Source organism: Helianthus annuus, chromosome 15 (genome assembly GCF_002127325.2).
Source record: "Helianthus annuus cultivar XRQ/B chromosome 15, HanXRQr2.0-SUNRISE, whole genome shotgun sequence".
Lineage (NCBI taxonomy): Eukaryota > Viridiplantae > Streptophyta > Magnoliopsida > Asterales > Asteraceae > Helianthus > Helianthus annuus.
Window position 1 is genome coordinate 165,863,272 of NC_035447.2, and position 72,089 is coordinate 165,935,360.

The following is a 72,089-nucleotide window of genomic DNA, read 5'->3' on the forward strand; positions in this document are numbered from 1 at the left end:
GTGCATCTATTACCGTGAGCTTAATAAAGTCACTATCAAGAATAGGTATCCTTTACCCAGGATCGACGATCTGTTCGATCAATTGCAAGGAGCAAGCTACTTTTCAAAGATCGACCTGAGGTCAGGCTATCATCAGTTGAAGGTCAAGGATGAAGATGTGCACAAGACAGCGTTTAGGACTCGTTATGGAAATTACGAGTTCCTAGTGATGCCTTTTGGGCTCACTAACGCACCAGCCGCATTCATGGATCTCATGAATCGCGTCTGCAAGCCTTATCTAGATAAGTTCGTCATCGTCTTCATTGACGATATCCTTATCTACTCAAAGAACCAAGCTGACCACGAGAAACACCTTCGTTGTATTCTCAAACTCCTGCATCATGAGAAACTCTATGCCAAATTTTCGAAGTGCGAATTTTGGCTTCGAGAAGTCCAGTTCCTTGGACATGTGGTAAGTGAGCGTGGTATCCAAGTAGATCCCGCTAAGGTAGAAGCAGTTATGAATTGGCAAGAGCCAAAGACTCCTACCGAGATTCGCAGTTTCCTAGGATTAGCAGGATACTATAGGCGATTCATCGAAAATTTCTCAAGGATTGCTGCGCCTCTAACTTCGTTGACTCGTAAGAAGATTAAGTTTGATTGGGGCCCTAAGCAGCAGGAATCCTTTGATATTTTGAAGAAGAAGTTGAGCAATGCCCCAGTGTTAACATTGCCTGATGGTATAGAAGAATTCGTGGTGTATTGCGATGCGTCGCACACTGGTATGGGTTGTGTACTCATGCAGAGAGGCAAGGTCATTGCCTACGCTTCACGAAAGCTAAAAGTGCACGAGAAGAACTACACCACCCACGACTTAGAACTGGGTGCCGTTGTATTTGCACTGAAACTTTGGAGACACTACTTATACGGAACCAAGTGCGTGATCTATTCGGATCGCAAGAGCCTTCAACATTTGTTCAATCAAAAGGAATTGAACATGCGACAAAGACGATGGATGGAAACTTTAAATGATTACGACTGTGAGATAAGATACCATCCAGGCAAGGCCAATGTAGTTGCCGATCAGGATCAATGCCAAGCGCATTGAAATAAGGAATAATTTGAACGAAAGGGTGTTAGCTGCACAGAAGGAAGCTGTGTTGGAAGCTAATTATCCTGAAGAAAAGTTATGAGTAACTGAGGAACAGTTATCCTACGACAAAGATGGAATGCTTAGACTGAATGGACGAATATGGGTTCCAGTTTATGGAGGACTTCGGGATGTTATCCTCCAGGAAGCCCACAGCTCTAAATATTCCGTTCATCCTGGAGCTGATAAGATGTACCAGGATCTAAAGGCAAACTACTGGTGGATTGGTTTGAAAAAGTCCGTAGCTGAGCATGTAGCTAAATGTTTGACTTGTGCGCAAGTCAAAGCTGAGCATCAGAAGCCGTCAGGTTTGCTCCAACAACCCGAAATTCCCACATGGAAGTGGGAGATGGTGACAATGGATTTCATCACCAAGTTACCAAAGACGAGAAAGGGAAATGATACTATATGGGTCATAGTAGATAGACTGACGAAGTCAGCTCATTTTCTACCCATCAAGGAGACGTATAGCTCCGATATGTTAGCCCAATTATACGTTGATAAGATTGTAGCGTTGCATGGTATACCTGTATCTATTATCTCCGATAGAGATACTAGATATACGTCTCATTTTTGGAAGAGTTTCCAACAATCGTTGGGCACTCGTTTGAATTTTAGTACGGCTTATCATCCACAGACTGATGGTCAAAGCGAGCGTACTATCCAAACTTTGGAAGACATGCTACGTGCATGTGCGATCGACTTGGGTGGTAGTTGGGATAAGAACCTACCACTGATCGAATTCTCCTACAACAATAGCTACCACACCAGCATAAAAGCTGCGCCTTTTGAGGCCTTATATGGTAGAAAGTGTAGGTCGCCCATCTGTTGGGCAGAAGTTGGGGATGTCCAACTATCAGGACCAGAAATCGTTTTTGAGACGACGGACAAGATCGTTCAGATTCGCGATCGTTTGAAAGCTGCCAGGGATAGGCAGAAGAGTTATGCGGATCCTAAGCGCAAAGATTTTCACTTCGATGTAGGTGATAAAGTGTTGCTTAAAGTATCGCCCTGGAAGGGGGTGATGCGATTTGGTAAGAAAGGCAAGCTAAGCCCGAGATACATAGGACCTTTCGAGATTGTCGAACGTGTCGGGTCAGTTGCTTATAAGTTAAACTTGCCTGAAGAACTTAGCGCTATTCATAATGTGTTCCACATCTGTAATTTGAAGAAGTGTTTCGCTGACGAATCACTGGTTATACCGCATACAGATATACACATAGATGAGAGTTTGAAGTTCGTGGAAAAACCATTATCGATCGAGGATCGACAGCTGAAGAAGCTTCGAAGGAAGCATGTACCTATTGTCAAGGTCAAGTGGGATGCCCGTAGAGGTCCCGAATATACGTGGGAAGTGGAATCCACGATGAAAGAAAAATATCCTCATTTGTTCCAGTAAATCTCGAGGTTGAGATTTCTTTTAAGGGGGTGAGGATGTAACACCTCGGAAATTTACGTCCAATAATGCATTGACACGTGTCATGGGCATTGGATATATGAAAATATACATTAGAGGGACTAAAGTTGACAAACAGTGAAAACTATGGAACATAAGGGTCCAAAGTGTCAACAATGGATAAATAGACTCTACAATAACCCTACATGGTGTTTATAACCCTAAACGGATAGATCATGGATCATACGAAGCGGAAAATGCACGAAAGTGAGGAATTACAAACTACAGGGACTAAAAGTGTCAACATGTTGAATTTATACCTCTGAGTGATCTTTTGGCAGCCCCGAAGCTTTGTAATGCTAGAATATACTCACTAGAATATGTGGTAAAAATTTCATGAAGTTTCGTTATCGTATGAGAAAGTTATGGCCAAAACCGTACTTGAGGGGTTAAAAGCGTCAACGTCCAATTTCATGACTTTTCGGGTGAGCGCAAAGTTAACCGAGGAGTTTACCATGTTGGTAAATGTCCCAAGGTTCCTAAAAATCAAGTTTGAGGGTCTAAGGGTCGAAATAAATGGCCAAAACCTCGTAACCAAAGTGCAGGGACCAAAACTGCAACATTTAATCAATGTTTGGAGCTGCAGACCCCAGGCGGCCCGCCTGGGCAGCCTTAAGCGGGCCGCGACCCGTGCCCAGCTGCAGAATTTGCGAACAGTGGCTGTTTAAGTCCGATTTTTGAGTTGAGGACAGCTTGCATCACCTCCCAAATGCACCAATCATCTTGCATGCATGTATGGACACCTGTGAGCCTCTCATAACACCTGAAACCACTTTAAATCTGATCAAAATCACCACAATTGAGGTCTTGTGTTAGAAACCAAGAACACTTGAAACTTCAAAAATTCACAAGAGATATTCTGGAGCTTCCTGGACGACAAGGCACCTTCATAGTGATAACTAAGCCTCATTAGGACTCTTGTAAGCATTCATAACCTTCTCTAATTCGTTCTAGCTTTGATTATTAGCCGAAAGTCAATCCGTCATAGTTATAGTTTGACTTTTCGATTAAACGAAAATGGCTCAGTCATTTCTTAAATTGAAAGTACCTACAAGTTGGTATTTATGTGGGAAACAAACCCTCAAAAGGGTATTTTCTAATTTTCACTCTAAGCATGATTATTGTCGAGTCAAAGTTGTTCTTAAAAAATCAACAGAACTTGTTTTTGTAAAATCTAGCATACATAGTAATGTAGATTACATGCAATCAGTTTGATCATCAAAAATAACTTTGTAATGAATGTAAGAATATGTTTTATCATGATCAACTCGACAATCTTTAGTATAAGCCCAGATTGGAACCGAAAGTCTTACAAAACGACTTTTCTTTGACTGTCGATTCGGATCCGTGCATGCATGTTTGAGATCTGCATTAGAGCTTATTTTTGACCATTTTTATTTATGTGTAACTCTCTGGAATTTTGCAAATTGATTCCATGCTTAATCGATTCATATGCATGTTTCCGATTATACTTAAAGTTGCTTATTTTGCCCTTTTTGTTATAAAACGTGATTTTTGGAAAAGTGAAAGAGTAGAAATCTTTATTACTGATTTATAAAGTTGCACCGAAAATTTGATATCAGTTGGAGGTCTAGATTTAAAGTTATGGCCGATATCGTAAAACTAAAGCTTTATGTTAAATAAACGGCGCATTTAGCGTATAACCTATTTAAGGCCACGTTTTGATATAAAACTTTTTACCCACTGATGTTATATAATATTTTGGGATTTTTGAAGATTTTTATTTAATTTTTGGCTGATCGTATCATAGGTCTCTATGTTTGATTCGGTTAATACCGGTTTTGACCTTTTAAGTCATAAAATGAGTTTTATAAATCCTTTTGACCCCAAACCTTTTTCTACTGATTTTGTTGTTAAATAAATTATTTTGAGCATTCTGGAAATATAAAAATCCCAGCTTTCTTTTAAAAACCCGGAAACGGCTCTAAATCGCCTTTCTAAGCGTTTTTAGCGCATAGTATGCGCTATACCCATATTAAACGTATAAGGATTATACCTATTGATATATTTAGTGTATTTTTATAAAATAACAGTAAGTATAAATTTTTGAACTCAGGTTTCCAGTTTTGACATTTTTAGCCCTTGTGAAATTACCGAAATACCCCTACGGTGCATAGTTTGATTTTAAATGATAAGTTTTGTTTACGGGTCATACTCTACTGTTATAATATGTCAAATTAAGTATATTTACTGTATAAATCAGACCTGTAACTCAGATTCCCAATTTGACTCTTTTATAATCTTTTAAATGACCAAAATGCCCTTATGAGGCGTAAATTGAGTTTAAATTCATTCGGGGCATAATAGAACATAACTTGCTGATATTATAACATATTTAAAGCATATTATCTCAGGGAACTTGCATATGACTCTTGTGGTTACCCGTAACGCTCTTTTAGCGTTCGGTTCGGTTTATGTAACTAGTTTGCATAAATTGACCGAAACGGGTCAAACGTTATCATTTTTGTCTCAAAATCCAGAATGTATTTAGCATACCCATATTATACAAGTATTCAAACTTGTCGGGTCTAAAACACATTCTATCCGGTCTTCGCTTAATCGTGCGCTTGAACCGTATCGTCCTTAAACTAACCGGTCTAAGCTTAGGCTTAAATAAAGACCCGTTAGGAATCTAATAGGTTATTATAAACCTTTGTTCCAGAATAGGAGGCCCAGTAAAAGCTACCCTCACTTGCCAATTGTGATTTATACTTACTCAGGTAAATACTTTTAACTTATTTTCCCTATACGGGCTTGGGTTACGGTATATAGAATACCGCTTGATCGAGCGTACAAATCTTGCACCCTTGGGTGTTCAATTGAATAATTTGATCGGCTCGTTTAAACAGTCTTGTTTTACTTTAAGCCTTTGGGGGGTTAATGACCATGTCCCGGATATCCTTGGCATCATCTTACGGGATGGCCACGACCAGAGCACGAGGTAGGCGTACACCTGTCAGTGTATAACTCTTTAATGTGGTGTGTCTATTGATCTTTAACCCGGACAAGATCCGGGCTACTGAACGCACAAGTAACATGTAATTCGTTCACAAGATTATATTGCATAATTATCCCAAGTTATAAAAATATTATTATGCCATGTGCATTTAAATCAATTTTCAATCATTTTCAAAATGAGTCAGTTAATTTGTATTTACCAGTGTAAACTGACGTATTTTCCCAAAAGGTTAAGTGCAGGTACTACACGTACTAGGCTGGCTGTCTTCTAGAGCGTCCACAATAAGTCTCGCAAGCTTGGACGACAATAAAACTGTTGAACAATTATCTTATTTTATTTGATCCGCCTGTGGATCCGTTTCAACTACTAGTGATATTTAATATTACATTTATTAAAGTTGAAATGAATCTATCTTTGCTTCCGCTGTGCATTATTATATTGTGTTGTTTGTCTATGATGATGCCAACTACTTCACAATACCCCCACCGGGCCCACCGGTGACACGTGGAAATTAGGGGTGTGACACGTAGGTTTTACGTAAGTGTCCTGCTTAACCCGAGGACCATGGTAGATAGTCTAGTAACCGTGTATGTACGCGTAATAGTTCAATTCCATCATTCAACCCATTCCCTATCCCCGGGAATCCCATGCCTTGGTAAAGAGTGTGAACTCACCTTGGTTTGCTCGGTATGTTATTGCTTCTAGGGTTAATTAAATGTCTAAGTCCGTTACACACGACCTAGGATACATTGCACATGATTCGATGTGAGTATTTTACTTTCAATTATGTTTACAACTCTTTGGTGTTCAAACAGTAACATACGGTAACGTATCGCACAATAACATGCAGTATCATTCAGTAACACGTAGCATCATATCAGACAGTATCACATAATCGTATACAGTAGTAAACAGTAGCATGCAGTAGTATGTTGTTTTTCACATGGAGTTCTGAACTTGGCATCAACATAAACTCAGTCTTTTCAAACATTAACAACAGTGAATCATGTGTGCATATATTTACAGCTCGGACAACACATCATACATATGAAATTTGGACACATATACATCATTCAAACCTTAACAGATTCAATCATCAATTAACGTACACTCATGGCCTCATATTAATCATACACAAAGTCAGACAGGGCCTTGCCCTTCTTAAAAGCTCGGACAAGAAGTGAGGGGGGGGGCTTCCCTTGTTTAAAAGTCGGACAAAAGTCCATTGGCAAAAGTCGGACCATTGGGGTGGGTTTAAAGCTCGGATCATGGGGGTTTGGGATCAAAAGTCGGACAAAAGGGGGCAAGGGTCACAAAGTCGGACCCCCTTTCAAGTTTAAAGGTCGGACAAGGGTTTGGGGGCCAAAACTCGGACCATGTAAGGGTTTTAAAGGTCGGACCCTTTACAAGGGTTAAAGGTCGGACCATATGACAAGAGTTAAAGGTCGGACATCACATAAAGATCATGAAACTCGGACAACACTAGGGTTAAAGCTAAAAGTCGGGCCACTACTCCCATGTCTAAAAGTCGGACCCCACTTAATCAAACATCGGACCCTTTGATGTTTGATATAAAACTCGGACACTTAGTGTGTCTCAACAAGCTCGGACAACACTTGATGAAAAGAAACTCGGACCTTAACACCCTTTTAAAACTCAGACAACTACATTAGGGTTACGAAACTCAGACAAGCATAACAATCCAAATCTCTGACTAACAATAATGTGTGAAATTCCAATTTTTTTTTTCACAGAATCAAGTCATCAGTTACAACTTTCATTCACACGATCAAAAACCCTACTCAATCCTACGTATTGCAGAATTCACAAGCAATCAATCGATGATTACAACAATCATTATGTGAACAATCTTATTGGCATACAACTAATCATTCATCATAATCATCATTATCCAGAATCAAATCAAAATCACAGAATATTGTATGAGGAACTAGGGTTTTCATGAACACATAATCAAGAATCAAGAATTGATAATAATCAAGCAATCAATAAACAATTACCTTGTGTTGATTCTAGAGAAAATGTGGAAATCAAAAGTGATGAATGTCTTGTGCCAATGATGGTGGTGATGATGATTGCCAGAGAAAGTGAATGTACGTGCTTTGGTTTCTTGTGCGATGTTTAGTGAAGGATTAGGGTTAAGTATCATATAAGTTTCACTAATAACTCTACACACCCTTAATTATTATATTTTACAATAGTACACCATCTCAAACAGTTTCACAGTTTCACCACTAAGTTTATGCATTTAACAAATTTATCACAATTAACACATAACCATGCACAATCACACAATACACTTCATTGTATCAAACGTATACAATTCCATAGCAACTAATTGTGCAAATAATTAACTACACAAACAATGAACGTGCAATAAATGCGAAATAGGAATCTTGGAAATTCGAGTTGTCACAAATAGGCAGGATAATGGGTGGTGGATTGTCACACCCCGACCGGGTATAACATGCAACCGCGGAGGAAACGTCGGGGAGTGTTGAGACATAATTAATTGTTTCACAATTATGGTATACAAAGTTATATTTTATTTATTAAACACGAGAGTTACGTTGTTTCAAAACAGGAAATAAAGTGTTCAGAACATATTCAAACTAAGTCTATCTTCGTTTTATGTCTCTAAGGCACAGGTCCGCCCTAGTGTCACAATCGTCATCCTAAGCGATAGCTCCTGAAAACACATGTGAAAGTAGGTACGTCAGCATAAAAATGCCTGTGAGATACATAAGTTTGGTGAAAATGGGATTCATGATTTGAGTTTAAAGCAAACGTTTAATAACAGTCAGTCATGAACCTTGTAAATTGTTTTGTTTTGTAAATCATGTGAAAAACGATAAGATCAGATGATATGTATAAATAAAATGTAAGGTTAAATGAATAACCTAGTAAAATGAGTTTGTATAAGATAAGTTGTTTGTAAAAATAATGTCTTGTGAAGAATATGTTATTTGTGTAAAACATAATATGTCTAAACTGAAATGATTTAAATAATTCTACGATAGGTAGTATTATACAAACATTTATATATAGGAAGTACCAGCGGCGTATCCACCATGTTTGTATCATATTACATACGCCACGTTACTCAAACCATTTACCCAAACCAACCACCATGTAAATTGTTCGTGTATAAATCAGTTGTCAAGTGTTATTGTGTAAACCATATCAAAATTGTCCATGTTTAATGTAAACCACCAAGTGTGTATATAATTGTCAAATTGTTTATGTTTACTATAAATCATATTATGTGTATCCAAAATATTATGTATGGCATGTGAAATATATCAACTAGGCCATAGGTAAAAATGCACAAAAACAGGGTATTGAATTAAACATAGTTTAAGTCAAAGTATGTTTTGTGGAACAAATGCATGCTATACTGATACAAACATTTATGCGGTATTGTGAAAATGCATACATTCAAGCCTTTGTGACTGTGGTGATAGACCTTTAAACAAATTAAAGGTCTATATGTGTTATTGTTTATCGGATTCGGTCATTCCTTCCAATCCAAACAAACCCGAGATTTCAGGAATGGGAGTTGTCAAGTCCTATGGTACCATTACCTACTAACGGGCGGCATGATCGGTGTTAATGACTGTGACACCTGTGTCACCGTGACCATCAAACAAATACCAAGCCGATGAAATATTGTATTTCATACTTGGGATCTTGTATAAATATGTGTATCTTTTGCACATATCAATTCTTGTTCAATTTCAAACTCTACAACGCTTTCTGGAGAATTATACGCAAACTGGTGCATAAACGTACTCAGTTTAATGCGACAAATACTCCGGAACATCAACATATACTCAACATACCTTAAATAACCTTTACATGACTTAGAAATAAGTTTTGAAGGCTTTGGTATGACAAAAACAAGTTAATTCGCTTACAGGGACTAAACTTGACAAACTGCGAAAGTATGCCAATTTGAACTGTAACGAACATTCCGGAACATGTCCATAAGTTAAACATACCATAAATATCCTTTACATAGCTTAGAAATAGGCTTTAAGGGGTTTGGTATGCTAAAACAAACTTTTGGATCATTCAGGGACTAAAAGTGTCAAAAAGTGCATAAGTTTACACTTTCGCGCATAACTTACGTTCTGAATACATCCGGACATCCAAAAATTTATGTAAGCATCCTTATATTATGCCTTAGTGTTTGGCATGAGAAAAATCCATTCGTCACGCATTTTGGATCGTTTTTCGCGCTTATGCGCATTCCGTCGTAATTAACCGAACATCGCATTCGTACGGCCAAACGAACCAACATCCGACATATTTTTGAGCATGTTTCATGTCCACAATGTTTAGGCATCATTTTAGGGCCTTAAAGTTGGCTTTTTGGGCCTTAGAAGTGTCGGAAATGGCATAAACATGCAACAGGGACCAAAACTGCCATTTCTGAAAGTATGTGCAGATCAGGCATGCCCAGGCGGCCCGCCTGAGTTTGTGCATATCCTGATGCGGGCCGCATGGCCCCTTCAGTAACAGAAAGTTTGTCTTTCTTGCAAACTTGGCCTTTCAAACACACCAAAGGGCAATGCCCTTTCACAATCTCAGGAGCTAAGGGTCAAGATAAGGCACCACAACTTTGTGACAATTGTACGCATAAGATCGTGGCACGATATTCAAGAAACGATCCTAACGGCTTACTTTTCCTACAAATACCCCCCCCTTTTTGGTGAAAACCCACAAAAATCTGATCAAAAGCTCTAAGTTGGAACCTTTGTTTCATACCTGAGCCATTTTGATCTAGATTAGCATTCGGGGACCCTTCGTAAGTGTTCTTTCGTTCTTTTATTCGTTTTTTGAGTCCGAAAGTCAACGTTTTGTTGACTTTCTGCATTGACCAGCCTATGGTCAACACGAAGTTCGTTGGAACTTCATAACGTGAGCGTGATCACGATGGTTATAGTCCATGGCGACTATAACTACTGATTACCACGTTATCTAGGCTCAGTGACGAGTCGTAGTTTCGGCCAAAATGGGCATTCTTGCGTATTTTGTAACCAAACTACTCGTGAGCATCAAAGTCGTTTGTTTTGATGCCAAACCTGTTTTCTAAACTTAGTTAAGCATGTTCTAACATGCTTAGCTTGTCACTTTTAGTATAGTGCTTATATAGGGTCGTAAGGTAAGCGATCTAAACCATCGCTTATACTTTCGAACCCGACCCATTTGGTCGATCATTAGGGTCCGACCAAACACATTAGGTGACCATAGCTGTAACCTTCTGAGGTTATACCTTGTGGTCACGATGTTAGGCGTTCCAAACGCGTTCTACGCGAACGACGCGTTAAGGTAGCATAGGCTACCTAAACGGGTCGTAATGGGCTGTAAGCACTTAGGTTAGGTTTCATTTTAGTATGTAGGCTTGGTTAAACCATATTACACGAGTCTCCATACTCGTTTGGTTTACAAACCCGCATACTATCCGATTCTTCCGATTTAGGTCCGGTATATTAACATAGCTACCTATTAGGTGCCGTTTGATATTCCGTGATCTAGCATTGTTTGGTTATTATACAAGAACTTCAAAGCAATCTCAGGTGAGTAAATTGAACCCCTCTTTTACTGTTTTCCAAACTGTTTTGGGGTGAAACACATGTGCCTACTTGTTACTTTCATGCTTTCCATGTTTTCACATCATATACCTGCTATGTTCGTTAGTACATTATAGTACATGATTTCAATACATTTTATGCTATGTATGCCCATTGTGTGCATACTTAGTACATCACTTTACAATACATTTCATGCTATGTATGCCCATTGTGTGCATACTTAGTACATCACTTTACAATACATTCTATGCTATGTATGCCCGTTGTGTGCGTACTTAGTACATCGTTTTACATTACATTCTATGCTATGTATGCCCATTGTGTGCGTACTTAGTACATTGTTATACATTATATTTCATGCTATATATGCCCATTGTGTGCATACTTAGTACATGGTTTTACATTGCATTTCTGTTGCATATGCTCATCCAGCATATGAACACATTATGCAACATTTTGAACCGTTGTAACCATTTGACTATGTGAACCGTCTTACCCCTTTGATTACATGAACCGTCTGTAACCATTGAACCGTGTGAACCAGTTGTATCTGTTGACATGATTTACATTTGACAATAGACATTTGACTATACATAAACATTTCCACAATTGTTAAACATTTCATCCTGATGGTTTGGTTTGAGTAAGTGATTAAGTAACGAGGCGTGTGTAATATGATACAAGCATGGTGGATACGCCGCTGGTACTTCCTATATATAAGTGTTTGTATGGTATTACATATCGTAGCGTTATTTGAATCATTTCAATTTGAGACTTATGACATTTTATACAAATAACACACTTTTCACGAGACATTGTTTTACAAACGACTTATCTTATACAAACTCATTTTTTTTGGGTAAAGGGTTACCCCGGTTAATTTTATTACCACCAAACCAAATAAAACCAAGTGAAGGCTAAAAACACCTCCAGTTCTCAAGTATGACATGCCATACAAGAGTAAAACAAGCGACACAAACTAGATATCACACTAACAGTACAACTCGAGTCTTTCAACTCTAAAACAATATAACGCAAACAAGTAATCAGCCGCAGTCATCATCCGCAACACGCAACCCTCGCGGTAAGCTCCACTCCTGCAAGACATGCTCCGTGTGGACAGAATACCGAAACCTCATAGTGTGTAGCTTCATTCGGACCGTAAACAAAACGACCTCGATAAGCTGTTCTTTCGTTCTCCTTTTCGGTGTGAATAATCTTCTATTCCGTTCCTCCCAAACAAAGTAGACTGTTGCACCAACAACCAGCTTCGCAATGACATTTGCCGCCTTTTTTGAGTTAGCTATACTTAATAGATATTCAAAGATGTCATTCCATGAATTCTGAATAGCGCCCATGCCAGCTTTTTCCCGAACCCCATACCAAATATTCTTGGCTTCATCACACTCAAAAAACAAGTGCTCATGCGAGTCAGGCCCCCTTGAACACAACGAGCAGCATAACAGGTTAAGATTCATATTGCCCGAGTTCCATCGACTCATGACATCATGGGTTTTCAATTTTCGAAGAACAAGCAACCATAAGAGAAAAGAGTGGCGAGGTATAGCTTGCGGAAACCATACTACACTTGCCCATTGAACCTAGAGTGGGTAACAGCTGGTTACAACTCGGAATCAGGCCCTTAACTGCAATAACCCGATTTCTGTCGCTGGGCAGGCCTCGCGTCACGCCTAGGGCCCTAGGTGTGACACCTAGCCCCATCTGATCCTCAAATCTCTTTTAATGTTGAAGTTTTGGTCCTTGGTCCTTTGCTACGAGGTTTTGGCTATCAATCATGCTCATTAGACCCTCGAACTTGATTTTTAAGGACCTTGGGACATTTACAAACATGGAAAAGTCCTTGGGTAACTTTGCGCTCACCCGAAAAGTCATGAATTTCAACGTTGACGCATTTAACCCCATCCCACGCCGTTGACGTACTAAAATCAGTTTTTCGGCCGCCATTTGTACACCAAAACAACCTGTCATGATCATTTGCGTTTAATTCCGGTACCTGCATATCGAGCAAACCTGGAAACCGAGTAAACCAAGCCTCCGGCCACACCCATTCGCCATTAATACAAACATCAGCTACACAAGAGCTCATATTAAAACCCGCATTAGCAATGGTTCTAGGAGAAATAAAACTACCAAGCGGACACATTGCATCCCATTTATCAAACCAAGCACATGTGTTCGCCCCATCCCCAAGTTTCACCCATATATTATTTCGTATACTCTGTCTTAGCCCTAGCATCTTTCGCCAACTCCAGGTTATGTTATTTTTTACTGGAACCTCCCAAAAATTTCTCTCGCGAATACGGTATGCATGAATCCACTTGACCCATAGCGATTCCCGGTTCGTAAGCAGACTCCAAATGTGTGCCACCATTAGAGCTTTATTCATATCCCCGATCCTACGGATGCCCAACCCCCCTTCTGTTCTTGGCAAACAAACTATTTTCCAGTTAACCTTCGCTTTACCTTTAATGCCATTTCCTTGAGCCCAAAGGAACCTCCGCATGCGATTCTCCAAATCATTGATGATACGTTTAGGGAGAATGAAAACCGAAGCCCAATACACATGCAACGAAGATAGAACCGACCGAATAAGCTGTAACCTGCCCGCAAAAGATAAACTCTTATTTTTCCAATCAGTAATTCTAGCTTCCATTCTATCCACCAAAACTTTACAATCTTTGTAATAGAGGCGAGACGAGATAAGCGGAACTCCAAGATACTTCACTGGGAGAACCCCTTCCTCAAATGGCATAATAGCTAGAATACGAGCTTTCACAGAACTAGCCACGTTACCGAAGAAAACCGTACTCTTTAGCAAACTAGGGACAAGACCAGACATACAGTGTTCTCTTATTTATACATATCATCTGATCTTATCGTTTTTCAAATGATTTACAAGACAAAGCAAATTACAAGGTTCATGACTAAACATTTTCTCAAACATAAGTCATGAATTCCGTTTTCACAAAACCATTGTATCTCACAGGCATTTTTATGCTGACGTACCTATTTTCACATGTGTTTTCAGGAGATGATGCATAGGACTTATCAAGACATACTTAGGCGGACCTGTGCCTTAGTGACTTAAAACGAGACAAGAACTAGTTAATTTATGTTATGTATTCTTTGGTTCTTGTTTAAAGCAATGTAAACTTTAATGTTTGATTAATAAAACGAAACTTCATTTACCATGGATTTGAAACAATTGATTTTGTTACAACACTCCCCGGCATTTCCCCGCGGTTGCATGTTATACGCGGCCGGGGTGTGACAGAAAAGTTGGTATCAGAGCCAATGGTTATAGGGAATTAGGTTATCAGTAATGCTTTGACCTAGTCTATAACCTTCCTAGGACCCTAACGCGAGTTTACTTGCGTTTAGTCATAAAACAAATACCGTTACCTATCCTTAGGCGACGACCACAACAAGAACATAAATTTCAAAACCGCTTTGAAAACTAATCATCTGTTCTAGGATGATTGATTACTAGGTTTCGAACCCTCTGTTATAAGGTTTTGAACCCCTTTGAATTTTCAAAACTCTCATCAAAGTGTTGGGTCCTAAATAGTGTGAACACGTGCAAACTGGAAGAGTGAATGTCTGTACCCTGGGTTTTCTGTCTAAGGTTAGAGTGTTCGTACAAATCCACATAATCGAACCAGTCACTCTTACCTGGGAACTCTTGGGGTGAGTGTCCACTTATAGGCGAGCATGTCTTCGCGATACACTATGAGGATCTATTTGCTTTGATTCAGCCTTGGTGTTGTTTATTTGCTTCGTGGATTCAAACAAATGACCATCAACCATGATTATGGTCGGTAATTGTAACATCCTATTCTTACCCAATGCCATTTCATTCGTTTTCTTTCTTGTTTCTCTTTTAGAATGCCTCCTCGACGCAAAAACCAGATAGCGACTGCCGAACTGGCAGAGATCATTGCGCACCAAATGGCTGCTCAATTCCCAAACCTCTTTGCTCAATGGAACCAAGCCAACAACAACAATAATGCCCCTTGCAACTTCAAGACGTTCAACTCGGCTAAGCCATCAAAGTTTTCTGGGTCTCAAGGAGCGACTGCACTTCTGCAATGGTTCAAGAGTTTAGAGAACACCTTCAGACATGTTCAATGTCCAAACGAGCGAAAGGTAGAATTCGCATCTAGCGTCTTTGAGAAACGAGCTTTGACATGGTGGAATGGTGTGATGAGAGATAGGGTGCCGATGTGGCACTGGCTCAAACATGGCAAGAGCTTCGAGCTCTCATGATGAAGGAATTCTGTCCTCGTCACGAGATCAGGGCCTTGGAAACGGAGTTCGACGATCTTAAGCAAGTTAGCGGTGAGCATCGAGCCTACACGGACCGTTATGAGGAGTTAAGTTTGTTATGCCCGGATATGGTTACACCTTTGGATAAGGCAATCGAAAAGTACATTGATGGCCTCCCTGACTCAATACAAGACATTGTGACTGGTAGCAACCCTATGATCAGTTGAAGTCGACCCGCAAACGATAACAATTTGTTCTTCCAGTGCATAATACGCTTCTCTAATTTCTCCACAAGCACCCGGCAATCATTATATCTAAGCGTAGAAGAAATAAGAGGGACTCCCAAGTACTTGACAGGTAACTTGCCTTCCACAAAAGGCATAATGTCCAGAATCGCCTGTTTAACATGATCTTTCACATTACAAAAGAAAACCCGTACTTTTCTGGTTGTTAGGCACTAACCCCGACATCTTAAAGAATTTTGAAAGAGAGGACATAATACAATTAGCCGAATTCACTTCTCCTCTAGCAAAAAGAAATAGATCATCAGCAAAGCAGAGATTTATTATCTGCTGTTTTTCACATCTGTTATGAAATTTAAAAGAAGAATCTATCCAAACAGAATGCTGAAGAATACCCGTCAAAAACTCCACGACAAGAGTGAATAAATAAGGAGAAATAGGATCCCCTTGCCTTAACCCCCGTTTACCTCTGAAAAAACCATGAACCATGCCATTAACACATACCAAAAATGAAGTAGAAGAGACACAGATCATGATCCACTTCACCATGTTATTGTTAAAGCCAAACCCAAGAAGCACACTTTTCAGAAAACTCCAGTCCACCGTATCGTAAGCTTTCTGAATATCAACCTTAAAAGCACATCTTGGAGGCCCCACATTCTGATGATAGTTATGCATTAACTCTTGCGTTAATAAGATGTTATCCGAAATTTTCCTACCCGGAATAAAGGCCGATTGATTTATACTAACAATCTCATTCAAACCTCCCTTTATCCTATCAGCGATAATCTTACTGATACACTTGTAAAGAACATTACAACAAGCAATCAGGCGAAAATCAGTAACAACCATAGGAGTTGACACCTTTGGAATAAGAACTATAAGCGTATGATTCAGTTCCCGAAGCAAATTACTAGTGTCAAAAAAATCTTTAATAGCATTAACGATATCATTACCAACCAGAGGCCAAGCACTCTTAAAAAACGCAGCCGTAAAACCATCCGGACCCGGAACTTTATCATTGCCAATAGAGAACATCGCCTTTTTAACCTCCTCCTCCGTAACAGGACAAACCATATTCGTAGCAACATTGTGAGATAAAATTTTCGGAAATAAATCTGGAGCTGGTTGTAACGAGATATCACCTTGGTTGCCAAAAAATTTCTCATAGTGTTGAACAAAAGCTTTATACACACTATCACCTTCATAGAGATTCCCTTGCGTATCTTTAATGACATCAATCCTACTACAATGATTTCGAATTTTCAAAGAGGAATGAAAAAAAGCAGTATTCATGTCACCCGCACTCAACCAATCAACCTTAGCTTTTTGTTTCAGAAAACGCTCTTCATCCAACAAAGCATCTTGAAGGTCACGGCTAACCGATGATTCCTCAGTCCGAAAATCAACATTTTGCGGCTCTTGATCAATCCTTTGCTGAATAGCATCTAACTTCAAACGAATAGTTTCAACCTTCTTGTGGAGATTACCCTGTCTGAACAGCAACGAACGAAGAGGGTGTTTAAGAGACCGTAACTTCTTGACAACTCGAAATTGGTGAACCCCATCAACATTAATTAGCCAATGCTTATTAACAATCTCCAAAAATTCTGGTTTAAAAACCAAAAATTAGCAAACTTAAACGGCCTCGGTTTGAGTTTCATAGCTTCCGGAATAGACAAGATACAAGGGCAATGGTCCGAAAGTCTATACGGCTTGAAAATGGCAACCGAGTTCGGGTATTCAGTAAGAAACGGAGTGTTTCCCATTACCCGATCAATTTTCTTTAGTAATCCCACACCTTTTTTAGGCTTTTGGTTCCACGTAAAATGAATACCAGTGCGATTAATATCCACAACTTCAATGTCATCAACACATTCCTGAAAATCCCTCATACCAATCGAAATGGATGAAGAACCCATCGAATTATCTTCTATGTTAAGAGCCGAGTTAAAATCACCCATAATACACCAAGGCCGATCCGCAACAAAAACTTTATGCATAGACAGAAGATGCCATAACTCCCTCCGCGTAACATAATAATTATCGGCATACACAATAGAACAGAAGAGCATTCTCTTATCCAATTTAAAAACAAGCTGTAAGTGAATAACCTGAGGAGATTGAGCAACGATCATTACATCAAAAATAGTTGGATTCCATCCAATGATAATTCTTGTGCCTTTGTTACAACACCCGCCATTTGAAGTCCAATCCCACGATCTAAAAACCGCCTTACACACTTTACCCAATTTACCAACATCAACATGGGACTCTAATATAGCACACAAGCTCAAATTATAATCCTTAACTGCATGACGAACCTCCATTTGTTTAAGCGGGCGGTTCAACCCCCTTATATTCCACACTGCAATACTAACCATCAGTAACTATTTGAGAAGGAGTGCTTGCCCCTTTTGTTTTATTTAAATTTACTGATCCTTGAGCCATAAAAACATCCATTTCATTATAAACCTCTTCGGCCTCATCTCCATCCGAGCCCTCAAATCCCGAATCCGTGTTCTTTTTGCTTGTACCCGTTTCCGGGTCGACTTTATTCAGAATATCGAAAGGGTTGTTCGATGCCTTTGGCTTCGGTCCGGTATTCTCATTCGCCTTGGATTTTGATACTGGCCGGTATTCAAACTTTGATTGTTTATTCACCTGAATACCCGGCCTTCTAGCTACTTTCTTAGCATGCACCTCGGTATAACCATCTTGATCCACCACCGGAACCTTTTTCACTTGCTTGTTCCTTTGGGCATTACGGTTGTAATCTTCATATTTAGCATTACCCGATTTGATCAGCTTCTTGGGACACATCTCGTTTGAATGGCCAAATACACAACAAGTTGCACAACGATGTGGGCTCCATTCATATTCTACAAACATAGTCTCTTTGGTAAAACCATCCCCTTCCGTTTCCGGAATTGCTATTGTAATCTCTTCTCGGAGCTCCTTTTCCGCCGAAATCTCCACCAATGCTCTAGCATAACTACTGCGACCCCAAGAATCCATACACATAGACGTTGTGAACGAATCAAGCATTTTTGGTTCTCCAATTGTTGTTGCAATTAGGCTAAGACCATCTTCCGTGTAAGCAGCAATTGGAACCTCATGAATTTTTACCCAAAGTTGCACTCGTTTCACCTCTTTCTTTTCCAATTTGGTCGTAGGACTCCATGTATTCAGAAACAATGGTTGAGCCCTAATAATCCACGGACCATCTTTAAGAACATTTGGCATCCCGACTTCATCATTAAACTTAAAAAAGAAAAAACCATTTGCATTCATCATCGTTTTTTCCAAACCATATTTTTTCCAATTAACCTTAACATAGTAGTCAACCACCGGGAATGCAAGACGATCTCCCAAAAAATAACCATATAAAGTGTTCGCCAGTTTATCCTTCACCGATCGGACAGATTCCTTCGGAAGAAAAACATCACAACCTTCTTGGACAACCGAACTAGATAAAGCTCGAAAATTAACTTTCTGCTCTTTGTTTGTTGTTACCGATTCCGCATAAGACTTGGGTTTAGAGCTACTACTCTGAACCGAATGTAAATCCTGAAAACCATATGCATCCATATTATCCGCTGGGGTTTGATTCGCCGACGACAGAACAGGCACGGTGATCTTTTCCAATTCATTAATAACATTAAACATCTTCGGATCAGACTGAACATTCTGAATCGTACCTCTCCTAGGAAGCACGGGATTACCATCTATAGAGACCACTCTACTCGCTAATCCTTTAAGGGGTAATGGCGGCTTACCTCTATCATCCCTGGGAACATCAGCAGATTTTGAACGATCCTCCATTGAAACAGACAGCAACTCTCTCAATTAAACAGCGAATGAAGCAAGCATGCACACAAGAACAACGTGAAATCAAGAGACCAAGAGACCGAAAAACAAAAGACACAAGAAACCCTAAGGCATAAAGGGTATTTTGGTAATTTTCCTAAGGCATAAGAACTACTTATCATACAACTATTTAAACGACGTGACCATAAGGTATAACCTCGGAAGGTTATTCCCTATACAACTATGGTCACCCTAAAGTGTTTAGTCAGATCCTAATGATCGACCAAATGGGTCGGGTTCGAAAGCATAAGCGATTGATTAGATCGCTTACCTTTACGACCCTAAATAAGCACAAATCTAAAAGCGACGAGCTAAACATGCTAGAACATGTTTAGTAACGTTAGAAAACAGGTTTGGTATTAAAATAAACGGTTTTAATACCTTAGAGTAGTTTTGTTACAAAATACGCGAGAAAACGCATTTTGGCCGAAACTACGACTCGTCACTGAGCCTAGATAACGTGGTAATCAGTAGGTATAGTCACTAGGGACTATAACCATCGTGATTAAGCTCACGTTATGAAGTTCAAACGAACTTCGCGTTGGCCATAAACTGGTCAATGCAGAAAGTCAAACACAGTTTGACTTTAACGCTAAAATGAACGAAAAACGCGAAAGAATACTTATAGAAGGTCCCCGCAAGATTCGAACCCGATTCACTCTCAGGTAGGAAGCATATACTTCCACTTAGAGAGTGTAGAATCAGATTCAAATGTGAGGAAAATGATCAAGACAAGGTGGGTATTTATAGGAATGCTAGAACCGTTATGATCGTTTATCGGGAAACGAGCTTCGATCTAGTCCGTACACCTCATACCCACTGTTTTGAGAAACCATGGGCATAAAAAACAAGCACATAGAATCAAAGAAACCAGGTGCAAAGGTGTGCAACAGCTGGAACAAGCTGGAAAACACATTCTGATGTCTGGGACCTGCTTATGGACCGTAAGACCATTCCCATACGATCCGTAAGGACCTTGCAGGTCTGAGACTTTCCAGAAATTGCAAAATGGTCCCTGCACTTAAGAAACATGCATTTCGGCCCATTTTTGACACGTTTAAGCCCCGTTAACCCCATTTCAAAGCTCTATAATGAAGTTAAAGTATAGGAAACTTAAAATCTGCTAAAAAATATGTCGGATGTCGGCTCGTTTGGTCGTACGGTTGCGTTGTTCGGTTAATTATGACGGAAGTCGTAACGGACGCAAAAACGGTCCAAATTGTGCGACGAATGGATTTTTAACAAGCCAATCATTAAAACAAAATATTTTGATGATTACATAAATTTTTGGATGCCCGGATGTATTCAGAACGTAAGTTATGCGCGAAAATGCAAACTTATGCAGTTTTTGACGCTTTTAGTCCCTGAATGAGCATAAAGTTTATTTTTAGCACACCGAACCCCTCAAAGCCTATTTCTAAGCTATGTAAAGGATATTTAAGGTGTGTTTAACTTATTTTTTTTGGGTAAAGGGTTACCCCGGTGAATTTTATTAAAAAGAATAAAGAATCACGCAAGTGTACCAAAGTAGCACACAAGAGCTAGACTTGGCATACCAAGACTAGCACAACCAAAACAGACAAAAACAAAGCAACCAACCCACAAAAGCAAAAACCGACCAAAACAAAACAAACAGCCCAAAGCCTAACCATAGGCAACTAATAACATAGACTCTACACAAAAGACTCTAGCCCGGATCAATGTTTAAAGCCTTCACTTAGAACTTCCATCTCTCCAACATCAGCGGGTGTTTCAGACCTCTCCCAGCCTTGAAAGTCATCAGCTTTAGGCGAACCGTATGAAGAATAATGTTTGCAATCATTGTAGCGTTTCGCAGATTTGTAGAAAACAGCCTGTTGTTTCTTTCTTGCCATATGAAATAAGAAGAAGCAGCCACAACCAACTTACTTACAACACTCCTCGTTGAATTATTAGTAGCATGTTGAGAAAGCCACGTAATAATGGAATCCCAGTTTGCATCAATAGAGTCCATATAAGCCATATCTTTCACCCGATTCCACACCTGCAAAGCATAAGAGCACCGAAAGAATAAATGGTCCCGAGAATCTTTACCGTGCTTACACAGTGGACAGCACATTAGATTTAAATTAGTTGCACTTCCAGCATCCCAGATTCCCATTCGATCCTGAGTTTTTAGTTTATTCTTAATAACTAGCCACAAGTGAAAAGAATGTCTCGAGATACACTGACTGAACCACACCAAATTAACCCAATCAACCTCCTCACCACGCGCCCGTATGCTCTCCCAAGCCTCTCTAGCACTGAAATCCGATATATTTCCCTGCCTATCCTTCCAAACGATCTTATCAGGAACATCATGGACAAAAGTCGGTGTCGTTAAAGTAATCAGAACCGGATAAAGGTCGAACCAAGCAATCGGCCACTTCCAACCATTTTGATTATCAATGAGGTCCGACACAGAGGTTTGCATGCTAAACCCCGCCCCATGAATTCGTCTAGGAGTAATGAAATCCCGCAAAGGGCTATGAGAGCACCAATTATCGTACCAAGCATTAGCCTTCCTGCCATCACGAATCAAGAACCAAATGAACGGACGAACAGATGACCGGATAGATAAGATTTTCCTCCACCCCCATGTCATACTACCACGATAAGGGAGCTCCCAAAAGTTTTTCCCTTTGATCCTGTAAGAATGAACCCATTTTACCCAGAGAGAATCCCGTTTAATAAGAATGCTCCACATATGATTAGCAAGAAGTGCTTTATTCGAGTCATGAATTCTTCGAATACCCAATCCGCCTTCTGATTTTGGAAGGCAAACATTTTTCCAAGCAACCTTCGGATAAGAACCTTTGGCCGCCCCACCACTCCAAAGAAAATTACGCATTCGCTTTTCAATGTCACCTACAATACGGACCGGAAGCATAAAAACTGAAGCCCAGTAAACGTGCATAGCCGAGATGACCGAATTAATTAATTGAAGCCTTCCTGCAAAAGAGAGCGACTTGTTTAACCAATGCTCTATTTTTTTGTCAACTCGGTCCACTAGAATTTTGCAATCCTTAAACGATAGCTTAGTCGAGATCAAAGGAACTCCCAAGTACTTAACGGGAAGCTCTCCCTCCTGAAACGGAAGAAGAGAGCAGATAGCTTGCTTCATTTGAGGCGAAACGTTACTGAAGAAGACCGTGCTTTTAGCTAGATTCGGGGTAAGACCCGAAATTCTAGTGAACAAATCCAAAGCATCCCTCATGATTCTAATAGACACCATGTCCGGGTTAGCAAAAATAAACAAGTCGTCAGCGAAGGACACATTAATAATCTTCTGAAGTTTACACTTATCATGGTATCTGAAAGTAGGATGATCATCGGCTGCCTTGTGTAATAATAAAGAAAGTACCTCCATGACCAAGGTGAACAAATAAGGGGATATAGGATCGCCCTGTCTGAGCCCCCTCCTACCCTTGAAGTAACCACAAAGATTCCCATTGATGCTAAGAGAAAACGACACAGTAGAGACACACGTCATAATCCATCCTACCATTTTTGTAGGGAATCCGAACCTGGTAAGGATAGACTTGAGAAACGTCCAGCTAACTGTGTCATATGCTTTCTGGATGTCAATTTTGAAGGCACACCTCGGCTTTCCCCTATGTAAATGGTAGTTGTGCATAAGTTCCTGCGTAAGAAGTATGTTGTCCGAGATTTTCCTACCAGGAATAAAAGCCGATTGGCTAATATCAACCAAGCTAGCCAAACTACCTTTAATTCTCTCCGACAAGATCTTACTAATGCATTTAAGAATGACGTTGCAACAGGATATCGGCCTATACTCCGAAACCGAAGAGGGAGTGGAAACTCTGGGAACCAAGGCAATTATTGTATGGTTAACTTGCTGAAGCAGTTTACCATTCTCAAAAAATTGAAGGATAGCGGCCGAAACTTCATCACCTACTACATCCCACGCTTTCTTAAAAAATACCGAAGTATATCCATCAGGACCCGGAGCCTTGTTGTCGGCAATACTGAACATAGCCGCCTTGACTTCCTCACATGTAACTGGCCGAATCATATGATTAGCTGAACTCGGGTTTACGGTATTTACAAAAAGGTCGTCCATGTTTAAATCTTCCACTGCAGCTTCAATACCCAAAAAATTAGCATAGTGGTCAACTAGAGCTTTCTCAACATCCACACCTTCGTGCTGAACACCATTAGCATCTTTAATCAAATGGATTTTATTCCTGGCATTTCTACTTTTGACAAAATTATGAAAAAAGGAAGTATTGCCATCACCCGCACTTAGCCAATCAAGCTTAGCTTTTTGTTTTAAAAATGATTCCTCATCATAAGAAGCACAATGGAACTTCTTAATTAGCTCAGTTTCATTATCCCAAAGCAAAGTATCAAACGGATTTAGATCTATTTGGCGGTGAACTTCATCCAGCTGCAATCTCAGGTCTTTGACTTTAGCATGTAAATTACCTTGATCATGAAGCAACTTCCTTAACGGAGATTTCAGATTTCGAAGCTTTTTTACTACAGAAAGCATCGGAATGCCCTCTATATGTCTGCTCCATTCAGTCACAACACACGCTTTGAACTCATCTTTATTGGCTATAAAATTTGCAAACTTAAACGGTTTGGGCTTTGGCCGGCAAACCCAATCCATTTTAAGAATGCACGGCGTGTGATCGGATACCCTATAAGGGTGATATAGCACATGAGCATTAGGAAACATATCCAAGAAACTTACATTCCCCATAACCCGGTCTATTTTCTTAAGGATACCAATCCCTTCCCTTGGCTTTTGGTTCCACGTAAAATGAAGCCCATGCCCCGGGATATCAAGAAGCTCAGAATGTTGAACACAATCAAAAAAATCCCTCATACCTATAGACGGAGCAGACGAACCACGTAAAACATCATCCAAGTAAAGGGCCGAGTTGAAATCCCCTAGGACAATCCACGACTGGTTACCAACAACCAACTTATGCTTCATCAAATCTTGCCATAACTCCCGACGCTCCTGATAAGTATTCTTTGCATAGACAAAAGACACAAACATACGAGTATCCTGAGTTGTTGGCTTGAGCTTGACATGCACTACCTGATCCGTTTGGGCTAAGACCATAAGATCAACCACATCGTTGTTCCAGCCTATTATGATTCTAGTACCTCTATTACAAACACCACCATTCGAGGTCCACTCCCATTGTTTAAAGACTCTACTGCATATCTTAGAAAGCTTTGACACCTCCACATGAGATTCTAGAATGGCACAAACACTCAAACGATTATCTTTCACTATATGTTGAACCTCTCTTTGTTTCAGGGGACGGTTCAAGCCCCTTATATTCCAAGCAGCAATGCTATCCATAAAAACCCATATCACCGGGAGTGCTTGCCCCCTCAGAGTTGACCTTCTTCTTATTTGCTGACATGAACGACGAAATTTCCGTGTGACATGGATCTATTAATGCTTCCTCACCCTCCAAGTTTGAATTCTGATTTTTTGAATTGTTTTCCTCCATATTTGTTCCCTCCAACGTATCATTTTTCAGCTCTGATGAGCTCTGCCCATTTAGATTATCCGAATTGAATCCATCCCCTCCTAACATTTCATATTTGTTATGCAAGTTGACTACCAGGTCAACTTCCTTTAAGTCCCCTTGGTTTTTGGTTCCCGATGTACTAGCACCTGCCATGTTTTGCTTAGGTTTGTATATAAACTTCGGCCTTTGCTTCTTTTGCGGAAAACCATGCTTGGCAGTCTTTCTTTTATCCATTATGAAACCCTCTTCGTCAATTATAATCTGCTTTGCTTTCTCCTTGGAAACCCTTGGACATGAAGAAATATTATGGCCGAATAAACAACAAGTTTCACAATGGTGAGGTTTCCATTCGTATTCCACCTTAACTCTCTCCATCACAAATCCTTCTTCATCCATTTTTGGAATGGCAACCACTACATGAGATTTTAGTTCCTTATCAGCATTTATCTCAACCATTGCACGAGCATAACTAGTTCTACCCCAATTCTCAATGCACATATCCGCCGTATAACTATCTAACCTTTTCGGAATTCCCACCTTAGAGGCCAGCAAACTCAGACCATCATCTGTGTATACGGCCAAAGGAACATTATGTAGCCTAATCCGTACTGGAACCGACTTAATTCCCTCCTTCTTTAAACTTACAGACGGACCCTAGATATTCAGGAATAACGGCATTTTCCTAATCAGCCATGGACCATTATCTAGAACCTTATGCATACCCTCCTTGGATTCAAATTTGAAAAAGAAAAAACCATCTGAGTTCATCATAAGCTTAACGAATCCATATTTCGCCCATACATTCTTAACATAGTACTCAACAACGGGAAAAGGCAATCTATCACCTAGAAAGTAACCGTAAAGAACATTCTCAAATTTCTTTTGAACCTGTCGTATAGCTTCCTTAGGAATAACAACATCCGCCTCCTCCACACTCTCCAAAGACTCAAGCAATCTGAAATTTACCTCACGCTTAGCTGTCGTATTGATCTTCACTCTATCCGCATACGACCCTTGGAAACCCTTGATATTCTCTCCCTCCTCAAGATTCTGAACAGATTGAGAACACACCTGATCAACAGGCACTGTGACTTTCGTAAGCTCATCAATAATGTTAATAGGTTTCGGATCAGGTTGCAAGTTCTGAAAGCTTCCCCGACGTGGTGCTAAAGGGTTACCATCAATAGACACAATACGGCTAGCAATACCCTTAACCATTAAAGGCGGCTTACCTCGATCATCCTTAGGAATATTTGCAGCTTTGTTACGTTCATCATGAAGAGACGAATTATAGTTCTCCATTACTCAAAATACCGCACACCATGCAAAGAAAGAAACCCGAACAGAAATCAACAAGACCTACGGCAACAATGGCAGTATAAAACCCTAGAATGAAGAAACGAAAAACCCTAATCTCAACTTCAAAATATTAGAAACCTAGGTGAAGTCTAGCAACCTTACTCAGAAGGCACGACAACACCCCAGTACCTAACCCAAATCGATCAAGATTAAGGTTGCAAAGAAAGAATTAGGGTTTCTAGATGAAATCGCCAAAATCGCCTAGGCACCAGAGAAAGCCATTTTTCTCAGGTGTGTTTAACTTATGGCCATGTTCCGGAATGTTCGTTACAGTTCAGATTGGCATACTTTCGCAGTTTGTCAATTTTAGTCCCTGTAAGCGAATAAACATGATTTTGCCATACCCAAGCCTTCAAAACTTATTTCTAAGTTATGTAAAGGTTATTTAAGGTATGTTAAGCATGAATTGATGTTCCGGAGTATTTGTCGCGTTAAACTGAGTACGTTTACGCACCAGTTTGCGTATAATTCTCCAGAAAGCGATATAGAGTTTGAAATTGGATAAAAGCCAAAACATGAAAAACATCAAACATAAAGAAACAAACATTTGGATCAAATAACTTTATTTTATTGATAACTGAATTGTTCACAATGATTACAAGCACAAATGTCACAGTCTCCCCTACTTGTGGAAATTTCGTCCCGAAATTTGTTTAGAGGAAACTCGTGAGAATAGATGCGGATACTTCGCCTTCATTTGATCTTCACGTTCCCAAGTAAACTCAGGTCCACATTTAGATTCCCAGCGAACTTTAACCAACGGAATGCGCTTGCGTTTAAGCCATTTGACTTCGCGATCCAAAATTTCCACAGGTTTCTCAACAAAATGTAGTGTTTTATCAACACGGATCTTGTCAAGTGGTATGTGGAGATTCTCATATGCTAGACACTTCTTGAGATTGGATACATGGAAGGTTGGATGAACATTTCCAAGTTCAGGAGGTAATTGAAGCCTGTAGGCTACCTTACCGATTCTTTCGACGATCTTGAATGGTCCAATGTATCTAGGTGCAAGTTTTCCTTTCTTTCCATATCTGATCACACCTTTCCAAGGTGAGACCTTAAGTAATACGCGATCACCGACTTGAAATTCCAAGGGCTTGCGTCGTTGGTCCGCGTAACTCTTTTGACGGCTTCGAGCTGTCTGAAGGTTATCACGAACTTTCTTAACCTTGTCAGTCGTTTCTAGAATGAGGTCAGGTCCAGTAAGCTGAGCCTCACCTATCTCATTCCAGCAGACTGGTGAACGACATTTTCGACCATAGAGAGCCTCGAAAGGAGCCATGTTGATGCTGGAGTGATAACTGTTGTTGTAGGAAAATTCAATCAATGGAAGATGTGAATCCCAACTATCACCAAAGTCGATCACACAAGCTCTAAGCATATCCTCCAAAGTCTGGATTGTTCTTTCAGTTTGGCCATCTGTCTGTGGATGATATGCTGTGCTTAGATTGAGTTGGGTCCCCATAGCAGATTGCATGGTTCTCCAAAAACGAGAAGAGAAGCGAGCATCTCTGTCAGAAATAATGTTCAAGGGAACACCATGTCGAGATACGATTTCATCCACATAGATTTTAGCCAGATTTTCAGCAGATAGATCCTCACGGATTGGCAGGAAATGCGCTGACTTAGTAAGACGATCAACGACTACCCATATGGCATCATGACCTTTCTTTGTGCGCGGAAGTTTAGTAATGAGATCCATAGCAATGTTTTCCCACTTCCAAACTGGAATCTGTGGTTGCTCTAAAAGACTATAAGGATGTTGGTGTTTAACCTTAACCTTAAGACAAGTAAGGCACTTTGAAACGTACAAGGCAATGCATTTCTTCATACCAGGCCACCAATACCGAGTACGAAGATTCTTATACATCTTATCTGAGCCAGGATGAATAGAATAACAAGACTTATGGGCCTCATCCATAAGCAAAGCGCGGAGATCATCTTGGCTTGGAACCCACAAACGGTCCATGAAATAATATGATCCTGTGCAACCAGATGTACATACAATATGCATGGGATCAGCCGCTTCAATGGGATCTTTTATCCTGGTCGGAGGAGAAATTACCAAACGTCTAGCATTCCCTCACGCTTGGCGCCAATGGGGCTTTTTTTTGAGAGAAAAAAAAGATTATGCCTTCGCCATATGAAATATGAATATTAAGTAATAATAGCATGGCACTTTGAATTTGATATAAGAAATTTTGTTTTCAAAACATTAGATTATGTATCGAGAGAGTAATATGATAAAAAGGTATTTCCTATTTTATTCTTGGAAGTCCAGTTCAGCGTCACAAACTTTTTTCACACCAGAGGTCTCTTAACAATATTTATAGAGCGAAAAAAAATTCTTTTTTCCTTAGTTTATTTGATCAAATAAAAAAGCCACTTTGGGATTGCTGAATGACAGACAAATAACAGACAAAAAAATATAATCAATATATAAAGCAACGGAGCCATCATAGTATTTTTGAATTCCTCTGAAAGGAAGGGTGGTAAGTTGATCATTTACCGATCGGGGTCTGATCGATCCTATTTTTTCTTTATTTTATGGAAGGTAAGGGTCAATTTTATTGTAGAGCCGTATGCAATGCATAATGCCCGTACGGTTGTTCGATTCTATCTTTTTTTCTTGTTATTCTTTTATCTTTCTTTGTATCTTCCCCTCATATCATGAAAAATAGAGAATCCTTTTATTATCTTATATTATCAGGGTAATGATCCATCAACCTGCTGGTTCTTTTTCTGAAGTAGCAACGGGAGAATTCATCCTGGAAGTGGGAGAACTGCTGGAACTACGTGAAACCCTGACAAGGGTTTATGTACAAAGAACGGGCAAACCCGTATGGGTTGTATCCGAAGACATGGAAAGAGATGTTTTTATGTCAGCAACAGAGGCCCAAGCTTATGGAATTGTTGATCTTGTAGCGGTTGAATGACAATAGCCTAGATTTCACGTCAATTCTGAAATTCACCCTGCCGAGTTTAATATTAATATTCTATGACTTTTTTTATTATTCTATATTCTATTGAATAAAAGTAATTCATAATCATCCGGTTAGGATCGATCTAAACCAGCCCATTATGTATAGGATTCAACATGCCAGCGATTAAACAACTTATTAGAAATACAAGACAGCCAATTAGAAATGTCACAAAATCCCCCGCGCTTCGGGGATGCCCTCAGCGTCGAGGAACATGTACTAGGGTGTATGTGCGACTCGTTCAGATCATGAACTAGAACAAAGGAAAGAGAACAATGTTCGAATATCAATGATCAAATAGGATAGACCGGAAAAACGAACTACATTTCCTATCTAAAAATCGATGATATCCCTTTTATTGTGTATGAAATTTATGGTTTCTGTTGGTGTAAATCCACTCACCTCAATTCAAGATGAGAAGCAATTCTCCATTGGTAGCAAATGGTTATCCATTAAGCGGAGGAAATCTTAGTTAAAATAAACCCCTCTTGCAAGAACGGACTAACAGGGTCAACTACCCAGCCAATCTTCATAATTAAATACCGTTACTGTGATAGGGTAATTCCTTACCCATCAAGTCTTGTGAAACACAAGCATGTTGAGCCTGAGAAATGCGTGCTTGAATATCGGATCGAGCTTGAATATCAGATTGAACACGAACACAATGAAGCTTAGTACGTTCCATTCGATATAATAATTGAAAGAGAAAGCATTACATCGATCGAAAACTAAAAAACACATATTGATATGGTACCTATATATGTTGTTCAGTTGATATCGGTTCAGTTCGCTTGCATTTTATGTTCATTTTATTTCAACATTACGCTTTTTTTTGGTAACGGATATTCTGCCACTATCATAAGCCCAATCGAAACCAATTGAACAACATTTGTATCGGTACCAATATTTTTTTTAGTTTTTTTTCTTTCAATAAATTGATACTGTATCGCTACCATATTGTACCGAACATGATCGGTGCCGGTATACATTCCGTTTTATTGTTTCCTGTTTGATAACGGGTACTTTGATCGTATCTTAAAAGTTATATGAGAGAACAAAATATACTTAAATCAATTAAAGTAGTAAACAAATAGAATAATAAAACCTTAGAAAACAATATTGAAAAAAAATCAAAAACAATTGTTCCACTCCTTTTATTTCAACATTACGATATATATTTTTTAAACGGATATTGTGACGCTATCGTACAAAATTCAGTCAAAACAGATTGAATAACATCTGTATCCGTATCAATATTTTTTTTTAGTGTTTTTGCTTTCGATGAATTAATATCGTATCGCTACCATACCGTACTCCGTACTGAACAACATCGGTATCGGTAGATATTCATTTTTATGATTTCTTGTTTGATAATTGGTACTTTAATCGTGTAATATTCAGAATTTTAATAGACTAATATAGTAGATAAATACAAGTTTTGAGTTATTTTTGGATTTATAATAATAATAATAAATTAAAGTCTTTAGGTGTTATAATGATAAAAATAAATAATGTCATGCATGTATTTTGTTGTGTTGCGTAGGTGGAAAAAAAAAGAAATAGGATATGCATTTAAAAATAAATTAAGCAAACGCATTTCAATTCGTGAGTTTCGCGGCAAACCTTTTTTTTATTATCTGTATGGATATCTTTAAAAGGCCATGTATCAACTAATCTGCCGAATCATCGGGATGTTATACTGATAAAATCATCCTTATTAAACCCCTTCAAAATCACTTCTCAATTTGATCCGTTGTTCCGCACGACTACCGCCGCACCACCACTGCCGCTCACCTTAGTGCCGTTCCGCACGACCGTCCGAAGCACTTATTGTGTGTCTCCGGTTACCTCCGTTCGATGCCACCGGCCCTGTCACTGTAATTTCCGATTTCGATCAGCCACCATACCCCCACATTCGATCGACCGCACCGCCGCACAACCTTACCGCCAAGAGCCGTTCGCCACCGTTGCTGGGTTCGCGATTCCGCGGCCACAGTCTCATTGTTTCCGCCAGAACCTCCTCTGACCCGCATAAGCCGTCGTACAACCACCGCAACCGTCGCCTTGATCTGTTCGGTTCTTTTCGAATAGTTGAGGTAAGATTTCCGATCAAGCTAACTGTATAGTTTGTAATATGTTCCATAAATCTTTTTCTTTCGTGACCTTGAGTTTTTCCGGCGACTAAGACATCTAAATCGAAGTAGAAATATGTGTATGGATAATCTTTATGCAAGGTGAATTCATGGAGGAAGATAGACTAAATATGAGTAGAAGGTTATTTATGTTTGATTTAATGGTCGTACAGTATTCATGCACAGTTGCACACAACTTATAGTTTTGTTTTGGTCTCTCAATATAATACTATTTTATTTAAAAGTCTAAGTCTTGAAATATGATATCAATTGAATTGACGTTTACTTTTAGAATATTAAAATTGGTGATTTCCAAAGAGCTATGCCATATTGATTTAATAGTATTTTATGAACCACTGAATATATTTATTATTTAAGTACATGAATTTGTTTTGTCCACCAAATAGTATTTTAAAATGTTAATAAACTCAAACTTGAACCTTGGTCGTCGGAAAATTTAAAAGAACGAGTCTATTAACGGGACTAAATTATTATAAAACTAACTCGGGTTGTAACGGGATTATAGGTTTTTGATTGTTTAAGGACGACTAGATTCATTTAATTTGGTTTGCTTGCTAACAAGGTACGGATTCTGTTTTCTTTTCATCGTAGTATACTTTTATATTTTCGTTACTTGTTGGTACGGATTCTGTTTCGTTTACATCATTGTATTTTTATTCAAGTCCGTTACTTTGTAGTACGGATGTTTTCGCTACTTGTCTATGTTTCGTATTGTTATAAGACTAGTATATATTGTAGCATGCAATAGACCTTAGACCTTGTGCTCATTATTGCATGTTCCTTCTAAACTTATGTCAAAATACATTTTATTTCTGATACGGCTTTGTACTCTGTCACCCGAGCGCTTCTGACTTGTCGTTGGGGCGTCAACGGCATGGCACTCATCGTGACGGTGCGTAACTAAAGTTCACGGCGTTTCTAGTTTGTGCTTGTGTAGCACATGGCCCCTAGAGGCGAATAGATCGATCTTAGCTCTGACTCCTGACTCCTGACTCCTGTTGAGATGGAATAATGTGTGTACGCCTACACGCACCATCTCGGCGCATGGACTATAGCCATGCATGCCTCTATTTAGGCTCGTGGGTGCTTCTATATTATGTGACTTGTTTTACTGTTATATGTTGTCACGTATGTCTTGTCTCTGTTATGATATGTTTATATGCATCAGATTATGTTCAGTATCTGTTATCTGTTCAGTATAAGGTTTGGGATTCAAGTTATAAAAGTAGTTATTTCAGTGCCAGGATTTCAGTCTCTGTTTTCAGCATTTGTCTGGTGTCCGCCTCAGTATTTGCTTTAGAACTGTTTTGTTTCCAGTATCGGGTTGCATAATCTTTACAAGTATTAGATTACTATGTTTTCAAAACTCAGGTTATCTAAGCTATTTTGTTGATTAAATATATATATTTCAAATTAGAAATATAATTGTTTTGGTTAGATAATGTTTCGCTAAGAAATTCGAGTTATCATTAGATTTTGATCTAAACCTAAATGTTTATTCATAATATAGTAATTTCGATATTTTTCTCGTTTTAAAGGAATTGGGATTTTTAAACAGTATTATATTTAAGTAAAACTATTTGAAAGAAGGAAAATTGTTTTAATTTCAAATGAGGTTCAATGTTAGTCTCAGTTCACTTTCCATTGTGTGGTGTTTCGTTCCCATTTGTTCGCCTTTAAATGTACTGTTGATTTCTCCGTTACTGAGCAACTTTTTGGCTCAGCCGTAGTTTCTTTCTTGTGTTTGTCTTATTTGTTTGCCAGGTAATTTGGGAAACGTGGGGAATAAGTGAAGAGTGTCGTGAAGATAAAGATTTATTTGTATTTCGGTAATATAATGAAAATGTAATTAGGATCTTTTGATTTCAACGTTATGGATTGGTTTTAGTTTTGATATCAGTATGAGTGACACGTCAGCCTATCCAGTTTGGGGTGTTACAAATCGTATCTTAAAAGTTATATAAAAATATATGTTTAAATCAGTTAAACTAATAATACAATATAATAATAAAAACCTAGAAAAAAAATATTAAAAAAAAGTCAAAAACACTGTTCATGGCCTCTTTCTATTTTGTTTCTAGAAGTGTGTCTAGTTGGGTTGCTTTTTGTTGGTTGTTTTCTTGTTTTTTCGTGTTTACTTTCATGGGGCATGTCCTGTGATTGAACTAGTGTAGGATTTCTACACTACTTGTGTTATTTGGTTGTGAATATATAGAATCACCGGGGTAACCCTTTACCCAAAAATCCGAAATAACCGAAAACCCGAACCGAACCGACGTAAAAACCGAAACCGAAAAAAACCAAAACCGAACTGTTTTTAAAAACTAAAAACCGAGATATCGATTTCGGTTTTGATTTTGCCCAAAAACCGAATCGAACCGAACTGAACCGTGCACACCCCGCGTAGCATGCTAAAAGTTGGCCCAATAGAATAGTGACACCACTGGCAGCCACTATTCATTTAGTTAAAATCCGAAATAACCGAAAACCCGAACCGACGTAAAAACCGAAAAACCGAAACCGAACGGTTTTTAAAAACCAAAAACCGACATATCGATTTCGGTTTTGATTTTGCCCAAAAACCGAATCGAACCGTGCACACCATGCGTAGCATTAACCGAACCGACGTAAAAACCGAAAAACCAAAAAAAACCGAAACCGAACGGTTTTCAAAAACCAAAAACCGACATATCAGTTTCGGTTTTGATTTTGCCCAAAAAAACCGAATCAAACCGAACCGAACAGTGCACACCCCGCGTAGCATTCTAAAAGTTGGCCCAATAGAATATCATTTAGTTGGTTACTGTTAAAAAGACTTAGAAATAAATATAATGATAATGATAATGATAATAATAATAATAATAATAATAATAATAATAATAATAATAATAATAATAATAATAATAATAATAATTTATACTCATAATCAACAGTGGTTAACCATAATTAAACACATCTATCTATACATATAATAAAAGAAACCTGACTGAGGACACATGTCAATCTCTCAATCACTCTTAATTTATGTTTCTCACTTAAAAAAATAAAATAATCATAATCATCTTATTGTTATTCTATTCCTAAAAATAAGCCATATTCCTAGATATTTAAATAACATAAATTATATGTTGTGTATCGATATAAATTATAAACATTTTTTAAATAGGTTCTACTCTTAATTACTTTAGTTTAATAATGGAACCAATAAACATTGATTAATGTTTTTGTTTACCCCTTATAAACATATTTTAAATAGGTTCTACTCTTAATTACTTTAGTTTAATAAAATAATAAATCATTTACATTATAGTAATTTATATTTAGTGTACGTCTTTTGTTAATTTAATGATAAATAATTTTGAAATCTCAAAAATATCTCAAAATATTATATTATCTCCTATACGAATTGTTTAAATTTATATTAAATTTAATTTTATAATTATCTTTTAATTAATATTAGTTATCTATAACTAAGTAGGAGATGGGGAAAAAACTAAAAAATAGATGGCTTAAATGAATGACATGTGTCCATTTATTGGTTTCTTTTATTATATAGATATATATTAAATAATAAAAAAGTTACATTTTTTAAGAAACTCATGTATTGTATGGGTTGAGCACATGTAATTTTATATACGAATCAATAAAAAGTTATATATTGTTATATCTTTATAAACCCTATGTATTATACGGATTGAATAAATCTAATTTTATATACCACATAATAAAAAAGTTATATTTTTAAAAATTCAGTATATTATACAAGTTGCGTAAATGTAATTTTGTATACTAAATAATAAAAATATTATATCTTTAAAAAACCTCGTTTATTACGCGGGTTGAATGAATCTAATAAAAAATATATCTTAAAAAAACTAACGGATATACTCGATATATGATGGATGGGGTGATTACAGTGATGGTTCTTATAAATGTTACGTAAACATAGTGAATGCCATATTTGAGTTGAGAGTTGAACACGAAAATAAAAGTATAGAACCAATAAACATTGATTAATGTTTTTGTTTACCCCTTATAAACATTTTTTAAATAAACATTGATTAATGTTTTTGTTTACTCCTTAAAAACATTTTTTAAATAGGTTCTACTCTTAATTACTTTAGTTTAATAATAGAACCAATAAACATTGATTAATGTTTTTGTTTACCCCTTATAAACATTTTTTAAATAGGTTCTATTCTTAATTACTTTAGTTTAATAAAATAAATAAATCATTTACATTATAGTAATTTATATTTACTACTGTTTTAATATGGTGATATAAACAAACTGCTATGTAATTTTTGGTTGTTTGAATGTGAATTACTGTTTAATTCTTTGTATAGTTATGAACGTCTTGGTCCATGTATGTTTAGGAAAAACATAAAAAAATGTGCATGTAATTGTATGTGGGTAACAATGTAAATAGTAGTAAATTGTTCTTTTTTCCTTTTTTTTACTTTTAGTGGTGACATATGTCGCCCCTAAAAGTCACAAATGTCGCCGCTGAAAGTCATTCACAATAGCGACGACACACCCTTTTTAGCGAGGACAGGTGACCAATAGCGACCGATCTATAGCGCGACCCTTTAGCGACGACATGTCGCCGCTAAAAGGCAATAGCGGAGACAAAAAGGTCTTTTAGCGGTGACACGTGTCGTCGCTAAAGGTGCTTGTTTCTTGTAGTGGGCGGCCGACCTCTCGAACTTTTCGCTCAGTAGTGGAGAGTATGTAATTTTGTACAGAAATTTTTGGGTATATACGTTTTCGACCTCGTGGTTTTATGGAAATTTTTAGGTGCGGTGACTTCTGCCCCTGATCGGAAATCTCAAGATTTGCAGACGGGCCATTGTTCAGGACATGCTCATGCTGATTATAAACCACGAAAAAACTTTTAGTCATTCCAAGAGCTCTGTATCTTTTTATTCATTTGATTAATTAGGTATAAAATCGAGCCGAGGGTCTCACTGGAAGCAGTCTGTCTATTTCTATGGGATAGATGTAAGGTTGTCTACATCTTACCCTCCTCAGACCCTACCTTAGCTTTGCTATTTGTGGGATTTGCTTTGTATGATTATGATGAGGTATAAAATATAACCCTTCTACCTTTTTAAGGTAAACCAAGCATGTTTACTAACTTTTATTTTTACTTTACTATAGAAGATGATTCTTAAAGAATATCAAAAGAAGGTTTTGGAGGAAAAGAAAAATCTTTGGAGTCACTTAATTAGGAATGTCAATGGGTCAAGTATGACTAATTCCATATCAATATCTGGTTGTAAAATCTTGTCTTATACATGGTCTCTATCCGTTGAAGTCACTTAATTAGGAATGTCAATGGGTCGGGTATGACTAATTCCATATCAACATCTGGTTGTAAAATCTTGTCCCATACCTGGTCTCTACCCGTCAGGTACTTGATGGGTGTTTACCTGTCAGGTATACCCGTTGAGATTTTCATGTATATTTTTTTACTTTCCTTTATAATTTTATGTTTTAAAAATCTATATAATTTGTTAGATTATGATAAATAACATATATATCATCATTACCGTAATAATATTTGATATATTTAAAAATGTAACAAATTTTCTTTAAATTTTAGTTTTGTAAAAAGATTTACATTACGAGTGTTTAGCTTAGGCTACAATATAATACACTTGGTTATAACCCCGTGTATTACACGGGGTTGAATAAATAAATTTTATATACTAAATAATAAAAATAATATATCTTTAAAAACCTCATTTATTGTACGGGTTGAATAAATATAATTTTATATATTAAATAATAAAAAGTTATATCTATAAGAACCATATTGTACGGGTTGAATAAATGTAAGGGTAAATTACACTTTTCGTCCTTTATGTATGTACCAAATTGCAATGGATACCCTTTAACTTCAATAATTACAGTCACAGTCCTTTTTTTTGTAAAACTCATTACACTACAAGTCCTTTATGACTAACCAGGTTAAAATTTTCAGTCAAATGTATTCACTTAAGGGTATTGTTGTCATTTCATGCTTTTATTTAAAATATTTCTTACTAAATAAAATCAAAAAATTATACATCATCTTCCCCAATTATCCAAACCCTAGAACACCATCATCCTCAAATCCAAACCCTAGAACACCATCATCCTCAAGGACCACCACCACTGTTATCTCCTAACCATTTTCTGCGCAACTCAACTACCAACCATCACCCAATAAGCTACATATAGAATGGTAAAATATATTCTACACTTAACTCAGGGTTTCAGGGCTTACATGATTGTAGGGAAGTTTCTTAACTACAATGGGCAATCCAGTATTATCCTTAAATGGGGTATATGTCGTTTTATCAACCCATCCTTTGTAAACCAATCCATAATGACTCCTCTCATCCAAGCATATTTGAAATCCACTAAAACCTGCAACTCAACTCAAATTAGGTCAAAATCCCCAAATCACAGATCTCAAAACCACCGTCAACGATAGCCGCACCAAAACCCAGATCTATGGCCGGCAACCACCATCTTCGTCCGGCAAGAACGAACCCAACCCATCGCTGGTCAACCTTTCTTCTATGGCTGCTCACCCGCACCAAAACGGTTCTGGAACAATGGAGGTCAGACGTGGAAGATGGAGGTCACCTGCACCAAAACGGTTCCGGGTTAGCTAATATAGTTCTTCTGACATCTCCTCCACCCACCTCACAAATTAATTTCATTTCTAACAACAAACACAGACGAATTAATGGCTCCTTGGTCATCTATAAATCCCCAAATTGTACTCTGCCATGGCAGTTGCTTGCGAGATGGCTTGGTGGTGTCCAGATTTAGTGGTGGTGGAGATTGGTTAGAGAGAGAGAAAGAGGGAGAGAGATGGCTGATAGAAGAGAGGAGAAGAGAGAGTTTGATGGTGAGGAAGATGATGCTTGGGTATATGTATTTTTTTGGTGTTATTTATTAATAAAATATTTTAAATAAAATGACCAGAATACCCTTAAGTGAATATACTTAACTGAAAATTTTTAACTTGGTTAGTGCTAAAGGACTTAAAGTGTAATGAGTTTTAAAAAAAAGGACTGTGACTGTAATTATCGAAGTTAAAGGGTAACCATTGCAATCCGATACATACATAAAGGACGAAAACTGTAATTTATCCTAAATGTAATTTTATATACAAAATAAAAAAGTTATATCTTTAAAAGCATGTGTATTACACAGGTTGAATAAATGTAATGTTGTTTACCAAATAATAAAATAATACATCTTTAAAAAACCTCATTTATAACACGGGTTGAATAAATGTACCCGTAAGTGTTTTAACCCTTGCTCACTGAGTCGATAGTCCACCCAAGCCTGGCCAGTCTTGGGTGACGTTTCCGCCGCGGTTTGTTGTTTTAACGCGGTCAAAAAAATTACCAATGTCCCGAAATCAGTGGTTGATTTATGATGTCACCCTTAAAGAATAAACATATTACACCCATTGTATATGTCACAGCAATATCCTTTGTTGTTTATTCATGGTGAAAGTGACTGGTCCCGCGACTTGCGCCTACAAGGTGATAGCTCAAAGAAAACTAACACTTTGACTAGGAATATGTTCTATAGCTACCAACTACATGATCGTGCCAATACATATTCTTTACTTCTAAGAGGTGGACGTCTTTTCCAACAGTACCTGGTAGATGCCTATGTCTGCATCGAGCAAGACAGACTTAACTACCTTAGGTATAATCAAAATGCTCTTAGAAGTGAATACATGCAAGGAATGCACGATGCCGTCACACGTGGAGACACAGAAGGAAAGGATATAGGCAAACGTATAATTTTGCCCTCAACGTTTACCGGTGGTCCACGATACATGTACAAACACTATCAGGATGCCTTGGCAATATGCAGAGTTCATGGAAACCCGCAATACTTTGTTACATTCACTTGCAACGTTAAATGGCCTGAGATTAGTAGATACATGGCCAGATTTCCCGTTCTGAAGGCGGAAGATTGCCCTGATGTCATTGCAAGAGTGTTCCATATGAAAGTTATTTCATTTATAAATTCTCTTAAAGTTAGAAGACCATTTGGGAAGGTTACTGCAAGTAACTTATTTACCTCATATTACATAGAAAGCTCCATAGCTATTATACAAGTACACTCATGTCCCATGAAAGCCGTTCATTTATGTTGTGCAGACTTATACACCATAGAATTCCAAAAAAAGAGGTTTGCCCCATTGTCATCTTCTCTTATGGGTTGATGAAGCCCACAAAATAAAGGATGCTTCACAATTGGATGAGTATATATCAGCGGAAATTCCAGATCCCATCAATGAGCCACCATTGTATAAAATTGTGACCGACTCCATGATGCATGGACCTTGCGGCATGGCCAGACCTAATTCACCATGCATGGCGTTAGGATCATGCAAGAAAAAATTCCCTAAGGATTACGAGCCTTTTACACGATTTGATGAGAATGGCTACGCACGCTATAGGAGATGTCAAAGTACTCACTTTGTCCAAAAACATGGGATTTCACTAGATAACGGTTACGTCGTACCGTACAATCGTTCTCTGTTGCTTCATTTTCATGCTCACATGAATGTCGAATACTTCGGTTGGAGTATGCTCATAAAGTACCTTTTCAAATACATATCTAAAGGAACAGACCGTATAAAATACACTGTTAAAAAAACGCCTGACATAACAGCCAATTCTACAGATAATACTACAACAGAAATTGACGAAATTAAAGACTTCGTTGATGGTAGATTCATTTGTCCCCATGAATCAGCATGGAGAATCTTTAACTTCATGATTCATGAACGAAACCCTCCCGTCCAGGTAAAGTTACAAAAATCCATTAGAAATTTCTTTCGTAATTTACTAATAATGGAATTCCTTCCATATAGGTGCTTTCTGTCCACTTAGAGAATAGGCAAAATGTCACATTCAAAGATAATGAGAAGCTTGAGAATGTCTTACGCAATCCAAATGCCAAGCGCACCACTTTAACAGAATGGCTAAAAAATTATTGCCTAGACAATAGTGGACTCCATCTCCGTTACATTGACTACCTTTCGGAATACAGAATACAGATGGGAACCTACGGGAAAATGCTGGCTTAGGAGAATCACAAATAGAACACCGGGAATCGGTAGACTTGTATACATACATCCAAGTGCCGGTGAGGTCTTTTACCTTCGAATGCTTTTGTCACATCAAAAAGGATGTAGGTCATTCGTAGACATACGCACCATTTCCGGTGAGGTCCTTCCAACATATCGCATGGCATGTGAGAAACTAGGCTTGCTTGGAGATGACAGTGAATGGTCACTTGCAATAGAGGAAGCTGCTACATGGGCAAATGCTTCTGAATTACGCTATTTATTCACTCATATGCTTTTGTTTTGTGAGATGTCAAACCCCAAACGACTTTTCGATCAACAATGGAAAAAAATGAGTGATGACGCAAGTCACATACATGGCATAGTGAATGATGAGGACCAAATGCAATATGTTCTCTATGAAATTGAGTTGTTGTTACAGTCTGGAACACCCTCAACTTCATTGTCTGATTACGGGTTACCCATGCCTAAACCAGAAGTTTTTACGTCTTTGACTAATCGACTGCTGATGGAAGTGATGACAAGATCCACCAACATAGTCCAAAATCTAGGCCTTGTCTTTATCAAGGGAATAACATCCACCTAAAATCACACACCACATATGTTTGGTCTAAGTAAATACAAGAAAATCTAAATACCCTTTAAATAATATCATACAAAATAATTACAAAAAATTAATATTTTTTTTGTGTAAGATTCAACAAAAGTAAACTTAGGACAACCGCAAGGTTACGGTAAATCATTATAGACCTACAATACCTAGAGAACACGTTTTCTTAGAAGCAGAACCAACGTAAGACACCTACAGTTCAGACCGTTGTAGTAATATTATATCACATACTACTTTTTGTTATTATTATGACATTATAAAACGATTTAATTAAATATGTTAAATCATGACTTATAGAATTGCATTGGATTTATCCAACTCTAGGGTAAAAGTGATTTTTAAAATGCTACTTAATTTGTGATTTCGCTTTGTTATGTGTTTTTAATTGTTAAATCACTTAAGGAAAAATTCCATTGAAGCTAAATACAGAGGAATGGCTGTATTTGACGTTGACTCATCTTGCCTTTGAAATCTTCCTTTTGAGTTAATATGGCATCTCTCTAAATCAACGATTGTCTTCTGTGATATATGAATTTAATTTACTTGTCAAGTATGCCCATATATCACTGACACTAAACATGTTGGGATTCATGTACACTTAGGAATGGTATTGGAACGGGTTTGGGATGGGTATTTTCAATCCTAATCTCATACTCAGTTGTAAAATTGTACCTCATACCGGGATCAATTTTTGTCGAGTACATGTCGTGTATCGGTCATACCTATGAAAATAGAATATACCCATTAATTTCTTAAAAGATACCCGTTGTGATTTCGAAATACATTTTTTCTTACCATTTCACTCTAGATATTTAAATAACATAAATTATATGTTGTCTATGGATTTAAGTAGAAAAAATCATTAAGGTATGACTAGAGGGCATAATTAAATAGTATTCTTTCCGTTAAAAAAATGATATTATTATTAATTAATACTATCGCACAGGACGGTATGACTAGAGGGCATAATTAAATTAAGATTTTTTACTTATAGTTTGTTAGTTTATTTTAAGAAATTGTATATATAGTTAGGTTTTTAATTTTTTTTTGTCATTTTATTAAATATTATGTTATAGTCTTGTGTATTATATGGATCCAATGGTTTCAATAATGAAAACTGTTTATTTATATTTTTTAAATAACAACAAATAATCATGTTTAAATAGTCCTGGACTGAATTTAAATAAATTTCCGTCATCAAAGGCTTAAAATTAGCTTTTATATGAAATAATGGTCATCATTATAAATCTAATATAAAAACGCTTTCGTAAAATCTATTTTTGGTAAGCTTTAAACAAAAAATAACATTATAAGTTATAAATAAAAATATATTTGAGGTATGGGTTGATTTTGTGAGAAGGTTTAAGAGACCTAATCTAACAAAAAATATTGATTAGTCTATATCTTCTTAACCTAATAAAAACCATACCTAGGGGACACATGTCCTCCATCTAGGGCCTCTAAACCTCATTTTCCTTGCCATTTTGCAATCCCTTGATTTCCCTTGAGTGAAACCCGACGCGGGATCCGAATAGGTTATTCGGGTCATTATTGTTCCTTCCATATATAAAGGTTGAAACCGTTTATTTGTTTCCATTCTTCTTCTCTGATACTCTTTGAAATTATTAGGGTTTTTTTTTTCCATTGTTCATATTCAGCACACAATCCACGATGAATCGAACATCGACGGTAATCAACTCCATCATCATCATCTAATTCACGTACCATTTACAACGATCGATTCATCTTTATTTAGGTATTCTTGATTTTATCTAGATTTAACTGATGATTATACCAGATTTTGACTTTATTTTTCTATGCTTTTTTTTACAGGGTTCTTCTTTATTTGATGTTAGGGTTTGTGGGATTATACTAGATTTTGACTTTCTTTTTCAAAATTTTAAACATGGTTCTTCTTTATATGATGTTAGGTTTGTGGGTGTTTCTTGAATATTAGATAGAAATATGAGAAGGTTCGGATTGGATTTTGATATTCGATTTGAATATTTGGGAGAAAAGTCTACAACTTTATTTAAATTTGGGCAATGTTTATTGGTCTAGACCTCTTATTTTGTAAATGATCAGATGTGACTTTTGACCTTTTTGGTCGAACAAAATATATCAAGATCTCAAATTGGATTGTGATACTAGATTTAGAGGAAGAGGGAAATGTTTATGTTGTTATGGCTGCCCTTCAGACTAAATACGTTATCAAGACGATGCAATGATCACAATATCAAGAGTTAAAATATAGTTCAAGACTTGGAGCTCAGTCACGGTGAGCTTATGCTTCATTCCCCTGTGTATTAAGTACTATGATTTTTTATATTAATTGAGTAGGAGTATATTGCGTCTTACGTGATTCTGTATTTTCAGATTAGAGATTAATCGAGTAAAGACAAGCAACATATAAATATTGGCTAGGATGATTCGTGGCGCTACACAGGCAAATTTGGTGGACTCAGGTATGTGACTAGTTTTTTTTTTAACTATATAAAGTTATAAAGGATTCAAGTTTATGCTTTTACAAGGCAATTTTTTTTTGTCTAGAAGTTATTAGATGGTTGCAATTTATGTGAACTTTATACTTAATTCAGGTTTGTTTGTGTTGAATTTGAGATTTTGTTTAATTTGTGCTGGTTTGTTAGGGATGTTTGGTTTGGTTCATTCAAATATCTTTGGTGATGGATTTTGTCAAAGTTTTTAAATGACGAAGATATTATGAGTTGAGTGATGAAGATACTGTTAAAAATATGTGTTGAACTTTTATATATGAGGGGTGATGTGTGTAAAATGCAACATATAAAACACATCAATTAAGGCATAAAACTAACCCTTTTTTAGTACTAATGTTGGAAAAAGAGTGTTTTTGTCTTCCTTTTGTATTTTCAGGATGAAATGAGCTCAAAATCACAAAAGAAGCAAAAAGACCACTAATTCTACCATAAATACAAGAAAAGGAACAAAAGTAGATTGCCCGGACCCTCAACGGTACCTCCCAAAGCAAAAAGGAAGAAACAGAGTCTGAACACGCCCCGTGTCCAGCGAACACGGGGGCGTGCCCAGGAAGCAGCAGAAAAGACAAACCAGTAGAAGCTTCCATTGCCCACCACGGGGCCGTGTCCAGCGAGCACGGGGGCGTGGTGAAAGTACAGCAGGCGCATTAATTGTAATTCGCAATTACAATTAATGAGGAGAGAGAGTGTCAGGCGGGCACGGGGCCGTGTCCAGCGGACACGGGGCCGTGTCCAGCCTTCTGTTCAGCCTATAAATAGAGGAGCTTGGCTTCATTCTCTCTCATCCCTTGGCACACCACCTCTCTCACACCTCATCCACCACCCACCACCACCATAACACCATCATCCACCACCATCATCCATTGTCCATCGTAGAGTGTGTGAGTCGTCTCGGGATCCAAGATTGATCGTAAGAGTTCTTGACAATCAAGGCCATGTTTGCCTAAGTCTCTTACATCACTTGGTGAAGACAAGTGTTTAGTATAATACTTTTTATTTTTAATCTTTTGCACTTTTTATTTGGTTTTGTAAGAGATCTTTCCTTATGTTTAATAACTAGTTACATCACTTTTTATTTGTTTAATAACTAGTTACTTATGTTGAAGGTGATCTTTCCTTATCGTTTGTCCGTGGTGTCTTGGCGTTATTTTACTGTCTATATAAAATAAAAGATTTTCACCATTCATATCTCCACGGTCTATATGGAGGTATTTTGGCTACCTGGTCGGGGGTTAAGGGAACGGTTTGGTAAGGGTCTTGCCCTTGTTCAGTGTTTAGAGGTCCTGCTTGGGACCTGGGTCAAATTTAGTAGGATCTCCTTCAATACCCATAGGTATTGGATGGCGGGGATCCAAACTCTTTGACCCCCTCATAAGTTAACTACTATTAATACTATAACCCGGCTATTTAGGACTGTATCCCTGCTGACTCAGACTACTTAGCCGAGGGTAACGTCACCGCCAGAAGCGGGGCCTACCACAATTTGCATTAATAACTTAATTCATTATCTTTCAATAATCCGACCCTTTAGGATTGTATCCTTGCTGACTCAAACTACTGGGTTGAGGGTAACGTCGCCTTCAAAAGAGGGGCCTACTACAATAACTAAGATAATCTCTTAAACAAGTGCAAAAGTGCAAAAATCATCAAAGGTTATACTAATACACGTGTCGGATCCAAGTGATTCATCTTGTCTATCTGTTTTTTATTTTATTTTTATTTTCAGCATTTAGTTAGTTTTTATTTTTCTTAGTTTAAAACATTTTTCTAACTTTTTGATTTGATTAGACGTTGAGGATAAACCGGTACTAAAAGCTCTTGTGTCCTTGGACGACCTCGGTATCTTACCAACACTATACTACGTCCACGATGGGTGCACTTGCCCATATGTGTGTTTAGTGTTAGTGAATATCGTGTTTTATAAATTTAAAACTTGGCTGAAAGTGTAAAAAGGGCTTAAATATACATCAAAAATATATACACACTAACACGCATCAAGTTTTTGGCGCCGCTGCCGGGGACACAAGGATTTTAAGAAAGTTAGGAATCAACGGCCTAATCATATTTTTATTTTTCTTTAATTTTTTTTAGGATTTTTTTTTTTAGATTTTTAGCTTCTGCAGAGCTCAGCACGGGGCCGTGCCTGGTCGGACACGGGCCGTGCTCAGCAAAGTTACTGGCAGTTTTTGTTTTTCAAGTTACAGAAGGCTGACCACGGGGCCGTGCCGGTGCAACACGGGGCCGTGTCCAACTTCCAGTAACTGGGATCTGGAAAACAATCACTGTATTTCCGACCACGGGGCCGTGTTCGCTCAACACGGGGCCGTGGTGAACCTTCTGACCGACATTCTTTTTTGTTTTTATTGCAGGACTTGGAACCCGACACCATCCTCACGTAGTGTATGAGCTCCAGTTCCAATAAAGACATAAAAGAACCGCTAGAAGAACCCGAACGCTTTCTCAGAAAAAGGTTAAAAGCCAAAAACCAAGAGAAGGTTTCGGGTGATCCACCCCCAATGGCGGACCAACGTACCCTTATGGATTATCTACGGCCCACCGTAGGTAATCTAGGCGCCGCTATCAATGCTCCAAATGTTGAAGCCAATAACTTCGAGCTTCGACCGCATTTGATACAAATGCTCCAAAACTCCGCAACCTTCCACGGGCTTGCGGACGAGGATCCTCATCTACATATAACTAATTTCTTAGAAATATGTGATACCTTTCGGATCAATGGAGCATCAAACGACGCCATACGCCTCCGTATGTTTCCGTTCTCACTAAAAGACCGAGCGAAAGCTTGGCTCAACACCCTCCCAGCTGGATCGGTAAACACCTGGGATGAACTAGCCCAAAAGTTTCTATATAAGTATTTCCCTCCTTCTAAAACTGCTAAATTAATGGCTGAAATTAACACATACTCACAAGAGGACGGGGAATCCTTATATGAAACATGGGAAAGGTTCAAGGAGCTATTACGCAAGTGTCCCCATCATGGCCTCACGATATGGCAACAAGTATCCACTTTCTACAATGGATTGTTGCCACACACTAGGCAGACACTTGATTCTAGCTCCGGGGGACTTTTAGGTAATCGACGCCCACACGAAATATATAATCAGATTGAGGAAATTGCTCAAACCAATTTTCAATGGCACACTCCCCGGGGAAATAAGTCTATCGCCCCGGGCGCCCATAAGGTCGACGAAAGCACCTCTTTACAAGCCCAAATCGAGGCCCTTTCTTCAAAAATAAAAAAATTAGAAATGACAAAAACAGTCTCGGTTATGGCTTGTGAAGGGTGTGGTGGGTCACATGAAAATTGGAGTTGCATGAAAGAAACAGACGATCAACAAGAAATGGTAAACTACATTGATAATAGACCTAGGCCGTCGGGTCCTCCAACGGGAACTTACAACCAAGGATGGCGAAACCACCCAAACCTTGGTTGGAGGGAAACCGGCAATAGTAGTAACCAACAAACCCAACGAACAAACTTTCAGCAATCAAGAAATTAGTCACAAAATTTCACTCAACAACAAGGTGGACGAGAAAGGCTCGAAGATACTATATCTCGCCTCATCTCCGACACTGAAAAGAAAAACTCGGAAAGATTTCTACAATTAGAATCTAATTTTAGGAATCAACAAGCTAGCATTCAAAACATAGAAAAACAAATAAATCAACTAGCACAAAATTTTTCCGAGAGACCACAAGGCGCATTACCTAGCAATACCGAAACAAACCCAAAAGCGCAAGTTCACCTCATCACACTACGAAACCGCACCGTAGGGCCTGCAGAAATACCTCCTCCAACAGAAGAAACAATGCCAACACATCTGCAGGAAAAGAACTCTCCCCCATCACCAGAGCCTACCAAGGCTCCTCGAGTTCCGTACCCCGGTAGGTTAATTCGTCAAAAGACCAATGAGCAATTCGCAAAATTCGAAAGTCTGTTAAAACAATTGCATGTCAATATTCCTTTTATCGAAGTCCTAACCCAAATGCCCAAATACTCTAAATTTATGAGGGACTTCCTTACACATAAAAAGAAAATTGAAAATTTGCAATTAGTTAATTTAGGCGAAGAATGCTCTGCCCTCGTACTCAATAAACTACCCCAAAAGAAAATCGATCCCGGAAGTTTCACGATTCCATGTTCAATAGGGGAATCACCCGTTCGCAATGCCTTGGCCGACTTGGGGGCTAGCATTAACCTCATGCCCTCATCGATGTTCAAAAGGCTTGGCTTGGGAACCACGAGCCCTACAAAAATAAGCATACAACTTGCTGATCGATCAGTCAAGTTCCCACAAGGTGTCATCGAGAATGTCTTGGTAAGGGTAAGCAAATTCGTTTATCCCGTTGACTTTGTCATACTCGACATGGAGGAAGACACCGAGGTCCCCCTTATCCTAGGGAGACCCTTCCTTGCCACAGCACAAGCAGTGGTAGACATGAATGAAGGGACACTGACTTTGAAGTATGGGGACGATGAGGTGAAGTTCGGAGTTGGGAAGAAAATAGAGGATGACGGCCCAATCAATTACATGAAGGTTATTGATTCAAGTTTGGATGCCGCTCTCCGACGGTGTAACTTGGGAAGCAAGGCACTCCACTCAGAAGATATATAACCAGGAATCGGGTCTAGCCAAGGACCCTTATAAACGTGGCGCACCACGGAGGCATTCCGCGGATCTATCCTTAGTTTAGTTTAGTTTAATCTTTTAATTTTTGCAGAATAAAACACACTCATGGTGGTAATGGATGAAAAAGGGAACGAGAAAAAAATGGAACCATGCACGAAGAACAGAGCAACCCGACAAAAATCTCTATCACAGAAGGCTCAACACGGGCCGTGCCCAACCAACACGGCCCCGTGCTGAGCCCCTGCAGAAAATCACCCAGTTCAGGTAACTGGACACGGGCCGTGTTCAGCGGACACGCCCCCGTGTCCAGGCTTCTGTTTCAATTCTGTAATTTTTGTTACTGGCACTTGACCACGGGGCCGTGCCCGGTGAACACGGGGCCGTGTCCAGGATGCCAGTAACAAAAATCTTTGCTTTTTAACACACTTTTATACATTCTAATCAACCAAAAATATTATTTTTGGACACATTGAGGACAATGTGTAATTTAAGTGTGGGGGGGATGCTAAAACCTTGAAATTTTGCAAAATCCTAAACACAAGCCTTACACAAAACTCTATTGGAACCGCTAAACACCCCAAATTTTTTTCAAAAACTTTTTCATTTTTTTTTCATTTACTTGTCTTAGTTTAAGTTGGGAATAACAAGTTCTAAAAAGGTTATATTTTTACAAGTTTACAACCAATAGCGTCGTGATAAAAAAAGGAACCAACATAAGAAAATTATGAAACGGCATAACAAGTCTAGTTTAAAATTCGATTATATATGCTTGGTCACATTAAAAACCCATTCCCACAAAAGTGAGTTTTGAGCCTTTATTGAGCATAAAAATACACATATTTAGATTAAATGCTCATTTTTCGTTTCTTGTGTGAATAGCCGCTCGGTCCTTACAAATCTAGAACTTGCCACGACGATACATTCCCGATCCTTACCAACTTAAACCCAAGTAAGTAAATGATGGAGGCATTAGGACTAACCATTTTTCTTTCAAAACCATTATTTTTCAATTTTTTTTACCTACCCAAAATCCCCCTAGATAGCCCCTTTGAGCCTAAACCTTTCATTTCATTACCCCAAAAAAAACCATTTTTACCCACCAAAAACCTTTTTCATTTTTTTTCACCCTTTATTTTAGTAACAAGTTCGCTTTTTCGTAAACTCACCTTTTTATGTGACAATCAAAAAAAAAATGATGATGAAGTCAAAAACAAACAAAAGCTATAAAAGCTTGTTTGAGAAATACTTCAAATAAAAAGTCACTAAAAATAAGGTACTTCACGAAAACCGACGCTTGTTACGATTTTCACCCTTTTTACTAACCACTAACCAACCACCCACCTTTAAACCCAAGCCTTCACCCAAAAAGTCCTCTTGATATTTACAAAGGTAAAAAGTTAAAAAGGAGGAGGATTGATTGCTTGGCAAGCCTATGGAAAGACGTAAGTTCCGTGCCGCTCTCGAGTGATTCACTAAAATATACACCTTCGGCCGAGTGTTGAGTGATCTCCCGTGAGGTATGTGAACTTGTATATAAATGGAATTTTAATAAGGCATGCTATGCCCAAATAAGTAATTTATCTTATGAAAAGTTCAAAATAAATCATAACGAATAGGATTGTAAATAAATAAAAATAAAGCCTATAAAAACCTTGGATTCCCGACACTCTAGGACAAGCTAAAAAACTTCTCTTCTACCTATTCCATTTGGGAGTGTAAGCCACATTTAAAGAGTTTTGCTTGAGGACAAGCAAATGTTCAAGTGTGGGGGTATTTGATGTGTGTAAAATGCAACATATAAAACACATCAATTAAGGCATAAAACTAACCCTTTTTTAGTACTAATGTTGGAAAAAGAGTGTTTTTGTCTTCCTTTTGTATTTTCAGGATGAAATGAGCTCAAAATCACAAAAGAAGCAAAAAGACCACTAATTCTACCATAAATACAAGAAAAGGAACAAAAGTAGATTGCCCGGACCCTCAACGGTACCTCCCAAAGCAAAAAGGAAGAAACAGAGTCTGAACACGCCCCGTGTCCAGCGAACACGGGGGCGTGCCCAGGAAGCAGCAGAAAAGATAAACCAGTAGAAGCTTCCATTGCCCACCACGGGGCCGTGTCCAGCGAGCACGGGGGCGTGGTGAAAGTACAGCAGGCGCATTAATTGTAATTCACAATTACAATTAATGAGGAGAGAGAGTGTCAGGCGGGCACGGGGCCGTGTCCAGCGGACACGGGGCCGTGTCCAGCCTTCTGTTCAGCCTATAAATAGAGGAGCTTGGCTTCATTCTCTCTCATCCCTTGGCACACCACCTCTCTCACACCTCATCCACCACCCACCACCACCATAACACCATCATCCACCACCATCATCCATTGTCCATCGTAGAGTGTGTGAGTCGTCTCGGGATCCAAGATTGATCGTAAGAGTTCTTGACAATCAAGGCCATGTTTGCCTAAGTCTCTTACATCACTTGGTGAAGACAAGTGTTTAGTATAATACTTTTTATTTTTAATCTTTTGCACTTTTTATTTGGTTTTGTATTAATGACTTTAATAACTAGTTACTTATGTTGAAGGTGATCTTTCCTTATCGTTTGTCCGTGGTGTCTTGGCGTTATTTTACTGTCTATATAAAATAAAAGATTTTCACCATTCATATCTCCACGGTCTATATGGAGGTATTTTGGCTACCTGGTCGGGGGTTAAGGGAACGGTTTGGTAAGGGTCTTGCCCTTGTTCAGCGTTTAGAGGTCCTGCTTGGGACCTGGGTCAAATTTAGTAGGATCTCCTTCAATACCCATAGGTATTGGATGGCGGGGATCCAAACTCTTTGACCCCCTCATAAGTTAACTACTATTAATACTATAACCCGGCTATTTAGGACTGTATCCCTGCTGACTCAGACTACTTAGCCGAGGGTAACGTCACCGCCAGAAGCGGGGCCTACCACAATTTGCATTAATAACTTAATTCATTATCTTTCAATAATCCGACCCTTTAGGATTGTATCCTTGCTGACTCAAACTACTGGGTTGAGGGTAACGTCGCCTTCAAAAGAGGGGCCTACTACAATAACTAAGATAATCTCTTAAACAAGTGCAAAAGTGCAAAAATCATCAAAGGTTATACTAATACACGTGTCGGATCCAAGTGATTCATCTTGTCTATCTGTTTTTTATTTTATTTTTATTTTCAGCATTTAGTTAGTTTTTATTTTTCTTAGTTTAAAACATTTTTCTAACTTTTTGATTTGATTAGACGTTGAGGATAAACCGGTACTAAAAGCTCTTGTGTCCTTGGACGACCTCGGTATCTTACCAACACTATACTACGTCCACGATGGGTGCACTTGCCCATATGTGTGTTTAGTGTTAGTGAATATCGTGTTTTATAAATTTAAAACTTGGCTGAAAGTGTAAAAAGGGCTTAAATATACATCAAAAATATATACACACTAACACGCATCAAGGGTACAGGTTTATACTCACACAAAGGAAAGGGATACTTTTACGTTGAGAGCACAATGAAAAAGTGATGCCACTGCTCTTTCTAACATATTAACTCTCATGATTCTATGATATAAATTATTGTAATAATCCTTTCTCTTATAAATTTTAGAGTAAACTTCTGTTTTGCTCCCTGTGATTTGGTCACTTTAACGGTTTTGCCCCAAACCTTTAAAAATAGCCATTTTCCTCCAATAATTTCCTATGGTTTTTCCATTTTGCTCCCTGCGGGGAGCTAAATGGAAAAACAGACAATTTGGATGGAGTTAGAGGCCGGGAGCAAAATGGAAAAACCATAGCAAACTATTGGAGGAAAATGGCTATTTTTAAAGGTTTGGAGCAAAACCGTTAAAGTGACCAAACCACAGAGAGCAAAACGGAAGTTTACTCTAAATTTTAAAGGAAGGCCTTTCAAAGAAACAAACTGCTCAATAATCTACGATTTGGAAATTGTGGTTCAGTGTTCAGGTCCACACTCTTACCAACAATTTGGTTCAGTTTTCACATCTCATTAGTATGTTTATTTAATAGTAATTTGCGACTCTGTCATCTTGCGTTTTGTAGGTTTTATTATTTGTCCTCAGCTATTGAGCAACCAGAGCAAAAGTATTAGATCAAGGAATGCCTCATTAATATACCCTGTGTAGTACGTTAACTATTTAATTTTAACATGCTTTTATTATATCTATTACTCAATTGTTCATGAGTTTAATTTTGTAGTTTTTTGTTTTGTTTGGTGGTATAATTTACATCATGTCCAATTTTTTCTTTCAGGAGGTAAGGTTAGGTTTTAAGCTAACTTCATTTCAACCTTTGTGTTTGTTAATGTTAGTATTCGATTGCGTCGGTGGGAGGATCGAATGGAGACTCTGCTTTTAGATATGATGTTACCAGCTGTGAAACTAAGGTGTTCTCTATGATGATTTTCTCCATGTGCTTAGCTTATTGTTTGTGTTGTCTTTTGCTACAAAATGCAATTACTTTCTCGCACTAACTACAAACATGTCACACCCCCAAAATACCACATGCGGGTACACCGCGGAAAGTGTGACGCATCAGAGTTCGAGCCACCAATCACATTGAACCAATGATAAATATTTAAATAAAACATGTCATTAATTACCAATAGTAAATGTCAAGCATAAGATTGAATCCAAGAGTTGTGTAGCGGAAGCATATGGTAAATTGTTTAACAACTGTTTCATAATAAGTGTTCAAAATCAATGTATCAAATATATATTAACTCATGAGCCTTGATCCATGACCACTCCAGCACTCCCAGATAGCAAGTCCATGTCACGAATCCTAACGACCTGCAAGCATGCAGACAAGTGTGTCAGACGACGCTGGTGAGTTCAAAGTTTTATCAACGCGTTTAGTTACCAGATGTGTGTTTAAGACAGTTCAACGTTTTGTTTTGATGTTGTTATTACTCGATTACCGTATGTGGCGACTAGATGTGAATGCCCAACCCCAATGCCTCCATTTAGGCTTTGGTCATGAGGTCAAGGTATCAAACAACCTTGAATAGATGTAAGGGGTCTTATATGTACACGATGAGAATGCCCAACCCCAATGCCTCTAACTAGGCATTGGTCATGAAGTCCAGGTAATTAGTTCACGCCCGTCCTTTCGGCCCGGTGTGAGGGTGCCAAACCTAATAGCGCTATCAACTAAATACCTCGTTGCTTCTTCAGCAACACGGTAGATGTACAGGGTCTTACATGATTTATACTGTGTTCAATAACCAACATCCCAATTAAACAGTTTACCCAGTATCCCCTTCAGAAACGTTTACCAGATGTCCCAAACCACCGGGACGCATGCTTAGAAAAGTGCAGTGAACTCACCTTGGTGTGCTCGGTATGATTTGCTACTTGCTCACACTTACACAATCACAGCCTATGGTATTCACGTATGCGATATTAGTTTACATTCGTAAGGTTTTCGTATGGATCATAATCATAGTGTGCGTACATGCAATAATCACCGAATGGCACATAACAGTTATTCTACTCATGTATATCCGAACCCACATGTATGTTTCGTAACAACATTCAATAGTCAACTGATCAGGATCGGGTGACTATGTGGCTCGATCGAGTGATCACACTATGTAATAGGAATTACTAGCAAAGCATATGCAATCTGACAACACTATCCATTCACATGAACATATGATAACTTTAATAAAGGTTGCTGACATAATTTCAATTAATGATAAAGCTTCATTGGGTCACCCAACCTAATCACATGGGCCGCCAAATAATAGTGTGATGTAATGATGTATACACATATTCATAAGTATTTAATGAAGTCTACACATGGGCCGACAACTTAATCACCAAAATGATTGTGTATAGTGAATCACATGATGTCTCATGTGTCTAATTAATGATGTGTCTAATCATACAATATTAAATCATTCAAAGTTACATTCTGTTTGGTTTCCTGTCGACGAAACTCAACGCCTTTCGCCGAGGCTTTCTTCCCCACGATGCGTCATGAACAACAACCACCCTAATCCTTTACCGTTAACACACATAAGCATGATCATCGCATCAATTAATCAGTTGTATTCATATATGAAATCGACTCCCTAACCGTAGACAATCAGATCATTCAAACCCTGGTCATCATGCCCAATTAACAGTTCATCCGATTCATGCTGTATTACATATTCAAAACACACACACAATAATGATCAACCCTAAACAACCCAGTTGTCAACAAAACTATAATCACAAATAAGCAAAAGAATGCTTACCGTGATATTGGATGGATTAATTTGATCTAGAGACACAGAGACTTCCAAAAAGCAGATACAGCCGTCGGTTATGAGGGAAGAGGGCAATAGTGTTTTAGGGTTTCCCATGGGTTGAATATATATACACGTAAACATGGCCGGCCGAACTGGGCCTCGAACTGGGCCCAGACGACGAAACTCATTGGACGACCCCCATGTTTCGTTGGAGACGGAATGATGATGAAATTCTAGTGGAAAGTTACGTACTACATGCATACACTGAACGAATACCAATGATCACATGCAAGTATCACATGCAAGGCACTAGTGTTTTAAACACTACATGCTTTGTAGTTGGACCTATAAAGTTACATGGCCAACATGCAAACTGATTAGGAATGTTTATGATGAGTTTATCTAAATCTTATAAGCTTTTATTACTTAATCCAACAGTAATACAAAACAACAATACAAAGCACCAAACATATATGGAACATGAACAAGTTATAATGCAAACAAATTACGAAAACGCTATGTGAAATGAGTAACGTGTTGAGGAAAGGCCTTGAAATCTCGGGTTGTCACATCATCCCCAACTTGAAAGAAATTTCGTCCCGAAATTTGACAAGCAATCCAAAGAAATATGGCGATAAATCAGGTTGACCAAGTGTTATCCGCGGGTGCCACATCATCCCCAACTTGAATGAGAATTTCGTCCCGAAATTCACTAGTTGATCCAGGCTTAGACTTGTCAGCTGGGAATAAATGTGGATACTTGAGCTTCATTTGATCTTCACGCTCCCACGTGAACTCCGGTCCACGTCGTGAGTTCCAACGAACTCTCACAATTGGAATACGGCTGTGCTTGCGAACCTTAACTTCCCGATCCATAATCTCGATTGGTTCTTCGACAAACTGCAACTTGTTGTCGATCTTCAGCTCTTAAAACGGTACGACCAGTGTTTCATCCGACAAACACTTCTTTAACTGCGACACATGGAAAACATCATGGACGTTACCCAACTCAGCAGGTAACTCCAACCTGTAGGCCACTTTACCAATTCGCTCTAGAATTTTGAATGGCCCTACATAGCGAGGATTTAACTTGCCACGTTTCCCAAAATGCACTACACCCTTCCAGGGTGAGACTTTCAACATAACACGGTCATTAACTTCAAATTCCAAGGGTTTCCTATGCTTGTCAGCGTAGCTTTTCTGACGGTCGCGCGCTGCGGCCATACGGTTCCGAATCTGAACAATATTTTCCGATGTTTCAAGCAAAAGCTCCGGGCCTGTGATCTGACTGTCACCCACTTCGAGCCAACAGAGAGGGGAACGACATTTCCGCCCGTACAATGCTTCAAACGGAGCTGCCTGAATACTAGTATGGTAGCTGTTGTTGTAGGAGAATTCTATCAACGGCAAGTGCTTCTCCCATCCTTTCCCAAAATCGATTACACATGCCCGTAGCATGTCTTCAAGTGTCTGGATGGTGCGCTCGCTCTGCCCATCCGTCTGTGGGTGATAAGCGGTACTCATGTCGAGTTGTGAACCAAATGACTTATGCATCGACTGCCATAATTCCGAAGTGAAACGCGGATCTCGATCTGAGATGATAGAAGTTGGCACCCCATGCCTAGAAACTACTTCCTTAAGATAGATCGCTGCCAGTTGCGAAAACTTGTATGTTTCTTTGATTGCCAGAAAATGCGCTGATTTCGTGAGACGATCGACAATTACCCAAATAGTGTCGTTCCCAGCTTGAGTCTTTGGTAACCCGGTAATGAAGTCCATGGCGATCTGTTCCCACTTCAACGTGGGTATTTCTGGATGTTGCAGTAGACCCGAGGGCTTCTGATGCTCCGCTTTGACTTTAGCACAAGTCAAACATTTGCTTACGTAAGTCGCTATATGAGCCTTCATACTAGGCCACCAGTATGTAGTTTTCAAGTCATGGTACATTTTATCTGAACCAGGATGTACGGAGTAACGCGACTTATGTGCCTCTTCCATCACGAGTTCTCGTAAATTGCCATAGAATGGGACCCAGATGCGTCCGGTTACGTAGTAGGCACCGTCTCCCTTTTGTTCTAACCGCTGCCTCGAGCCGCGTAAAGCTACAGCCCGGACGTTTTCTGGTTTCAATGCTTCTACCTGAGCGTCTCGTATCTGGGAAGGAAGATTTGACTGAATCGTGAGTTGCAACGCTCGCACACGCCTAGGTGCATTATCCTTTCGGCTGAGGGCGTCAGCTACGACATTCGCCTTGCCCGGATGATACTTGATGGCACATTCGTAATCATTCAATAGCTCAACCCATCGTCGTTGTCGCATATTCAATTCTTTCTGGTCGAAGATATGCTGAAGACTCCTATGGTCGGTGTAGATGGTGCATTTGGTACCGTACAGATAGTGCCTCCAGATCTTCAACGCAAATACCACAGCCCCTAACTCCAAGTCGTGTGTCGTGTAGTTTTTTTCTCGTGAACCTTCAACTGTCGCGAAGCATAGGCTATCACCTTCTCGCGTTGCATCAACACACAGCCGAGACCCTGAATCGACGCATCACAATAGACCACAAAATCTTCGGTACCCTCCGGTAAAGACAAGATCGGTGCACTGCAAAGTTTCCGTTTTAACAATTGGAAAGCCTTTTCCTGCTTTGTTCTCCAAGAGTATGCCGTGTTCTTCTGTGTCAGCGAGGTGAGGGGTTGCGCGATTTTCGAAAAAAATCTTTAATAAACCTCCGGTAATATCCAGCGAGACCGAGAAATTGTCGCACCTCAGAATGAGTCTTTGGTGCTGCCCGATTTTTAACCACATCTACTTTTGCAGGATCCACATGTATCCCCTTTTCGTTAACAACGTGCCCAAGGAAATGCACTTCCCGAATCCAGAAATCACACTTAGAAAACTTCGCATACAACTGCTCCTTCCTCAAGAGTTCCAAAATAAGGCTTAGGTGTTCCTTGCTCGTGTTCTGATACCAAACTGTCACACCCCCAAAATACCACATGCGGGTACACCGCGGAAAGTGTGACGCATCAGAGTTCGAGCCACCAATCACATTGAACCAATGATAAATATTTAAATAAAACATGTCATTAATTACCAATAGTAAATGTCAAGCATAAGATTGAATCCAAGAGTTGTGTAGCGGAAGCATATAGTAAATTGTTTAACAACTGTTTCATAATAAGTGTTCAAAATCAATGTATCAAATATATATTAACTCATGAGCCTTGATCCATGACCACTCCAGCACTCCCAGATAGCAAGTCCATGTCACGAATCCTAACGACCTGCAAGCATGCAGACAAGTGTGTCAGACGACGCTGGTGAGTTCAAAGTTTTATCAACGCGTTTAGTTACCAGATGTGTGTTTAAGACAGTTCAACGTTTTGTTTTGATGTTGTTATTACTCGATTACCGTATGTGGCGACTAGATGTGAATGCCCAACCCCAATGCCTCCATTTAGGCTTTGGTCATGAGGTCAAGGTATCAAACAACCTTGAATAGATGTAAGGGGTCTTATATGTACACGATGAGAATGCCCAACCCCAATGCCTCTAACTAGGCATTGGTCATGAAGTCCAGGTAATTAGTTCACGCCCGTCCTTTCGGCCCGGTGTGAGGGTGCCAAACCTAATAGCGCTATCAACTAAATACCTCGTTGCTTCTTCAGCAACACGGTAGATGTACGGGGTCTTACATGATTTATACTGTGTTCAATAACCAACATCCCAATTAAACAGTTTACCCAGTATCCCCTTCAGAAACGTTTACCAGATGTCCCAAACCACCGGGACGCATGCTTAGAAAAGTGCAGTGAACTCACCTTGGTGTGCTCGGTATGATTTGCTACTTGCTCACACTTACACAATCACAGCCTATGGTATTCACGTATGCGATATTAGTTTACATTCGTAAGGTTTTCGTATAGATCATAATCATAGTGTGCGTACATGCAATAATCACCGAATGGCACATAACAGTTATTCTACTCATGTATATCCGAACCCACATGTATGTTTCGTAACAACATTCAATAGTCAACTGATCAGGATCGGGTGACTATGTGGCTCGATCGAGTGATCACACTATGTAATAGGAATTACTAGCAAAGCATATGCAATCTGACAACACTATCCATTCACATGAACATATGATAACTTTAATAAAGGTTGCTGACATAATTTCAATTAATGATAAAGCTTCATTGGGTCACCCAACCTAATCACATGGGCCGCCAAATAATAGTGTGATGTAATGATGTATACACATATTCATAAGTATTTAATGAAGTCTACACATGGGCCGACAACTTAATCACCAAAATGATTGTGTATAGTGAATCACATGATGTCTCATGTGTCTAATTAATGATGTGTCTAATCATACAATATTAAATCATTCAAAGTTACATTCTGTTTGGTTTCCTGTCGACGAAACTCAACGCCTTTCGCCGAGGCTTTCTTCCCCACGATGCGTCATGAACAACAACCACCCTAATCCTTTACCGTTAACACACATAAGCATGATCATCGCATCAATTAATCAGTTGTATTCATATATGAAATCGACTCCCTAACCGTAGACAATCAGATCATTCAAACCCTGGTCATCATGCCCAATTAACAGTTCATCCGATTCATGTTGTATTACATATTCAAAACACACACACAATAATGATCAACCCTAAACAACCCAGTTGTCAACAAAACTATAATCACAAATAAGCAAAAGAATGCTTACCGTGATATTGGATGGATTAATTTGATCTAGAGACACAAAGACTTCCAAAAAGCAGATACAGCCGTCGGTTATTGTGACAACTCAAATTTCCAAGATTCTTATTTCGCATTTATTGCACGTTCAAGTATTGTTTAGCTGTTTAAATTGCACAATTGATTGCTATATAAACGTTTTGGTATAGTGAAGTGTATTGTGTAATTGTGCATGACTATGTGTTAATTATGAGAAACTTGTCAAATGTGTAAACTTGGTGGTGAAACCGTGTAATTAATTGGAATAGTGCACTATTATAAAATATAATACTTGAGGACGTAGAGGACAATTAGGGGAATTCTAGTAATACATAACCCTAAACTCTTTCACTAATCATTGGGCACAAAAACCAAAGCACGTACATTCATCTCTCTAGCAATCATCATCACCACCATCATTGGCACAAGGCATTCATCACTTTTGATTCTACATTTCTCTAGGATTATCACAAGGTAATTGATTATTGTTTGTTGATTTCTTGGTTCTATCAAATGATTATTGTTTATAGATTTCTTGAGTATGTGTTCATGGAAAACCCTAGTTCCTCATATTATACTCTGTGATTTTGGTTTGATGATGGATAATTGTGATTATGATGATGATTAACTGCGTAATTGATAGATTGTTCTTGAGATGGTTACTGTTGCTTGACATCGATCAGTTGATTTTGATTCTGCCGTCACTGTGTATGATATTAGGGTTAGATAATACAGAACGTAACTGATTTGATATTCTTGATCCTGTGAAACGTATTGTTATGTCTGAGTTTGTAACCTTTATGTGTATAAGAGTCTGAGTTTACTACTTGAATGTTGCCTGAGTTTATACTTGATTGTGGACCGAGTTTGTATGGAATGCAAGTCCGAGTATGAGAAGCTCACAATAGTCCGACTTTAATCCTTAACTCATGTCCGAGTTTAATCAAGTAAACATGTCCGAGTTTGAGGATGAGTGGTCATGTCCGAGTATTGTAACCCTCACATAATGGTCCGAGTTTAAAGGATGGTCTTGGACCGAGCTTAATGATTGTCTTTGGACCGAGTTTAAGAGGATATGTTGGACCGAGTTTAATGCAAGGAAACCCCCCCCCCCACCTAAATTGGTCCGAGTTTGTGGAATGAATGATGCCCGAGTTTAAGAAACCCCCCCTAGTCCGAGTTTAACTCCCCAAAGCCCCTATGTCCGAGTTTAATTGCTAATGCATATGGTCCGAGTTTAGCAGCCCTTGTTTGGTCCGAACTTTATGTATTAAAGTCTTATGTCTGAGTTTAATTAAATAGAGTTCAGTCCGAGTTATATACCAGTGTTATGGACCGAGTTATTTGATAAACATATGGACCGAGTTTTAGTATAAGAGACCAAGTAATGTCCGACTGTCAAACAGGGGAAGCCCCCCCACACTTGTCTGATGTTGTGCTATGTCTGATGCTGTGTAATTACCTGATGATGTGTAACTGCCTGATATTGTATAATGATCAATTTGAAACAAGTAGCTGCATGATATATTATGCTGATTCCGTTAAGCTATGTATGACACCTTGATTCCCTGACTACGTTAAACTTGTGAAGTTTAGTTGATGTTAATCTGTTAAGTATGATAACGGTGATCCTTAAATTGTTATACACGTTAGACTAAACTATGAAAACAAAGACGTGACACATGAATTATGTGAATATGATTAACCGTTTGTGTGAGGGATGATTCTATATATGTATAATTGTATGATTTTACATGCGTGAACATTCTATATGATATCATCATGTACACAATAAACACACAAGACACAACTGCTTGAATGACAACGATTTGCAAACCCTATTTGATGCAAACACTTACATCGTATCATGTGCAACACATCCTAGGTCGTGTGTTACGGACTTAGAGATTTATAAACCCTAGAAGCAATAACATACCGAGCAAACCAAGGTGAGTTCACACTTCTACTAAGGCATGGGATTCCCGGGTCGTGGGAATGGGATAAAGGTTACCATTGACTAAGAACGTGTATATGCTTTTCCTAGACTATCACCTACCATGGTCCTCGGATGTCAGGACGGTTCCGTAGGTTAGGATAACACCTACGTGGTCATATGCCATTTACTGCCTCGGATGTCAGGCACGCACGTAAAACCTACGTGTACGCATTACTTACTTCTATCCTCGGTTCCGTAGGTTAGGATAACACCTACGTGGTCATATGCCAATTACTGCCTCGGATGTCAGGCACGCACGTAAAACCTACGTGTACGCATTACTTACTTCTATCCTCGGTTGTGAAGGATACGTGCGTAAAACCTACGCACACCCCATACGCGCTACTGTTCTCGGACGAAGAACAGGGATGATACGAGTAGTTGATACGAATAGTCTAGTGGTCACATAACATGGGAAGCCCCCACCTGTATAACTTACTATTGGCCTAGTAGAGCCACCCGTTACTTACTGTTACGCACTTACTTACTGTGAACTCGCTCAACTAGTTTGTTGATCATTCTGTTACATGCCTTGCAGATCGTTAGGTACTTGGAGCTTGCACTGGAGAAGCGGGTCGTTGTGGACAAGGATCGTGGTCTCTACGTTGAACTATTATGACATTTAAAACTATTAACTATTGTTGGATTATTTACTATGCTTCCGCTACATTTTGAAACTATGGTTATGTTTTGAACACCTATCGTATTGGATGGATGGTTTACATTTATTTCACTTAATATTAATTACATGTTCAATATGATTGGTGGCTTGATCCTGGTCAGTCACGCTCCCAAGCGGTGATACTCCGCAGGTGGATTTTGGGGGTGTGACAGATTGGTATCAGAGCCATTGGTTATAGAGAACTTGGTTTTAATATGGAAAAACGTTTTCATTAAAACCAGACTATAACCAGAACAGTGCTCTCAACGATCCACAACGACGCTTCGCTCCACGTGCAAGACTCGACATCCTAGGTAATAAGGTTTATGTTTGTTACCTGCTTGCTAGAACTGCATAGAACTTTGCTCGTAGTATGCTTACATTACTTTGCTCACTACTTGTTATTGCTTGAGAACACTTACGTGCTTACACTCTTCTGTCATCGCACTATTCGCGAACTTTTCTCACTTATGTTGCCTTTGATGTGAAGATCAATGGCCGCACGAATTAACATGACACAAGCCCAGTTGACGGCTCTCATTAACGAACGAATTGCTGCGGCACTGGCAGCCATACAAGCAGGAGGTCAACACGTTCAGTCACCTGCTTGCACCTTCAAAAATCTCAAGGATTGTCAACCTAGTACCTTCAGTGGAACTGAGGGGGTTGAAGGTCTCCTTCATTGGTTCGAGAGACTCGAAACTGACTTCGAGGTGCATGATTGCCCTGAGTCACGTAGGGTAAAGTTTGCTACTAGAACACTCGAAGGTGCTGCATTAACCTGGTGGAAAGCACAGGTTCAGATGTTAGGGCTGGCAGCTGCTAATGCCACTCCCTGGAACGAGTTCAAAGACTTAATTAAGGATGAGTTTTGCAGTCGAGAGGACATCCACAAACTAGAGGTAGAGTTCCTCAACCTACGGATGGTGGGGTCTGAAATTGAAGTTTATACGAAGAGATCGAATGAATTAGCCACATTTTGTCCTACTATGGTAGACCCTCCCACCAAACGTATCGAGCGGTATCTCAAGGGTCTGGTGCCAGAAATTCAGAGTCATGTGACTGCCGCTAACCTTGGCACTATCCAGCAAGTCACTCGTCTTGCTCATCGTCTCACAGATCAGGCAGTGGATCAGAACAAGCTGCCAAAATGCAACAGTACTACCACAACTGCTGTCACTACTTCTGCTACTCCCAGAGACAACAAAAGAAAATGGGATGGGGATTCCAGCAAGGGATCAGCTTCAGTTCGGTCACAGGTTCAGCAGCAAAAGACTGACCGATATCAGAGTCCCAGTCAGCACTCTTCAGGCAACCAGGGGCAGGGTGGATATCGGGGAATTCACCCACTATGTAACAGGTGCAACAGACACCACAGTGGATGGTGTCGCAAGGAACAATGTCAGAGATGTCTCAAGATTGGCCATGAAGCAAAGGATTGTCGAAACTCACGTCCTGTAACCCAAGAACAACAACAACCGCCTCAACCATCACAGAACCGGCAACTGCAACTACCAGCTCCACAGAACACACAGCAGCAGCCACAGCGTGGGAACGGGGGATGTTTCCAGTGTGGAGCTGAAGGTCATTTTAAACGCGATTGCCCTCAATTAATCCAGGACCAGAACAACCATGGAAACAGGGACGACAACGGGGAAAGCGTTGGGGGAAGAAATGGAAACCATGATGCCGGGGCAGCGTGTACATGGTTGGTCAAGGAGACGCAATGAACGATATTTGAACTTATAACTTATTTTGGGTTTTCATTATTATGTTTACGCTACTCAAACAAAGTTTGGTTTGAACATTAATCGTGTTGGGTTTTATGAATTATTTTACCTATTATACTTTATGTTTGATATGATGGATGGTTTGATACTATTGAACGCACCTGCCGTATTTATGGACCTTATGAACAGGGTGTGCAAACTCTATTTTGACAAATTCGTCATTGTTTTCATCGACGACATTCTGATCTATTCCAAGAGTCAGGAGGAACACGTGCAGCACCTACATCTTATCTTGGAACTTCTACGAAAGAGCAACTGTACGCAAAGTCTTCAAAATGCGACTTCTGGCTTAGTGGAGTCCACTTCTTGGGCCACCCAAGGTAGATTCGGTCAGAAACTGGCCTGCACCGCGTACACCGACGGGGATACGCCAATCCTTGGGTTTGGCAGGTTACTATCGGCGATTCATCAAAGACTTTTCTAAGATCGCACAGCCGCTTACGCTACTGACACAGAAGGGTGTCACCTATCGCTGGGGAGAGTCCCAGGAAACCGCTTTTCAGTACCTAAAGGATAGGCGTTGCAGCGCGCCTATTCTCTCATTATCAGAGGGCACGGATGACTTCGTTGTACATTGTGACGCATCAATACAGGGTCTTGGTTGCGTATTGATGCAGCGGGATAAAGTTATTGCCTACGCCTCTCGCCAACTTAAGGTTCACGAACGGAACTATACGACGCACGACTCAGAGCTGGGAGCTGTTGTTTTCGCGCTTAAGATATGGCGACACTGCCTGTACGGTACCAGGTGCACGATTTACACCGATCACAGGAGTCTCGAGCATATTCTTAAGCAAAAGGATTTGAATATGCGTCAACGGAGATGGGTTGAACTTCTGAACGACTACGAATGCGCCATCAAGCATCATCCAGGCAAGGCCAATGTTGTGGCCGACGCCCTCAGTCGAAAAGACACTTTACCTAGGTGTGTACGAGCTCTGTAGCTCACTATTCAGTCTGATCTTCCTGCACAGATACGAAATACTCAGGTTGAAGCATTGAAATCCGAAAACGTCATGGCTGAAGCCTTACGCGGTTCAAGGCAACGATTAGAACAAAAGGAAGACGACGCCTACTAGGTGACAGGACATAATTGGGTCCCGCTATATGGCGGCTTACGAGAACTTGTGATGGATGAAACTCATAAGTCTCGCTACTCGGTACATCCAGGTTCGGATAAAATGTACCCCGATATCAGAACTACATATTGGTGGCCTAGCATGGAGGCCCGCATTGCAACTTACGTCGGCAAATATTCGACTTGTGCGAGAGTCAAGACAGAGTACCAGAAACCCTCAGGCCTACTTCAGCAGCCTAAGATACCTCAATGGAAATGGGAAGAGATTTCCATGGACTTTGTTACAGGCTTACCTAGATCCCAGCGTGGGAATGATACTATATGGGTGATCGTGGATCGACTCACCAAGTCTGCACACTTCCTGGCTATAAAGGAAACGGATAAGTTCTCCACTCTCGCAGACATCTATCTTAAAGAAGTTGTTTCGAGGCACGGGGTGCCCACCTCCATCATTTCGGATCGGGATGCACGATTCACGTCAGAGCTATGGCAAGCGATGCACAAATCCTTCGGCTCACGATTAGACATGAGCACAGCGTAACATCCTCAGACCGATGGGCAGTCTGAGCGAACGATCCAGACTCTTGAAGACATGCTTCAGGCATGTGTTATCGATTTCGGCAACGGCGGGGAAAAACATCTCCCTTTGGTGGAGTCTTCGTATTATAACAGTTATCACACCAGCATACGAGCCGCTCCATTCGAGGCATTGTACGGACGTAAATGCCGGTCACCTCTCTGTTGGGCAGAGGTGGGGGATAGTCAGATTACAGGACCAGAAATGGTAGTTGACGCTACTGAACGGATTGCACAGATACGACGACGCATGGCGGCAGCACGCGACCATCAGAAAGCCTACGCGGATAAGCGCAATAGGCCATTGGAATCTCAGGTCGGGGACCGGGTTTTACTTAAAGTCTCACCCTGGAAGGGTGTGGTTCGATTTGGTAAACGAAGCAAATTCAATCAACGGTGTGTTGGACCGTTCGAAATCACTGAAAGAATAGGCCCAGTAGCCTACAGACTAAACCTACCAGCTGAACTCGGTGCAGTTCACAATGTATTTCACGTGTCGAATCTGAAGAAGTGCCTGTCAGATGAGACCCTCATAGTTCCTTTTAAGGAACTCACTATCGACGAGCGGTGGCAGTTCGTCGAGGAACCAGTTGAAATCACGGACCGGGATGTTAAGGTCCTCAAACACAAGAGAATCCCTCTTGTTCGAGTTCGTTGGAACTCCCGACGTGGCCCAGAGTACACCTGGGAACGCGAAGACCAGATGACAGAAAAGTACCCCCAATTATTCGAAACCAATGCATCCACTACTGAGGCTGAAGCTACTACTACTGAATTTCGGGACGAAATTCCAAATCAACGGGGGGATGATGTGACACCCCAGGAAAACCAGTGAACGATATAACTTACCTAGCTTCCTCAGTGAGTGCGTACCAAATTTCGGGACGAAATTTCTTTCAAGTTGGGGATAATGTGACAACTCAAATTTCCAAGATTCTTATTTCGCATTTATTGCACGTTCAAGTATTGTTTAGCTGTTTAAATTGCACAATTGATTGCTATATAAACGTTTTGGTATAGTGAAGTGTATTGTGTAATTGTGCATGACTATGTGTTAATTATGAGAAACTTGTCAAATGTGTAAACTTGGTGGTGAAACCGTGTAATTAATTGGAATAGTGCACTATTATAAAATATAATACTTGAGGACGTAGAGGACAATTAGGGGAATTCTAGTAATACATAACCCTAAACTCTTTCACTAATCATTGGGCACAAAAACCAAAGCACGTACATTCATCTCTCTAGCAATCATCATCACCACCATCATTGGCACAAGGCATTCATCACTTTTGATTCTACATTTCTCTAGGATTATCACAAGGTAATTGATTATTGTTTGTTGATTTCTTGGTTCTATCAAATGATTATTGTTTATAGATTTCTTGAGTATGTGTTCATGGAAAACCCTAGTTCCTCATATTATACTCTGTGATTTTGGTTTGATGATGGATAATTGTGATTATGATGATGATTAACTGCGTAATTGATAGATTGTTCTTGAGATGGTTACTGTTGCTTGACATCGATCAGTTGATTTTGATTCTGCCGTCACTGTGTATGATATTAGGGTTAGATAATACAGAACGTAACTGATTTGATATTCTTGATCCTGTGAAACGTATTGTTATGTCTGAGTTTGTAACCTTTATGTGTATAAGAGTCTGAGTTTACTACTTGAATGTTGCCTGAGTTTATACTTGATTGTGGACCGAGTTTGTATGGAATGCAAGTCCGAGTATGAGAAGCTCACAATAGTCCGACTTTAATCCTTAACTCATGTCCGAGTTTAATCAAGTAAACATGTCCGAGTTTGAGGATGAGTGGTCATGTCCGAGTATTGTAACCCTCACATAATGGTCCGAGTTTAAAGGATGGTCTTGGACCGAGCTTAATGATTGTCTTTGGACCGAGTTTAAGAGGATATGTTGGACCGAGTTTAATGCAAGGAAACCCCCCCCCCCCCACCTAAATTGGTCCGAGTTTGTGGAATGAATGATGCCCGAGTTTAAGAAACCCCCCCTAGTCCGAGTTTAACTCCCCAAAGCCCCTATGTCCGAGTTTAATTGCTAATGCATATGGTCCGAGTTTAGCAGCCCTTGTTTGGTCCGAACTTTATGTATTAAAGTCTTATGTCTGAGTTTAATTAAATAGAGTTCAGTCCGAGTTATATACCAGTGTTATGGACCGAGTTATTTGATAAACATATGGACCGAGTTTTAGTATAAGAGACCAAGTAATGTCCGACTGTCAAACAGGGGAAGCCCCCCCACACTTGTCTGATGTTGTGCTATGTCTGATGCTGTGTAATTACCTGATGATGTGTAACTGCCTGATATTGTATAATGATCAATTTGAAACAAGTAGCTGCATGATATATTATGCTGATTCCGTTAAGCTATGTATGACACCTTGATTCCCTGAATACGTTAAACTTGTGAAGTTTAGTTGATGTTAATCTGTTAAGTATGATAACGGTGATCCTTAAATTGTTATACACGTTAGACTAAACTATGAAAACAAAGACGTGACACATGAATTATGTGAATATGATTAACCGTTTGTGTGAGGGATGATTCTATATATGTATAATTGTATGATTTTACATGCGTGAACATTCTATATGATATCATCATGTACACAATAAACACACAAGACACAACTGCTTGAATGACAACGATTTGCAAACCCTATTTGATGCAAACACTTACATCGTATCATGTGCAACACATCCTAGGTCGTGTGTTACGGACTTAGAGATTTATAAACCCTAGAAGCAATAACATACCGAGCAAACCAAGGTGAGTTCACACTTCTACTAAGGCATGGGATTCCCGGGTCGTGGGAATGGGATAAAGGTTACCATTGACTAAGAACGTGTATATGCTTTTCCTAGACTATCACCTACCATGGTCCTCGGATGTCAGGACGGTTCCGTAGGTTAGGATAACACCTACGTGGTCATATGCCATTTACTGCCTCGGATGTCAGGCACGCACGTAAAACCTACGTGTACGCATTACTTACTTCTATCCTCGGTTCCGTAGGTTAGGATAACACCTACGTGGTCATATGCCAATTACTGCCTCGGATGTCAGGCACGCACGTAAAACCTACGTGTACGCATTACTTACTTCTATCCTCGGTTGTGAAGGATACGTGCGTAAAACCTACGCACACCCCATACGCGCTACTGTTCTCGGACGAAGAACAGGGATGATACGAGTAGTTGATACGAATAGTCTAGTGGTCACATAACATGGGAAGCCCCCACCTGTATAACTTACTATTGGCCTAGTAGAGCCACCCGTTACTTACTGTTACGCACTTACTTACTGTGAACTCGCTCAACTAGTTTGTTGATCATTCTGTTACATGCCTTGCAGATCGTTAGGTACTTGGAGCTTGCACTGGAGAAGCGGGTCGTTGTGGACAAGGATCGTGGTCTCTACGTTGAACTATTATGACATTTAAAACTATTAACTATTGTTGGATTATTTACTATGCTTCCGCTACATTTTGAAACTATGGTTATGTTTTGAACACCTATCGTATTGGATGGATGGTTTACATTTATTTCACTTAATATTAATTACATGTTCAATATGATTGGTGGCTTGATCCTGGTCAGTCACGCTCCCAAGCGGTGATACTCCGCAGGTGGATTTTGGGGGTGTGACAGTTATGAGGGAAGAGGGCAATAGTGTTTTAGGGTTTCCCATGGGTTGAATATATATACACGTAAACATGGCCGGCCGAACTGGGCCTCGAACTGGGCCCAGACGACGAAACTCATTGGACGACCCCCATGTTTCGTCGGAGACGGAATGATGATGAAATTCTAGTGGAAAGTTACGTACTACATGCATACACTGAACGAATACCAATGATCACATGCAAGTATCACATGCAAGGCACTAGTGTTTTAAACACTACATGCTTTGTAGTTGGACCTATAAAGTTACATGGCCAACATGCAAACTGATTAGGAATGTTTATGATGAGTTTATCTAAATCTTATAAGCTTTTATTACTTAATCCAACAGTAATACAAAACAACAATACAAAGCACCAAACATATATGGAACATGAACAAGTTATAATGCAAACAAATTACGAAAACGCTATGTGAAATGAGTAACGTGTTGAGGAAGGGCCTTGAAATCTCGGGTTGTCACAAAACATGTTTTAAAGTTTTATTATTAGTACTCATTTCAACAATATAGTTCTTTGTTTCATTTTTTTTTTGTTTACATGAATATGGTTTCAAAGTATTTTCAACCAACAAAATGCTTTTGCTTGGACGCTAAGGAAGCAAAACCTATAGAAGAGTTTGCACTCAATAGTTATCATCATATTGATATTAAAGTTTCATATATGTTGTACAAACTGTTGCCTTTATTTATGTATGACGATATTTTTTGTCATGGAGTAAAACGAATTATTAGATACTCTCTAAATTCTAATTAGAATTTTCATTATATATTTGAACTCGACACCGTAATATAGACATGATGGAATTAGTTTTTTTTTTCATAGTCAATTAACAAGTTCTTCATTATTTAAGACCAATGTTTTAAAAACCAGTCAGTTGAACCGGATGCCGGATGCTTGGCCGGTACGAATCATACCGTTAAACTAAGAAAACGACAAAGAAGTTTTCCCGCCGGTAAATTGGGTTATACCAGTTTAAACCGGTGTACCGGTACCGGTTTATACCGGGTCAAAGGTTGAAAATTAAAGCTTTTAATTTTTATGACCCTAAAAAGGTGACTACTCATCTTTTAAACGATCATGAACTTGGTGCATTCAACACTCCAATGGATTAACTTGATGAGGATGACGTTGACAGTGAACGTTTTGGTTATTTTTTGACCATGGATTAACTTCTGGAATATTTATGTATTATGGAATGATATAGTTTGGATTATTTTTTGAGTTAAAATTATATTATATGAATTTATATGGTTTATTAGTCAACACGGTTGAACTGTCTGGTACAACCCGTTTGAACCGGTTAAACCATTTTCGAGTCTAATCCGGTATGATTTAAAAACTAGTTTTTAAAATATTGTTTAAGACTCATCTCATCCATATATCTATAATTGCTTTACACATTCTCATATATGTTAATATCATTAATAATAACAAATCTTTAATTAGCTTCTTAAATTAAATGTAAGAAAATTTTCTCAGTTATTTTCTTAATTTACAATCATGAAATTAGCCATTCAATCATTTCCATAATAAAAATTAATAAAGATTTTGATTAAAGTATTTAAATCCTTAATTTACAATCCATGGAAAGATGTTTGCAAACCAAAGGAGGAGGGAGGCCTTGGTATCCGTAGTATATCGGAGGTTAACAAAGCCCTTATCACGTCGCATATTTGGAGTATCATCACCAATAGAGAATCTCTATGGGTCCAATGGATTCATGCTTACAGGTTAAAAGGTCGGAACTTTTGGGAGATTCCAGCACGGGGGAATCTGACTTGGAGTTGGCGGAAGATATTAGCCATTCGAAGTTTAGTTCGTCCGTTTGTTTGGAAGTCTATTGGTAACGGTAACGGGACTAATGTGTGGAGTGACAATTGGTGTTCATGCAGTCCCATTCGACATTTCATCACTCCAAGGATGATAGCTCGAGAAGGTTTTACTTTGACAAATACAGTGGCTGACATCATTGATAGTAATGGGGATTGGCGATGGCCACAGGCGTGGTTGGATCTCTTTCCGGTTCTAATAAATGTGGCACGGCCTGTCATCGCTCAAGATATGGAGGACAGGTTTGGATGGAAAAGTTTTGATGGGAAAATAGGTCACTTTACTTCTTGGGAGGCATGGAATAATTTGCGGGTTAGGGAGAACAAGGTGGCATGGGTAAACATGGTGTGGTATGGCCAATGTATTCCAAGACATTCGTTCCATATTTGGTTGGTGATAACAAACAAGCTGAAAACTCAAGATAGATTGGCGGTGTGGGAAGCGGGGAGTGAGACGAACCTAATACTTATGTGTTGTCCTTTATGTAAGTATGGTCGAGACTCACGAGATCATCTATTCTTTCAATGCTGTTTTTCGGCTAAGGTTTGGAACATTGTCAACAAAAGGGTTGATATGGGGATGGTTAATGATACGTGGAGTTCGGTAATGGCTTGGGTTGATCAGCATGCGAACTCAAAGAAGCTGGAGCATATTGTGTGCAAGCTTGTTGTAGCGGCTTCTACATACTTCATATGGCAAGAACGTAACAACCGACTGTTTTCAAACCTGCAACGGAGTGAAAATACGGTAGCACAGCTGATTCTTGATATAGTGCGGCTTCGGATTATGGGGTTCAAGGTGAGCGGTGATGTTAACCATCGGAAGCTATTGGATAGATGGAAGATTAAGGAGGATGACCCGGGTTAATGGCTAGTGATAGTTGTCTAGTGTAGTTCGTTAGTAGTTTTGTTGGGTC

The 72,089-nt window shown here is 39.1% G+C and overlaps 4 protein-coding genes and 1 non-coding gene across 5 annotated transcripts; 2 read left to right on the top strand and 3 right to left on the bottom strand.

Moving 5' to 3' along the window:
• Window positions 1-12,229: 12,229 nt before the first annotated feature.
• On the bottom strand, window positions 12,230-12,661 carry LOC110914566. The gene has a single exon (XM_022159356.1). It carries the CDS (start codon window positions 12,659-12,661, stop codon window positions 12,230-12,232), a length of 432 nt encoding a protein of 143 aa, XP_022015048.1.
• Window positions 12,662-21,299: 8,638 nt separating this feature from the next.
• LOC110914567 lies at window positions 21,300-26,421 on the bottom strand. The gene is made up of 4 exons (XM_022159357.1): window positions 25,831-26,421; window positions 24,951-25,773; window positions 24,675-24,835; window positions 21,300-24,593 (listed from the first exon to the last, which is right to left on the bottom strand). Exons 1-4 carry the CDS (start codon window positions 26,419-26,421, stop codon window positions 21,300-21,302), a joined length of 4,869 nt encoding a protein of 1,622 aa, XP_022015049.1.
• Window positions 26,422-38,482: 12,061 nt separating this feature from the next.
• LOC110914568 lies at window positions 38,483-40,730 on the top strand. The gene is made up of 4 exons (XM_022159358.1): window positions 38,483-38,539; window positions 39,105-39,692; window positions 39,811-40,446; window positions 40,515-40,730. The coding sequence occupies exons 1-4, from the start codon at window positions 38,483-38,485 to the stop codon at window positions 40,728-40,730; spliced, it is 1,497 nt and encodes a 498-aa protein (XP_022015050.1).
• A 6,020-nt stretch (window positions 40,731-46,750) lies between these two features.
• On the bottom strand, window positions 46,751-46,857 carry LOC118487755. Its single transcript, XR_004882698.1, has one exon. It is a non-coding gene; the product is annotated as a small nucleolar RNA R71 (small nucleolar RNA).
• A 24,406-nt stretch (window positions 46,858-71,263) lies between these two features.
• On the top strand, window positions 71,264-72,040 carry LOC110914570. The gene has a single exon (XM_022159359.1). The coding sequence runs from the start codon at window positions 71,264-71,266 to the stop codon at window positions 72,038-72,040; it is 777 nt and encodes a 258-aa protein (XP_022015051.1).
• Window positions 72,041-72,089: the final 49 nt, after the last annotated feature.

Bases quoted from the DNA above. Each gene is read 5' to 3' on its own strand.
- LOC110914570 (XM_022159359.1), top strand. From the start codon at position 71,264: ATGATAGCTCGAGAAGGTTTTACTTTGACAAATACAGTGGCTGACATC.
- LOC110914566 (XM_022159356.1), bottom strand. From the start codon at position 12,661: ATGAATCTTAACCTGTTATGCTGCTCGTTGTGTTCAAGGGGGCCTGAC.
- LOC110914568 (XM_022159358.1), top strand. From the start codon at position 38,483: ATGGCTGATAGAAGAGAGGAGAAGAGAGAGTTTGATGGTGAGGAAGAT. The intron at 39,693-39,810 runs GTTACTGCAAGT...TATACACCATAG, and splicing joins TTAGAAGACCATTTGGGAAG to AATTCCAAAAAAAGAGGTTT. The intron at 40,447-40,514 runs GTAAAGTTACAA...CCTTCCATATAG, and splicing joins AACGAAACCCTCCCGTCCAG to GTGCTTTCTGTCCACTTAGA.
- LOC110914567 (XM_022159357.1), bottom strand. From the start codon at position 26,421: ATGGAGAACTATAATTCGTCTCTTCATGATGAACGTAACAAAGCTGCA. The intron at 25,774-25,830 runs GTTCTAGATAAT...CTGAATATCTAG, and splicing joins CCAAGGAGGGTATGCATAAG to GGTCCGTCTGTAAGTTTAAA. The intron at 24,594-24,674 runs GTAGTGCATGTC...AATACTTATCAG, and splicing joins TCTTAGCCCAAACGGATCAG to GAGCGTCGGGAGTTATGGCA.